The 72089-nt window shown below is 39.8% G+C and overlaps 1 protein-coding gene across 5 annotated transcripts; it reads left to right on the forward strand.

Annotated features, from left to right (window-relative positions):
• Positions 1 to 5508: 5508 nt before the first annotated feature.
• On the forward strand, positions 5509 to 44980 carry DISP1 (dispatched RND transporter family member 1). 5 transcript variants are annotated; one of them, XM_077175942.1, is made up of 9 exons: positions 5509 to 5849; positions 13094 to 13630; positions 23506 to 23586; positions 29244 to 29273; positions 32904 to 33027; positions 34005 to 34132; positions 34568 to 34665; positions 36756 to 36853; positions 41325 to 44980. In XM_077175942.1, exons 2-9 carry the CDS (start codon positions 13125 to 13127, stop codon positions 44967 to 44969), a joined length of 4710 nt encoding a protein of 1569 aa, XP_077032057.1. In that variant the 5' UTR covers positions 5509 to 5849; positions 13094 to 13124; the 3' UTR covers positions 44970 to 44980. The 5 variants fall into 5 exon arrangements, with proteins under 5 accessions (XP_077032057.1, XP_077032058.1, XP_077032060.1 ...); XM_077175943.1 differs by having other exon boundaries at positions 23521 to 23586; XM_077175945.1 differs by lacking the exon at positions 23506 to 23586 and having other exon boundaries at positions 5512 to 5849.
• The last annotated feature ends 27109 nt before the right edge of the window (positions 44981 to 72089 follow it).

Raw genomic sequence — 72089 nt, forward strand, 5'->3', positions numbered from 1 at the left:
TAAAGGAAATAGTTTAGAATCAGGCTCTGTTTTGTGGGGGTCCCAGTTGTCAGTTTCTCTGGGTCTGGATTGAAGGCACTTGAGACGGTAGTTCATATTCGGACTCAAGTGTTTATTATTTCTTATCAGTAAAACAGTCTCATTACTGTCAGTTCACCAGCTTTTCATTAGAAGGCACAAAATGGCCAACTATCTCTTTTTACAAGGTCTTTTAAGACTAAACTATCCAATTAAGAACTGACACCTAGATTATTTTCCCTTTTAACCCAATAACTGATCCCAAAGAGGCTGCAATGCAGACTTTTCTGCCCAATTAGAAAATGCCACCCAAAATCAGAAGAAGAAGGGAGAAGCATGAAGAAGAAACGCAGGACGACACCCTGTGCCCTCCATCTTGCTTCCATCCACAACATACTAAAAATCCCAAAACCTAAATTTCTCACCAAGTGATACACCTACACTACTCTCTATAATCTATTGCACACTTTTGTGGATTCTAGTTTGTCTTGAAGTCTAGGAAACTTTCTCCATGAATGAGGGTCGAAGTCAGTGCTCCCCAGGGGGTCAGAGCACCCCAGAGCAGATAGAGAAATATTCCTGGTGCCTTGAGTTTCCACAGTATTTGTTTGCAGATTCATACTGAACTAACTTTTTCATTACACTAGGGACTGAGAGGACATTGTTCTAGGCACTTTGTGAATAATGAAAGACCCTCTTTGCCCCAGAAATTTATTTCCGTGCTTTGACTTTCACTTTTATTTAAGCTGATGTGACCTTAAATGTCCAGTTTCCAGCATATTAAAAAGAATAAATTGGTATCTGGTTTATTGAATGTAGTGTGTGGAGTTTAAATTTCCCAAATCCAAGCAAGATGTCTTTTGCATATCTTAACCCCAAATAGCCAAAACAAACAAACAAACCAAAGCCCAAAAAACAACCAAGGAATAGAGCATGAACAGTGAGCATGTCTGAACTTTTCCCCTGTCACTAGTGCTGGAGAAAGACTGCTTTGCAAGGTTTAAAGATTTCTCAGCCTGTAAACTCACTTAATTCTCAGCCTTTCTCCAGGTTATCAGTTATGAAAGATTTCATTATAAAGTCTGGATGAATGGAAGCTGGAGAAGGACAATGTACTTCATGTCCTCTATTGATCAGACAATATTTCATCTTTGTGGAGGCAACAGTCTGTAAGTGCACTTAAGGCTTCTGCCATAAGTATATGATGATACTGAATCAGTTTTGCTTATAGTATGACCTGTAATTATAAGAAGGTCTGTCTTGTACACTTCAAGGGGAAGAAAAAACTGTATAGAAGAATACCTGTGCAAGAGGATGCAGATTTTAATACCTTGAATTTCAATCACTGCATTTTCTTCATCCTGTATCTCAAAAAAATAAATCTACAGATTAAAGTGACAGATTTTCATTGCTGGCTACTTTTGTTTTTATATTTTGCAATATTTTGTTTCTTCTTTGGATAGATAACAGAGGTTGCCAATTAACTCCAATGTTCAGAGGCTTCCAAATGCCAATTTTGAGAGTTTCTGACTTCATTTCCTTATGGACACAGGCATTCTCTTTTCAGGTTCAGTTTATGCTTAGGAGCAGACAGCTCGCATTGGCATGGCTGCAGTCTCAAGTCACTTTGTGTCTGTGCCTCATGTTTCTGGTCCCAAGAACACTTGGGAACACCGTGTAGGCTCTTGGATCTCTGCAGGTTGTCAGGTGTGAGGATCAGTGGCAGTCTAGACCTTGTAATCTCTGATGGATCAAGCTGACTCAGCCCAATTCTCAGTGCAGTGCTGGCATTTCCTAAGTGCTGCTAGAAGCTGGAAGTTCCTGGTCTGTGCCCTGTGTGCCCCTGAGTAAGGTTCTGCTACGTTCGTATTATCTCAAGTGTTGCACAAAAATATACTTCAGTATGAAAAGTAGTAAATGAATGGTTGGTTCCTACCGACCAATATTTTTCCTGCTATGTTGTTTATTTTAAAAGGCATTTGGTAAATTGCCTACTGTGAGTACTGTGCTATGGCATCTAAAAGGCAACAGAGACTTTTGCATCCAAGAAATAAAAAAACCCACCAGACAGGAAATTCTGGAGGTGGATAGGAATAGTAATAAAAATTCAATGTAGCTGCAATAAAATATGTGCAGAGTACATGTGCCACGTGCAGAACTCATTTTGTTATTTTAACCTCTAATTGGTTCTTTTATTCCGTATACCCTTATTCTCCCCAGTTCATTAGCAATTCATCAGAATTTCTACAGCACCTCTTGTGCCCTCTGTCTGGTTTTTAAAGGTTTTGGAAGCCTCTGTGCTTTTTTCCTGAGCACTTGCTGAGTCCTTCATCACCCATTTGTCCCCAGAACACCCAAGACTTCCGCTGGCTCTCTTATTAACGTGCAATGTTCAAAGTCTTTCAGCGTCTTCTGGATCTCTCTTTGGAAGAGTGACACTGTGACAAGAAGAACCTGTAATTAATGTCATATTAAGCTCAGAAAGGCAGGTGAGGGCATCCAGCCAGGAAAAGGTTCAAGGTGTAGCTGCACTTCCTGTGGTAGAAGGGTAGCAGCTTAGTCATGGCTCTTGATCATGGGCAGACAGAGGTCAGAGAAGTGGCTGGCACTCAGTGTCATTGCCTGATGTCTTCAGTCTAGGAGAGGCTATGGAAGGGTCATGACCAAGTACTGCAGCTCTTTGTATCTTGTTTGAAGAGAGAAAACTTCATGCATTACAACACTCTGTCCTGCTTTGTAAATACAAGCTTCAGTTTTTTAGGCTCATTTTCTTGCACAGACTACAGCTCCTTTGAGTCTCTACCATGGTTATCTTCATAATCTTTTTCTGAAGTATTGTATACATAAATCTGGGAACTGTATTAGTCTTTTTACTACTACTTGATTTTATTCATGAAGTATACTGTGAAAAATGTTATTTTAAAATCTCAATTAAAAAAACACGACTTACGATAGAAAAATAGTTATCATAGGAAATGCTTTCTCTAAGTTAAAGAGTTTTTCTTTGCCTGAACAATCAAAGTACTTGTAAAATGTATTGGCAGATCTGTATACCTATGGACAGAACTTCCTGATACATTGAGGATCATTTTGAATTAAACCAAGGCTGAATTAGTAGTGCAGATGTCCTCCAGATTCCCTGCATAGATGCATTTCCAGGCAGTGAATAGCACAGTTTATAGGATAAACTCATTTATCCTCTCGAGGCTTCCACAGATCAAATCTGACGCTCTGCCTTGAATCACTCTAAGTTCTTCTGGTTTTTTTCACAGGATCCTGCATTCGATATGCTGTAGGGCTTAGTTGTATTTTTTAATCACTTGCAAATAAAGAAGTCAGCATTTGTCTGCTATTGCTGGAGATGAATGGTGGGATAAGTAGCAACATTAGAAGTGGTGCAGAAGGGGATGTTAAAGGGTGGATGATGGAAATGTCCAAACCAGGAATATGTTGGGGGGACCCAGGGCAACCAAGGCTCTGCAGGGCCTAAGTGTAACATGGGGAAAAGGTTTTTCAGCACTTAGTGTTGAGTTTGGTTTTCAGGTACCGTAAGGGCAATAATCTACTACAAGGCTGTAATTCTAATATATGATACACTATTTAAATCCCATTTGGACAAATACTTTTATTAAGCATATCTCTGAACATACATTATACATTTGTTTTACAGTCACCCTTGGGAACAAAGTATCTGCATTAAATTTATGTGCTTAGAAACTAACACTATTTTCTGCAGTACATATAATCTTAAGAGTCTTAATAGACTGTAATCCTTTAGATTTATATGGTCCCTTTCCTCCTCAATATAAAAGCGGTGAGCAAATATTATGTGCCTTTTGTCATTTCTTTGAGATGATTAGCAAATACAAGGGACACAGTATCTGCAGTGAACTGATACACAATAATACTGACACATTTCAGAAATACTTTTATTAGTAGATATGTTTTTCAAAAATACATGGAGTGGTGTGACTTTGGAAAAGTAACTTTGAGATTATTCTTCTGGTGCTTCCAGGCTATATTATGTGTTTCAGATATTCAGAAAGTGAATACTGTATTGCCATCCTACTTTCATTTTGAATTATGGTTGAGTTACCTGCTTTGTAGTAGTGCTGTTTTGCTTAATAAATAGATTTGAGCAAAATACATTTCTGACATAAAATCTGTCCTCGGTCATTAACGCTGAATGGTTCTATCTTGGATAGAAAGCAAGTTTTCTGTTAGAGAATCCATTAATGTTAGAAAAATTATGTTCTAGATGGGATACTGATGATGTGGGGGAGGTGGAGATGGCAGCTGATGCTAGTGAAATTTCCCAGTTTAAGCTCAGTGAGAAAGTCAAGTAAGATAGGTTCAACAAAAAAAGTTTCCCCTTAGAAGTGGGGAAGCAGCATGGTTTTTCACCACCTGTTAAAGACCAGATCCAATTAGCAGGAAAAGCTACCTTGTATGATACAAGCTGACTTGTATCACAATTGGAATGCATAATTCTAAGGTCACACTAAGGGAAATTACGCTTCAGTGTTTCCTTTGGTTACATCTTTTGCTTTACAAAGAGTAAAGGTGTTTATAGATGAGCAATTAATTTTGCTCCAACTAGTTCAACTTGACCCTGAAATCAGAACTCCCATATTTCAATAGAGAGTAAGGAGAGCACTTCTGAAAGCCAGTCAGATGCCTGTGAATTGTGATCTACTTTGGATTTACAGAGACTGATTCACAAGATCTGCCCCAGGAAGATACCAGTTCTGAGTTTTGTAGCTGAGATACCCAGAGCTGAGGAAAAACCAGGAGTCAGCTCCCAAAACACAAGGCTTGTGAGCCTATGGGCTTTTGTAGTTAGTTTGAACGTAATATTCTAGTAAACCACAGACTGAGACCTGTTTGTAGCACTTCCTCTGGTAGGATTTAAGCTCCTCATAGAACACCTCTGCTAAGTGAGCGAGTACCATGTTCTCCACGTTAATACCTAGAGCTGAGTTAACTATCTCCAGACTTTGGTAATCTCTATTTTTTCATTTTGAGTTGTGAACCATGAAATTTTCAGTTTTTTGCAGTAATAGTCTGTAATAATTATTTTTGTATTTATAAAGTCTTATAAAGAATGGTGATCCGAGATATACGTGGAGATGAACTGCAATTACTCCTCTATGGGTGAAGCTTTTTTAGGTACAAATATCGTAAAATCTGGTGGGGTGAAGGCCCTTAAATCCCAGTAGGTATTCTGTTGCTGGAGACCTGTTGGAGATTTGTAGCCACACACCAATATTTGGCCTGACAACTAAAGGATGAAGTAAGAGCTTGGTGCTTGGGGGAAAAAAGCCCTTGCTAGGAGCTAATGAGGGCTGAAGTGAGTTTGAAAGGCACTCCAAATGAGCCCCGGAGCTCTTTTCAGTCTTCCGCCTTCCTCGGCTCTTTCCCTTTGCAGCAGCCGGTGCCAAGGCAGTGCCACTCGTGTTCTCCATGTGGAGAGGCTGGCGCGGAGCCCGCGGGGCGCGCAGTCCCCGTGGGCGCGGGCAGGTGTGGCGGCAGCGCTCGGCTCGGCCCCGCGTCCGAACCGGATCCGTGGGGGCCGGGAGCGAGGGCGAGGAGCGGCCCGGGGCTCCCGCGGCAGCAGCAGGAGCAGGGAGGAGCCGCCAGGCGCTGCCAGAACCCGGACCTGCCGCGGGGAGGGGCGGCCCCGGCTGCCGGCGCTCCCCGCTCGGGGCCAGTGTTGGGGTGAGCGGAGCAGCGGCTCCGGCTGCGGAGACAGCGGGCTCGGAGCCGGGGGATACCTGGATCGAGACCGGGCTGCCGCCTCCTTCCTGCCCATTTGCCCCGATTTGCGGCTGGTGAGTGGCCAGAGCTGCGTCCTGTTGGGTCGCTTTGGAACCTGGCCGTGCCTTCAGAAAGCGCGGGGATGGAGATTTAACTCTGCGTTATTTATACTGCAATGCTACTTTGTAATGTAAGTGGGCTCCTGGGATTGTGAGAGACTTTTCAGCTGGGTAGAAATGCCGGAGAGTTTAGCACCGGACTCTGCCTGCGCTGAAGAGCCTGGTGAGGAAGCAAACTTCCCCCCCGCCCCGACTCGAGATCCGGCTCTTGGGGTAGATACGCTGTGATAAAAGTGCTGTACGAGGTTTATCATTTGACCTTCAGAGCACGGCTCAGCGAATGGGAGAGTTTAAACCCACTCAAGCTTGGGAAATGAAGCGGGGAGGGGGGGGGGAACCAAACAACTCCCATGTTTACTTTTCGAAGAAAATTATTCTGGATTGATAGTGTAAAAGTGCTTTGCTGTGTTTTCTGTAGCCAAGTGCAAAAATGCTCTGTGTTTATCAAATAGGTGTGACTGCCAGTGTGTACCTGCCTGATGTGCCCTGACGGTCTCACTGATTCTTTGCCTTATTTAATGTACTGTAGAGGGAGATTATATTAGTGCTCCTATTAAAATTGGAAGAAAAATGCTAATATTAGTAACAATTCTTATTACTATGTTACTGTGTTCAAACACAGCTTTTAAATTTGGACAGAAAACAGTCTGATTCTAAGAAGATGGTGGAGTGGTTTGTTAAGCTCTTATGTAACATTTATATAGCCAGGGTGCTGGTAGGTATCGCTGGAGCTGTAGCTTAATGTGTTGCTTTTGTGTCCCTTTACAACTGTAATAATTTCAATGTTAGTCCCACAGCATAATGAAGTAAAAAACCTGTGGAACTGTCAATGCAAGTAACTCTTCTTACAGCCAGAAAGAGCCGTATTTTAATTTCTTCCTATCCTGTGTAAGCACATTAGAGCTATTTTGGATCAGAATATTTGCAATTACAAAAACTTTAAAGTCTTTCATATGGTAATGAAAGTCAGTAAGTTGTGTAAATAAGATTTAGTGCAATGACAGTGTGGCAGTTGTAAGCAATGTTTGGGGTTTTTTAACAGCTTTCTGGGCTCTTAAACTCTGCTGAGGTATACACCTACTTTCCAGAACTATGCACATTTTTTCTTGAAGTAGAATGGTTCCAATAATTTCTGATTCTAGCTGTATCTCATTCCAAAACTCAGAATATTTGAAGCTTTTTCAGACTTTAATACATTTTCTTCCATTTTCCCTACATAGATATGCTTTTTTTTTCTTTTTTTTTTTTTTTTTTTAAATTAAAACTTTAGAATCATACCAAACTTCTGGAAGAGAAGTCAGAGCTCCTTGTTGTTGCTTCTATCCATAGTCTGATTATATCTATTGTAAATTTTGACTTTGAAAAGACTTCGTAGTTAAAGCACTACCATTGATTTCTGTAGTCGAAGCCCTGCAAATGATTTCTGGAAATGGTCTGCTGTTGTTTGTTCTCTGTGCCAGAAGAAGTAACTTTAGCTTAAAAGCAAAGGAAAATCTGCTTCTGAGGGTCTGAAGAGGTTGGTTTTTCCCATCCTTTGCAGTCTTTCCCAGCTCTCTCACCCCACAGCTGTCTTTGGTGGGTTGGTTCTTGTCAGCTTGGCAACACTGGTTGCCAGTGCCCATCTGTACATGAGCCGTGGTGCTGGCATGGTGACATCTGGAAACTCCCTGTCACAGGAATTGCGGTTCCCGAGCCAGCCTGCGACACAGGAAATTAACTCATAGAGTCTCAGGTTCAGAACAGGACAGCTTCAACGCCTTGAAGGCTGTGGAGAGGGATGGCAGGGACAGCTGGCTCTCAGAACACTTGGAGGAGGGGAAATTTCCCCTCTACAAACCTCTTCTGCTTCATAATTGTCTGCTAATTACTACCTCATGGAACAAGGACTTAGATTGCTGAAAATCTGCTTGTTAATAGGGTGACATTAGTTGAGAATATGGGTATTTATAGACTGTGCAGAAAACACACTGACCATAATGGCATTTCTCAAAAATAGGAGCTGTGTTGTACCAATTCTCAAAGTGAAATGGCTGCATTAATAAATACACCAGGTAAACTTGCTCGTTGATGAAATAAAAATTTGAGACTTTCTGAAGCTGAAATGCTTATATTTAATGTACTTGAAATACCTGGGAAAAAAAAGGAGAACACAGGGATGGCTCATTCTGGGAAGCACCTGTATTTTGTACAGAGAAAGCTTTTCAGGGAAGAGGTAGGGGTTAACAGCTGAAATGGAAGAGCAAGAATTGAGGTATTGAGAGAAACCAAGCACCAAATATGATAGCATTGGAGTAAGAGCTGGAGAATTTGAAGAATTTCTAGCTGGGAGCCAAAATGGAGATCAACAACCGTGAAACATTAAAAAGCAGCTTGACTTGCTAAAGACCATTGCAGTGATAGATACGTAGACATCTCACATGAAACCCAGTATCAAACACCAGACACCACCTGTTACTTCTCTGGGCATGGAGAAAAAGCAAATATACAAAGAATTCTGGTAATGTGAAGGAGGAGCAAACCCTCCTTTAGAGTGGCTGTGCACTGGCTGGCAGAGCAGACGAAGGCTGGAGAGGATTTAACTGAGTTTACAGACAGTAAGACTGCTGGCTACATTGGAAAATTTCAGCATCTTGAAGGACTGCAAGGCCATTATCATATTTCATCTGGAAAGAGTCTCACCAGTTAGCACTGGGATTGTTAAATGTTGCTTATTTTAGAAATGCACTGCTTCTAGAATACAGCTGGTTTAGATGAATTTTTACATGAAAAGACATTTTTGTTACTTTGGACATTGTATTTATCTCATAACTATGATGCTTTGTAGCTGACAGGTCTGTGAAGTTCATAAAACCTGGGCTGGTTCAGCTGGCTGAGTGGTGCAATGCTGACTACAGCCGAAAAGTTTTAGGTAACTTTGAAATGAAATTTGAATTCTTTCCTACCTTACATGAAAAATCTAAAGTCTTACAACAGTTTAGTTTTCATTTTGTGCAAGATACAGATTTGGAATATTTTTTTTTTTCTTACATGGTTAAAAAAACCCTCAACACTTGGCTGTTCTCTCTGTTGTCTTCTAAAAATCTATAAATTATCTGTACTAATATATTAGGTTATACTAAATTTCCACTACGTCATTCCTTTTTGGATTTGCATTTCTATCATTCCCAATTGCAGACATTGAGTCCAGATGGGATTTGTTGAACCAATGTTTTTTTAAGTCTGGTTGGGTTTTTTTGTTTTTGTTTTTTTTTGTGGGGTTTTTTTGGGGTTTTTTTGTTTGTTTGTTTGGTTGGGTTTTTTTGGTTTTTTTTTTTCTTTTAAAGAAACTAAAATCAATGAAAAATTGTTTCAGTTGCAGCCAAAGGAGCAGGTGAACTTAATCCAAGTTTTAAAAGAACATGCTAGTTGGGGAACACCAAATCCCACATAGTTTGTGTTGTACAGGATTACTTTGTTTCCCGAAGCGCTTGCAATGCTTGTCTACTGGGTGAGCTGTTTTCCCTGTTAGCTCCACAAATAATAGATGGATTACTCCATAAAACTGTTAAGAATGAACATCGCCACTGCAGACCATGGTACATTCCAGATATTATGCTCTTCCAGGAGTTATTTTGAACTGCATGGCTCAAGTCCTTTCTGAGCAGTTACTGCTATCAAGAGTGCAGTAATTAAAGACAATTTTGGTTTTCTTCCTTTATCAGTCCAACTGGCATAATTTCTACAGAGATGATCACATTTAAAATACCTTGTGTCCAGCCAGAGACGTGGCATATATTAAATGTGTAGATTAACATTTTTTCTAATTGTATTTAATCTTCTATTAAGTAGAAGATTCTGCCTGCATTGGAACCTGTATTTTCTACCATCTCATTGTTCAGGCTACCTGTCCACTGCTTCAAAGCTTTCAGGTGTAAATTTTTATAAGTCTGAAACCCCCACTCTACTGGAGAATGCCAGGTCCTAGAGCAGTCTGACGAATGCAGCAAAAATGAACTTCAACATTGAAGGAATTCAGAATTTTCAAAGACTAAGTTTTCAAAGATTCCTATTTTTAGATTCTTTTTTTTCAAGGTCAGCATGTTCTTAGATTTCCCATCCCATGTCATCTTAAAAATCTTACTATGCTTTTATGTGTCACATCTTAGTTGGCTTATTTATTCATCCTCTAAAGGAAAGACTCTCAGTTAACTATTTCATTGGGCCAGTTTTACATCTCTCTAAGTTCCCAGTCACTGCAATTATGGCAGAGGAGACAAAATGCATTGGAGAGTTAAGAATATATTTTGGTGTGACAGCTGCAGGTAAAGTTTTGCTGTCAGTGGATTTACAGCCACTTCTGTAAAGAGGGACACAAATGAAGTACCACAGTACAGAATTTCTAATCCTCTCAAACATGAGTGAAACAAAACTCAGATGACATTAGCCTGGTCAAATTCAATGACTCAAAAGAGAAAAGTTACCAAACCAAATGAAAGCCCAGCTCACATTCTAGAGAATTGGTTTGAGTCCCAGTTCTTCATAGATGTGACTGAATAAAATATTTAATCCGATGGCTACCTTAGCATGCAAAGTACTCTTGCTTTAATGTGTCATTGAAAGAACTTCAAGGCAAACAGGTGCTTCCATTGCCTTTCTAAAAGAGTCCATAAAAATGAACGGAACTCAAGAGTTCCTCAAGGCTTAAGAAAAAAGAATGAATTAGCTCTATCTGTTAAAATTTTAATGTTTGAAACGGTTCATTAATTGTTTGTTCAACAGGAGAACAAACGCAGAATTATATGTTGTGGTACTGAGGATCTTTTCTTCTATTTAGTAGTTCTAAAACATTTCTGAACAAAAGGTACGCAGGTAGCTATTATATCTGTGGAAAATAAAGCATTTATCGTTGATTGTATTAAATGGAGGCTGCTGAGCTGTATGGACAAAAGTTACAATTGCCATGTCAGTGTTCTCAAGGGGCACAGATACACTGAAGGGCCAAGGCCATGTGTCTGTGGTGGGGTTGCCCAGCAGTTGCGGGCACGATGTTGGGCATCTGTGTTTGGCACAGAGATGTTTGGTTTCCTTCATGAAGTGGTTGAAAACAGCTACTGAAAATTAATGTTTTAAGTGTCCTGGATTTAAAGCAAAAGAATATGTGTCTCTCTTCCTGAAATATCAGATATTTGCAGTCTCTCTATCCCTTCTGTTCGATTATTAGAGTAGACAGTAATTTTGACCAGTGTACAGCAGTTTTCAAGTGATGATATGGATGAATCCAACTAACTTAGAAACAAATGAGCAGCATCACTGTGCAGCCTATCTTTATGTGAGTGAATGTAAAAATAAGCAGCCAGAAATTACAAAAATGCTGCCAGACACCTGGAGAGGAGCTTTCTCTGCCTCAGTGTCCAGCTCTCACAGTGTCCACTGAGGTTTGATGTTACCTGCAGTGTGAGAGAAAACCAGACTGCTGATACACAGTGGAATTTCACATAACTGATACATCTCTTCTGACCAAACTGAAGTTTAGCCAGCCCCTTGAATTTGCTCTCTCTGCTCAGCAGAAAGTCCTCCTTGGGCTTGACTTTCCTGGGCCAGAGGAGGGGGTACCTGTCAGGAATGTGTGGAATTGAAGGCTGGAAAAATCTGCTTGTCAAGCAGCATATTCTCCTCTTGTGAGTGGGTTTCTAAATGAAAGTGATTTCCCAGGGCATCTGGCTCTGCACATGATCTAGAACAAATAGCAGAGGATTAATTTTCGTTTCAGAAGTGGGGGATTTAGCTCTGTCTCAGGGAGATGCTACACGGGGGGCTGCCAGGAGGAGCATTCCAGTCTGCAAAGCACTTTGCTCAGAATTAGCATACAGGCAATTAAATAGCTCAGCTGGCTGGGCAGGCTTAGCTCTCTGAGCATTAAGCAAAGGTACCAGGGAAGAAAATGAGTTAGAAACTTCCTTGCTTATCTGCCTTAATCTATGTATGTTGTGTCTCCCTGCAAAGTTCAGTTGTCTATAATGCAAGCCTTGCAATTTGGACTTACAATGATGTTAATTAAATTCGGTATTAAAAAGTCAAAGCAGTTGTAATTAACTGATTCTGTTTTTTCAGGAAGTGTTCATTTATTCTTCTAAGTAGCACATAATTAGTGTTTTTCATGCTCCCTCCTCCCTCCTCCAGGTTCATGTAAATTGGGTTGCAAACTCTTATCTGAGTGTGGTGTTTGACCTTTCATGTTATTTATCAAAATAATGATCTCCAATTTACCTTTTTATCTTATTAAAACAAAGTTATAGTTAAGATGGGAAAAATTGGCTGCTGTAAGCACCTCACGCAAGTTTTGATCTTGAGCTGTGATCACTTCTACAATGTTAATAGTTCTCATTTATCTACACATTGCCTTTAAACCTTAGGAGAAAATCATATGCTTTATTCATATGCTTTATTTACGACACGTTACATTATGCACTGCCTTTAGAGTACATGTCGCCGAGAAGTGAAAGCTTCTCAATCAACTGTTATTCAATCCTGGGATTATTTTTTGTCAACCCGGTAAAAACATGTGATTGTATTCTATCTTTTTAGTATTCACAACCGTTCATTTTGAGCTTCTGCTAAAGATCTAATCTACTATTCATAAAATTTGATATGTCTCCTGAAATAGCTTGATTCATTCAAATAAGGCATATTAAAATTTCTTTATAAACATGAATATGCCTTGTTTTTAATAGAAATTGGAAAGGAGGTTACTGAAACCAGCACATTATTGGTTATTAAATAATCTCTATTGTGTGGGCTCATCTCCTGCAGTTTTTCAAAGCACACAGGTAAATTGCAGTGCAAGGTGTGGTGACAATGTTTATACCAAAATCTGTTTTTATAAATAGTGGCTATAGCTTAGTTTTTTGCACAATGATTTTGCTCTGTGCATGTCAGCCATTACTTGTTAGCTGTGACACAGACACTGACAAATCTCTATTAATTTGATTTATAACTTGGTGTAATCACTGAAAATTGACATAACTTCACTCTTAACATTTTGTTGAACAAATTTAAGTACTTTAAGACATTCCTGGCAGTGTGCATGGCTCCTTTCCCTGTTTCCCTGTGTTGCAAAAGGTGAAGCTCAGAGCAGAGCTTTACTCATGTTAATTTAAAGTTATTTCTGAGCATCTGAAAATACTGCAGCTCTCTAAACTATGCTTTATTTGTTTCCTCAGGAACATCACGTGTCCACTGAGAACTTGGAGCATGGCTATGAGCAACACCAGTGACTCTGTGGTCCTGAGCAATGGCAGCATCTTGTCAAATGCTGCTGGCCCAGGGGTTGTTGCAGCTAATGACAGAGACATCACGGTCCAACAACTCCCATCCAAGGAAACACCAAGATCAAAACCAAGTCCAAATGGCTGCCTGCAACTAAATGGTACAATCAGACCATCCTTTCTGCCTTTAGACAACCAAAGAACTCAGCAGATGTTGTCGCAATGCTGCCACCCTTGTCCATACCATCATTCTTTAAATAGCCATAATAGCAAGCAAGAATGTCATTCAGTGGTTGGCAGCTCAGCATCATCTCCTATGACCTCGTGCTGTATGCAGCCACACACTGAGTACTCAGCCTCTATTTGCCAAAAACACACCCCTGTCTATCACCCTGCCTGCTGTCTTCAGCCCTCCCCATCCTTCTGCCTTCACCATCAGTGGCCTGACCATTTCCAGCATCAGCCTGTGCAGCAACACCTAGCCAGGATAAGGTAAGCAGGTTGCATTATTTCTTAGTTCTCAGCATGGATAATCTTTCCCTGAACTATTTTGTTTTCTTACCGAAGTAGGAGATCTGAAAGGAAGATGAACCAAATTTCTTTCCCAGTGATTTTACAGATCAATTTTCAATGCATTACCAAGTCATTATTTCCAGGAGAAACCAAGTCAGGACATTTGTTTTGCTGGGTTCCATGAATATTCCTGAAGTGAAATAGTTCTTTCTTGGGAGAAAAAAAAACACTGGTGTTTTTTTTTTTCTTCTTGGGGATTGTTTGGAAGCTTATTAGCTCTTTCAGAAGATACAGGGTACACCTCTATTGTATAAAACAAACCAGTAGAGATAGCTAGGAATACACTGAAAGATCTGGTATGTCTGCACAGTCTAATCAAAATACATATTTCCTTAAAAAGATGCATTGAAAAATATTTTCAACAATCCTATTCTCAAATGTTCAGGGTGTTTTTTCTTTGTCAGGTCAGCTGGTTCCGTGGGTTGCCCTCATGTCTTTTCAGTGTAGGTTATCTGCTAAACTTCAAAATTGTGCTCAGATTGAGGAATTTGGGATTGCTCTAGGTTTTAGTCCTTTCTGTTCTCTATTTCATAAGAATCTGCCTCTTTGTATTTGTTAGCTTTGGAGTTCCAGAGCTTCAGGGAGCAACAAACACATGAACAATCTTCTACAGCCTCCTGGTCCTGGGCAAAATCAGCCAATCTAAGAAGCAATTTCTAAAAAGCAAATTCCCATTGAAGGAAGACACCTTGAAGCTTTTAAGCAATGTTATTATTTTTTCTGAGTTGCAGTTGGGCTAAAAGGGGTGGATTTTCATGGGAGCATTAAAAATACCCTTCTCCCTGTTATCCAACATCTACACCCATATACAAGAACTTGGAGCTGTAAGTGTTTCTCGGTCAGTTACAATGATTTTGTCATTGTATATGAGCTAATTTTAAACTCCTAAAAATATCAGACGGGGAAAAACATGTAACGTGGAAAAACTCAAAGTGAATAAAGCTTTTTTCCCCTAAGATAAAAGCAGATGAAAATAGGGATGATAACACAGAGCACAAATCAGCGTTCTCCTGCCAGTTATTCCACTTAGAAATGGAAAAAATCTTAGTTGTCAAAACTGCTTATAATCAGACATGTATTTTCCACCCCATTCGTCAAGCAAAGACATTGTATAATTTTGTATGCAAAGGTATGAGGGAAGTTGAACTATTGTAGGATCATCATACTTTTCAAACTGTTGGAATGGTTGCATTGATTTCACTGTTTTTCTCCCTGTGCATCAGGGTTGTTAAACTTCATCTGTATTCCATAGTCATGAGGAAGGGAACAAATGCCATCCATAGTCTGGGTTTCTGGCTTTAGTGTAGAAATAAAAACAGTGAAAATTTCTTCTGGATATGATAAAAAATTGTTTTCAGTCATGCTTCACAGATGCAAAAAATGTTTGAACTGCTCTGATTGGGCTCTTGAGCCAAGACACTGTTTTTTCATCTTCCTTGCCATACCATACACTTCTACAAAAATGTACAGAAATTATGAACAATGATTTATGATAAATGGTTTGTCTTACTGCTAGCAGTCGAAAGATGCAATCCAACCTTTAAAGCACCTATACTTATTTAAGCAGCTCTATCTGTTAGCATACCATGCATATCCCTATCAAATGATTACTGTACTGCTTCCATGCCTTTTCACTCTGTAAACTGCCCATGGCTGCAGTAATGGACAGTGTACACTGATCTGACTATCACTTAGCATGGAACCAAAGACTTATTTTCTCTCTTCATACTCAGCAAGGTGTGTCTAAATACAATAGTCTGTCATTGCATTGTGAAGTTATCACCCAGAAAGGCCACTGTCAATGTAGACATGTGGGAGATGGTAAAAACTGGGAGCAACTGGACGCAGTCTTGCAGGTGGAATGGATGTGCACTGAGGAGGAAGCAAACTGCCTCATTTGAAGCTCCTTAGCAGGGCTGAAAAGGAAGAGGGTGATAAATGTGTATTTATTTTTTACGTGTTCGGGTCACTTCCTGTAAACAGAAGAGTAAGACTTCTGTGATATTTCAATGTGATCATTGTTGCACACTCTTAATTTTATTGCAGTTTGAGCTTATAATCTGCACAGCAGCTTCTCCAGGTATTTTTATTACAAGGTTCATTGGAAATCATCCAGCTTTATGAAATGTGCGTGTTTCAACAGGGTTATTTAAAATGCAGGTTCTTATACTCTACATTAGTTAAATTCAGTATGTAGTCAAACAAGACTTAATTTAGCTTCTTTCTTTAAAAAAATGCATTCAAATATTGTTATAATTTTAAGAAGGGGGAAAAGTTGTGATTAGATACAGGAGGGTGAACACTCTGCAGACTGTATCACCGATGCTTACAGCTCTGGGTAGGTAACCAATTGTTTCAGCACAACAGGCTTTGTCAGGTTTTGAAGCCCAAGGCTTAACATTTGTCAGTGACCTAATATTAAAGGAATGTGGCTCTGGTATATCATTGCAGATTGGAGTGAGTAAAGACTAATTGAAATAATGCCACACTTGTCCTATCCTCTTAAAGCTGGCTGGATCTGGAATTTTGTAGAGGGTTCAGCTTTGAAGTTTAACTAAATTACATGGAAACATCATCTATCCACTGCATCTTGAGAGTCTGGACAACTGTTAATTTTTTTAGGTTGGTGAAAACATTCTGTAGCATAAAAGGAAATATTTTTAGTGGTTGGTGTTTTGCAGGATGATTGTGGTAAAAAATTCTATTGTAAAAATAGGTAAAAGAGGTCAACATTTGGTTGTAATGATTCTGATGTTTTTTAGATGTTTTTCTGAGGTTGGAAGATCTTGAGTAAAGTTTCTTGTGTTGTTTTGTGCACATATTTAAGAAGTAGCTTATATGAACAGGTTCATACTTCCTTTTTTCAGTGGCCATAATATCTTGACCACACAAACACTCCCTGGGAAATTCCAGCCATCTCTCCATATCACAATGCAGTTGTCTTGAGGTTTGATTTGCTCTAACCATTTCTAAATTTACCTGTGTACAAGCATGGCACATTTAATTCTCTTCAGTACTGCTGGATGGTTTTTTTGTTCCTCTATCCTGCCCCTTTGGAGAGCTCATGCTGAAGTATCCGTTTTTGTTGGAATGCACTTATGTATCTCAAGAAACCTGGGGGCTGGGACACCCTGGAAGATATGAGTTACTGCCCCTCCTTTGCTGCGGCTTCTGTAGTCATCAGCAGCCTTCATCAGGGTGGGTAGAAATAGGGGAAACCAAGCAAGTAAAGCTGTGAAAGAAACATGAAAATTGATCCCTAATGACTGGAAGCACTGAGTTGGGAGTCCCTAGGGAAAAGTAAAAATGTGCAGCCCAGTAGCATGCTTAGTGGGATGAAAGGAGGATGAAATAAATAGTGAACAGTTGCATAGTTCTCTAGAAGAACTAAATAGTAGCATTTTTAAAAAGCCAGAAAACTCTTACAATCTTTCCTGGTATTTTTCAAAACCGCTTCTTCATATAGGAATGTATACATATCAGTAGGAGTGGCAGAGGAAGGATGTGCAGAGATCATTTAGGAAGTTGTCTCAGGATTGAGGAAGGCACGTAATAACAATTGTGATATCTCTGGGGCCGAATTGGATTGCTTCCTTCAGACATGTATGGGAAGTTTTTGGTGGGAAAACACCAGTTAAAAGCTACCTGTGTGCCTCTTAATCTTGATGTCAACTCTGCTGGAATCTCTCTGATGATAAAATTTAGAAAGCTTAGGTCTGTGGACTCAGAAATAAAAGGTAGGGCAGAAGAGGTCAGGGAGCTGTGAAGGAACTGCTGGTGCCGCTGCTAAGGAAAATGCTCCAGACTGCCAGTTTATGCAGTGCTTGCACTTTCACAGTATCAATCCAATAAATTCAAACAAGCCCTCTTGGATCAGGGTCAACCTGCTTTGTGTCACCCACTGTTTACTTTTTTAGACTATACTGTTGATGCTTTTGACTACGGCAGACAAGTAAGGAAAACTGTTCTGAAAAGCATCTGAATTATCTGTGGTAAAAAAACAGGCTGAAAGGATATATGGAATGATCTCCCCATGATCATGCAATCATCTCAAGCTGGAACAGGAAAGTAAAATCTGTTTAAAGCCCCACAGAATCCTTACTTTAGATAAAATTTAAGAATTGCTCCTCATCCCCAACCAGCCTACTTTGGAGGTTTTAGCTCCTAAAGCTTAGTTTAAATTGCTGAATTCAAAGCTTTTGCTTGTTAGACCAATTTATATTCTGAAGAAGGCAAAAGACAGCATCAGGAAACTGGTAAAACATTCAGACTTTTTGTACATCTTGCTTTTAGTTTGATTTAAACCTTCTTTTGAAGTGTTTCGGCATTGCAGATTTATGTGATGGTTCTGGGACTCTGGGTTCTGCTCTGTCTCGGCGTTCTGTACCACACACCGTTCAAACAGTATTGCAGACACAAGTGAATACTTACACTTTATTTCATACTTTAAAACAAAGCTCTGTAGAAATGAAAAACCTGTGAAGGGAGGATAGAACACTACAGCTGCCTCTTACCCATTTTAGATTTTTCTTTCTAGTTATTTGGCATAAAGATTAGAACCAGAAAAAAAATAAAATCTCCTCTGATTTTTCAAAAAGCAAGGAAATGTTTGTCAAATACCAATCTTAATAACAAGACTTTGTTATGAAACAGTTCCCTGCTTGATTCCAGGAAAAGGATAATGGTTATCTAGTACATTCTGCATGGCTTGCAGAGCTGATTTTGCATATACACGTGTATAAAATATTTTCAAATAGCCTCAGTTCAGCAACATGAACCGTTCACAAAAATTTTTCCACTGAGCTTTTTTAACAACCTATCCTATTTTGAAAGTTGTTAGCGTCTGCTTTTTTTGATGCATTAAAAGATATTTTAGTTTTCACTTTTTATATGAACTGTATACTAATGTCTTTTGTACAAAATACATGTGCATATAATGATTAAAAAATTAATAAAGGAACCTTTCTGCCTTCCCCTAAAAAGATTAAAAACAGGAATCTTTAAGAAGAAACCTTCAGGTCAGATTTCTGGAAGTGGGATTTCAGAAATGTTTTATCAACCTTTAGCAACTAAAAAGCAAAAGCTGGGACCATCATTTCATTCATTGTTCAGAGTGTTGCAAATCTTTTGGTTCACGTTATAGATCAGGAGTTCCTGAAATAATATAAATTCTTTCTCTGTTCTCATTTAAGCCATTTTTTCTATGCCAGAGCAGGAGTTCTCCTTATTATGAAGCATTAACAACCCAATGGCATACTTGGGATTTTGATGTAGTTGAGAAAAAAGAAAAGGAATGTGAAGCCATCTCATGCATCCATCTGAGTCCATATGTGGGATTCTCTGTTGAGCCCGTGTGGAAAAGTAGGTTTTCCCTGTGACCAAATGAACTGGGTTTTTTTCTTTCTTTGAAATACTTTTTCATGTCAGTCTAATTTAAGCTGTGCTTCTTCATTTTCACACATTTTTATTTTTAGTCTTGCATGATCTCTGAGTGTGATACCTTAAGAGTTTTATTCTGGTTTTATTAATTCATTTACTCTTCCCATGATAAATACTGTGCATTGTTGGCTGTTGAAACAACTTGCTGCACTTTCTGGAACTGAAAGCAAAGAGCTGACACACAGAGAGTAGAATGCAAATAAAAATGCCATTTATAATTTGGTGGCTGATCAAATTAAAAATAGCATGGCTAAGAAAGTATTAAGTGCATTTAAAAAAAAACCTGTCATTTTGAGCTGTCCAGGGGATTTTTGCAGGCTTTGGAATTGTACTAATTAAACATTAGTGTTTGTCTAGACTTCAGGTTGTTTGGAATCAAGCAGTTTTGCCATGGGAAGGTGGTGCTTGGTGCTTTGGTGTAAGTGCAGCTGAGGACCAGCCTGGCTGTATATTGCTGTGTAGATTCTGCTCCTTAGGAAATTCAGGTCCTGTGTGTGCTTGAATTTCCTGTGCCCTGTATCCCTCACCTTTCCCTGAACAACAGAGGAGCTCACTCATAACTAGCAATCTGCTGGGCCTTTGAACTGCTGTCCTTAGAAGATGTAAAGCTGCGGGAAACTCAGCTTTATGGGAGGGGAACCATAAAAAAATGGCTCCTTTCTTTTGTACTAAATTGACTGGAAAACCACCATCAGCTGTGCTCGTTCTGGAAAAGGACTAATTGGCGTGGGGTTTGAGATGACTTTTAAAACTGAGCATTTATATGCACTTAGAAAAAACCCACAACATCCAAAATTATGTCAGTTTGTTGGAATATTTTGATGATGTATAGTTGTTTTCAAGTACTTTTAATTTAGTAGGACGTTGTAGTAAATGTCTTATTCAAATGTGAATAAGACAACACCAGTAAACAAAGAGCAACAGTCTAAACTATGCATGGCCAATGACCTGATTTACATCACTCTTTAAGAGATGGGTTTTGAAAGATTTGCATATTCCTACATAAAAGTTTTGAGTCTTCCTTCTGATGGGGGAAAGTGCATCCTTCTGATGGGGGAAAGTGCATCCTTCTGATGGGGGAAAGTGCAAATTATCAACATCACCTTTAGAAAGCTCTTTATGAGTTATCATCATTATTTCTGTCTCTAACTCCTTCTAAAATCACTTATTCTTCCTCTCTGATAATTTCAATGTTGTCTTCATCTCCTAGTGAATAATAATAGATGTCCACACTTTTAATTGGTCAGTGGTGCTTGAACAGCAAAACAAAACAAAACGCCTAAACACAGTGCAAGAGGGAAATACAGAGGGTACCTGAGCAATTTGGCATTGATTTTGCTACACAAAAATTACAACGAGATTCTACTGAATTCCAAAGAAATCTCTTAAAAACTGGACTATCAATGCAAAATAGAAATGAGGTGGTACCACTGACAGATCAATGGAGGTAAGGGAAGTTACAACTAGAAATCCTGCTGATATTTCAGAGAGCTTAGTCTCACTATTGGCAAATAAGGATTGGTTTGGTTCTTTTCTAGTAAAATCATAAATAGATTTATGTACTGGACTGGAAAAGCTGATTTGCATCACTTCTTCCACTTCTCCCATATTTTCTAGCATGTTAATAGGACCCCTTGCCTCAAAATTCTTATGTTACCTTTCCAGTTTGTAAGATGTTTAGTTTATTCTGTCAAATGGATGAACTTTTGCAAACATTTTACTGAACATGGATTATGTTAAATCTGTTTTATAGTCTGTTTAATCCTAGAGCGCTTTTTGGGGGTTTTAGCTACCATACTGGATGTATTTAGCTCTTAAAGGTTCAGTAAATATTTCCTTTTTTTTGCTTGCTTTTTACTGAGCATACAAAACAAATTTCATGTCAGGAGATCCAAAAGATAATGTTGCATTATATATGTACAAGTTTTCATTAGCACTAGCAAAAGCTAGAGAGCCTTCTTTGTGCAATTACATATTAAATCCTTTTAAATATATTAATTGTGTTGAATAGACATTTGTTTTATATCACTTAAAAGTGATATAAATTACTAAATTCACAGATATTGGAACAGGACTTCAACACTGAAGAGAAATATTTGACTAAATTTAGAACAAAGATCTGAAGTAACAGTATTTTCATTTGCTCCAAGAGATTAAATGATCAGAAAGGTAAAAACTATTGTTTGTCCCCATGGTTAGATGAATAATCTGGAGAAATTTTAAGTGCTTTTAGTCTATCTTTAGAAAAGTTCTCTGGACAAAGAAGGTTTTCTGAGAGCAAAACTGAACTCCCTGGTAGCTTATGATCACAAAGTTTTATATCTATACAGGAAGGAAGACTGAAGCATGTATCAGTGTGATTTATGACACTCCAAGTCTCCCCACTCCAGAGCCAAACTTCCATGTGCTTAATATCAGTCTTTAATACTTATAGGAACATGTACTTCAGCCTGCGTGGACAGATGCCATCATAAAAATAGGCACTCCTGGACATTTTCATTCTTGGTGGTATCATGAGATGGGGGTTTTCTTCTGTGTATGTTGTGATTCCTTGAGTCATGTTAATTTCCTGTTTGTCAGAGAAATCCAAGATGTGGCCATAACCTTGTGTTGCTCCATTCAACTGGGAAGTGTGATAAAAACAGCTTTGAAATAAGGAAGGGACTTTTTTGCCAGTAAAAATGTTGAAAACTACTCTAGTCATCATTTAAATCCCAAAACATATCTATTAATTTCACTGTAATTACCAAGAAAAGAGAAAAGACTAATGGTTTTAGACTTGTGAAAGATCTTGAAATAATATTAGTCTGCTCCAAATTAGTTGTTGGCTTGTTTTCAAATAATGATTCATGGTGGTATTTTACTAAGCTTTTTTTAAATTCTCTTTAATAGATCAGAACTTTTGTTTAATTTGCCAGGCAGTGCTCTACATAGTCCTGCATTCAGTGCTTCAAAAGTTTAAGGAATATGTATATAGCTTCAATTAAACCTTTTGAAGAAGTATATACTTTAAATTGTATTTTAAATTTATAAACTTTGTCATTTAAAGCAGGGAGAATCCACTTGAAGTATGCTTGATGGCAATCTTGTTGATAGTTTTGGAGCAGTGTTTAAAAGTGGCTACAGTCGTTGGAGAAAAGTTTAGGGAAAGAAGAATACAAGAAAAGTGTTTGGAGAGTCCATATTACTTGTCTCCTTCATATGCTCTCAGATTTTCCTACAGAGAAGATGATTTAATTCCTTTTCAAGATAGGTGAACCAAGTAGATGCTATAAAGGAAAAGAGCCAGCTTTCCTAGTGGTTGATAATACTTAGTCAGTTGTAAAGATAAAAGAGGAAAGACATTAGAAGTCAGTATTGCAAAAATGGGTTTCTGAGGAGCCTTTAACTGAAGATTTGTTCAGTAAATCCTGGGCTCATATGTGGATACCATCCCTATAGAGCAGTGAGAAAAAGGAGAGGGAGGAAAAACCCAACAATACCCCCAGCCTTGGAGTTGATTATAATAGGATCATTTCAGTTTCAAATGACCTGTTATAAATTTATAGAAGTTTTAATTTTAGCATATAATGAATTATACAGGGTTAGAATAAATTAGACTATTTCAGTTGGGAGGGACCTGCAAGGATCACCTGACCCATTCAGGGCTGACCCAGTTAAAGCATCTTGTTAAGGGCATTGTCCAAAAGCCTCTTGAACACTGACAGGACTGGGACATCAGCACCTTCCTAAGAAGGTCTGGTTAGGTGTTTGACCACCTTCTAGATAAAGAAGTGTCCAGTCTAAATATCCCCTGGCTCAGCTTTGAACCATTCCTGCATGTCCCAGCACTGGATTCCAGGGAGAAGAGATCACCTCTCCATTTCCCTGCCTCAGGAAGCTGTAGAGAGCAATAAGGTCACTGCTCAGCTTCCTTTTCTCCAAATTAGACAAGTCCAAAGTCCTCAACCCATCTTCTTAGGACATTCCTCACAGCACTGTTACTAAACTTGCAAATGAGAATACATTCAGCTTCTTAATAGGATTGCAGTGACCTTTTCCATCTCTGGTGCCATGATGGAAATATATTTCCCCGTTGTAATCTGGCATGAGCCAGAGTTTTGTCCATGAGAGGTGTCAAAACTCCCTGTTAGTTTTGCAGAGTAGGTTAATAAAGTTTAATATTGATTTTATAGCAGAAAGGGAGTGAGTGAAATGCTGGCTTAGTTAAGGATATAGGGTTTGCTTCACTCCATGGAGTTTTATCCAGTAGGCACACTGTAGGTCAGTAAAGCTTAAATTTCTACGCTGAATTTAAATCAGTAAGAGCAAGAATCGCTCAGACAATTATTTTATTGTTAACACCTTCCTTACAGTTGCTTTCTTCACAGAAAGGCAATCTTATTTGCTCCTATTTGCTGTGAAAGTAGAGCAGATGCTCACTTGGAACTGAAGAGGTAAGTAAGAACACAGCAAGAAAAGCAGATGGGAACTTTTATAAAACTTGATGTCTCAACTGTAAAAATGTGAATTGACATCTGTAATACAGTTGCCAAATAGCATATTGATTTTTGGTCTGCTAAGTTGCATTTTGCTTAATTTTAAGCAAAAGAACAGTCATGTGTACAACATTAAGAAAAGTTGCAACATTGACATTTTAATGGATGAAATAGCAGTTAGTTTCAGATAATTTCACCCTGATAATTTAGACATTAAAAAATATTAAATCCTTTTGGATTATTCCTTAATATTTTATATGGGGAAAACCCATGAATGTAAGTTGCAATCTTCTTTGTTTTAATAAAACCTTAAAAAAGCAACTTACCAAAAAATGGAATTCTCTCTCTCCTCTACAAGATCATTTTGCTGTGGGTTGTCCTGTTCCTTAGAGATCCAAACAAGTAAAACTAAGTGCAGACAATTACAATGAACACTGCATGTTTAAAAAAAATCTAGATAAAATTCATTATTAAAATAATGGAAAACTGCTCATCGTAGCAAAAAAATTAAATTGGGAGGCTTATAAAAACTTTTTTGGCAATCTAATCTGTTGGATTTGTTGTCTGAGTGATTGTTAAAATGATAAAGCACATAGGTGCTACATCTGATGTAACAGCAAAAGCTAACTTGATATTTAGGAGCAATTCAAATTGGGTCAATGACATTCTGAAAACACAAGGATTTTCTTCCCGTTCAGGGATTTAGTTTGTATTGTATGTTCTGATGGAGAATGTACAATATGATGCATATCTCATTCTGTCCTGCAGGGATTTAGCTTATCCAGGAGTATAATAATGACCAAAAGCTATGTTTTATCGCTTCTGGTAACCAGATCTACCAACAAAGGGAATAGTTTCCCTCTGGCAAAGTAAAGCATTGAGGTTAAACACCTCATAATCCTTGGACAGAAGAGTCTTTTTTTTTTCAGCTATTTATTGCAACGTACCATTTTTGCCTCCAGTGAATCTTTAAGTGAAAAGCAAGAGTGCAAAATGAATCTGTTGCCCTGTGTAGGGCCAGGAGTTGGACTTCAGTGATCTTAATGGGTTCCTTCCATCTCGGGATATTCTGTGATTCTATATTGAGTAAATCGTTTTATGATAAATATCAGTAAGCTGTGCATTTATTTTCAAAATTTTTTGCAGCTCAGCACCAAAATGACAGTGCTTGATATCATTGCTGGGGGAGCAGCCTCCACTTCCCTTAGCTCATGTCTCCCAGAATGAAACAGAGGAGAAGCACCCACACTGACACAGTCTCAGATTTATCCAATGCTGTTTGCTGTTTCCTTACACCTAAAAATAGGGCACAACAATCACAGACAGTGCCTTTGTGCTGCCCCATGTCAGGCTGGTAGGCATTAATTTCAGCTTAAAGTCTAACTGGCTTGTTGTTCCTCCATGGAAAAAAAAGAGGAAAAGCCTTTCTATATCCAAGTTCCAGTCTCTACATCTGCTCTTGGTGACATAGAAATTAATTGCAGCTAAGTGAAATGGCATAAGTCAGAAATCGAGTGTTTAGCCAGGGCAATATCCAGAATTGTAATAGGAATTTTAGGAAGGTAATGTTTGGATAAGTTAGTACAAAGTTATGATTTGGAATGTGTTGATGCTTTTTAACTGACTCAAAAAAAGACCCCAACCGACATTACTGTCAGTGTAAGCAGGAATGTTCCTATTTAAAATCATATTAATATCTCTTTCAACCTCTTAGGTTATTGATAGCTGCCTTTTTAACACTTCTTTGAAATGATGGGTGCTTCGCAACCGCTAGAAAACTCTTCAAAGTATGCTTCAAAACACAGCCTGTTTTCCTAATTTTCTATTTCATGGCTACCTTCTGCAGGGTTTCTTGCACCCACTAAGGAAGCAGCAAGCATTAATTCTTTGGGGTGTGAGGCCAAGGGGTTGCTTACATTGATACCTTTCTCACAACCGAGGTTTGTGAAGAAAGCCTGAAAAAGAATGCCTTGGAATATCTAGATACTTTTGTTGTCCTCTGATACATTCAGGTTTGTATTTCCCTTAAATGTATTAGATTTATGAAGCACGCTGCATATGAAGTAAATCAACCATAGTATTATTATTAAGTCCCATGCTGTGGAACATGTTTTGAAATATTGCCTTGTGCCATGCGATGTCCCGGTGACATGAAAGTTCTGAACTAGATTTAATAATACATAGGATTTCCAAAAGCTTGTTTTCCAGTGTGATACTTGAAATTAGGATCAAACTCCCCTCTCTGATGTACCCTATTAACTTCCATGAGAAAACTCATTCAGTGCTGTAATCAAAAGGAGGCTTTGGCTTCCCTGGGAACTCAAAGTCAGGATGCTGCCATGTGGCACAACATGTTCCCCTCCAGGAAGCTCAAGCATTGGTCATTATCTTTCTCAGATTGAAAAATATGTAAAGCAATCATATTTTTTACGCCTGTGAACTGCCCCTATTTGAGTAGGTTTGTTCACAAAGAAATAAATTATTTCTACTGCATCACTGTTCAAAATACCAGTAGAAACCCTGAGGTTAAGTGCTTATTTAGGCTGGAAAGGTGAATAATTGGAGCTGTAGTAGTCCACTCCAAAGCTGATTAATCCTCCTGATACTCAGTTATTTCCTAGAGTAAACTCACTGATATTACAGCAGCCTTTTTTAAAGACACCATTCCTCCTTTTCAGCATGTTACACAGTAGGATGCTGGGCATCCAAAATACATTTCATACTGAGAAACATTTGGGAGTTTTAACCAATCAATTTATCTTTTCTTTATGTATTTCTTAATTCTATGATGTTCAGACAAAACTTGCCACTAGGAAAGGACAGGATGAAGCAAAGCATGTGTTGAGCAGTGGCTGACACTTGCAGTAAATGGTGCTAGAACAGAGCCTGTCCTTTTCTTCCTCTTTCCCTTTTCCCCTCTTGTTGCAGAGTGTTTATTAGATTTTATCAGTGACTGCAGTTTGTGCAGTAACTTGGTTGTGCTGGTCTTGTCACCACCAACTGTGATTGTCACTTTCTGCTATCAGACTTGTGAGAACTAAGTACAAAGGTAATTTAATACACAGATCAACTTGGCTTTTGTCCCATCAAAAGAGTGGAATTCACAACTTCTTTCTCACGAAAACTGATGAGGACTCTCTTTGTCCACACTTTTTTTTGGAGGCCGATAGTGTTGTTTAAACTGGCTCAATGAAAATATAATACTTCAAAAATTAGATACAGCAACATTCATTAAGTGGGAAAGATCTGGTTTTGCCATGCATTTCTGTATTTTAGAGCATAATTAAAGAATTTTGGGTTGTAGTTTTCAGGGATAACTTCTCCTATTGACCAATATAATAAAGTCATCACAACAGCTGCAAGGGATTGGTTACACTGCTGGAATTTACCCGGGTGTACCCAGGTTTTTTCAATGTATGCTTTTCAAAACAAAACAGTTTGATAGCAGGTGTGACCTTTAACCCTCCCTAGCTTTGAAGAACTTAATCATCATCATTTGTTCAGCACTGAATATATTTTGCAGGTGGAGGAAACAGAGGGAAATGTAGTTTGGTTTTGATGGGTCCAGGGGAGGATGTGGAATAATTGTGTTGGTATTTTTACCCACTTTGTGTAAACCAAATTAGACAAATTTAATTTTAAAGTAGCCCCCATGCAGAAAAAAACAATTTAATCTGCTAATATAAACCGGAAGTCATAGAAGCCTTTATACAGGTCAGCATAAACACAAAGCCTGTACTAATCGTTGTTGGATGGCTCTGCTTGTGCCAAAGTGTTGCCTGATATTATTACTCATGGCAGAGCCTATTATGGCACAGACAAAAACAAATGGCTGAATATATATGGAAATTCAGATCTTTACAAGTGAAAGATAGAAATTAATGTTTGAAATACCTTACTAACAGTAAGTGTGTCTGCTTATATTTTTCTCTCATCAAACCCAGGAGATTATGCTGCAGTTTAAAAAATTGTTATTCCCAGCACTATGACTTTGCCCCCTTTTCCATACAGTCTTGAAGGGACATTCAGTGTGTACTCTGCCTTGGTGAAAGTTCATAAAAAGGACTGTCTGTGTAAACATTTCTCTTCATCCAGAGTCCTGTTACTGTTCACTTCAGATTCAAGTTGAGTGAGTTCTGACTTCAGTACCTGGTTTCTGATCCTCCAGTCTAGCCTGAGTTGGGAAAAGTTGATTTTGTGGATGAGGCTGTAGATCAGACAATGAGCAGTTCCCCAAGCCTGCCACAGCTTCTTTTCAGCCTTGGGTAATTTACTGTTCAAAGTAATTTCAGAACTCAGTTTAGCTGAGTTTCTCTACATTCTGGCTGCTGGTGAGTCTGTTGTAGTGGTACCAACAGCTTTTAGCATCAGTTGGAAAATTGGGTATGTTCTATACCTCTGGAAGTCAGATTTGTGCACCTAGTCTGAAGGTTGGTGACACTTCATAAATTTAATCTTTTGTGGCTGCATTCAACTGAGAATCTTTGTCTATACCTTTCATTAATCCTTGAGTTACTCTGCAACTAGAGAATGGTGAATCTGCTTTTCTCCAATTTTCTTGTGGCTGAAAAGAGCAAATCTTACTCTGGTGTAGTAGTAAACAACTCTTACTACTTTGAAGAACAGCAAATTTCATTTCTATTTAGTGGATTAAGTTTTTCTGAAAATCTCTGAGGAGTCTGACCTGTTTATCTGTGTGTGAAAGCATGCAAATCTATGCTTTTGGCAACTTCATTGTGATGTTACTAAGTGATCTATATTATGCAGGTACCTGCTTCTTAACTCAGTGCTTTCCATACGTTTTAAAAGAAGTAATATTAAATGTATCCTTGGTGGTAAAACAAATCCATAACTTAACTGAAGTCATTGTATGGTTACAGCTTTGGAGGGATTTTATGTCACGTTCTTGAAATGACTTGCAGATTGTTTATGAAGGTTTTTTTTTAAGTGAAATTTATGTGAATCTTACTGGTCCAGTAGCTAAGAAATTGAAGTGCACGCTGAACAGTGTTAGATAAGAATAATTCTCACTTGGGTTTGCTACCTCCTTCTCAAAATAATACACTTTATATTAGACATTTAAGAAGTAACAAAAACTTGGATAAAAATATTTTATAGAGGTATCCTATGTCATTCTACTTCCTGTATTATGGCAAGACAGAATTTATGGCCAAAATAATTTTTTGTAATGAAATTACAAAGGACAACTGTGAAGTTTTGTGAATTACACTCAGAACATGGTGTTGTTCATGGTTGTCTGTTTCCATCATATGCAAACTTTGTAATGATTTTCAATAGTATTGAATTTTTATCATATTAGTTTATTTGGTCTCTTGTTGAAAACTGGAAAAGCCTCAGGAATAGTAATCCCAAAAATCAGCTGCATAAAATTCCACTTTTGAAAACCCAGCTGCCTGTAGCTGTAATTGTTCTCTGAACTACTTGTTTGCAAAGACTCAATTGAATATGATTGTAGGCCTTTCAAAATAATTCATATCCTAAAATATCTGATTTTTATAATTTATTTTCTTACGTATGAGAATAATTAAACTAATTGGTGTGTGCATGCATATTTCATGCATTCTCAATTACTCTCTTTTTTTCTCTTCTTTCAGGCCAACCAGACCATTGAAGTTACCAAAAAGGTAAGGTTCAGTGCTGTCACAGCTGCAGTTTGTGGAATTATAAAGGTGGTAGATGAGGTGATGGCAAAACTGTTATTCCCCATACAAAACAAGAATAAGGAATATTCAAAGAAAAAACATAAGCATTCAAATTAAATCAGACTTTAAAAGTATTTCTTTAGGCAGTGGGTAGTAAACTTCTGCAACTGCCATGGGAAACCAGATACTATCAACAAGGTCAAACCACATTTAGAAGAATTGATCTGCAATGGGTCCCTAAATAAACTCTGAAACAAGGAGCCAGGGCCAAGTTCTTTTACATCCATAAAAACACATCTGTGAATCCTACAGTAGCAGGAAGGGGATAGAACATGCAGGATATCCAAATTTAGGCTCCATTTACAGACAGAAAAGCAGTCTCCTCATTAGTACTAGGCCAGAATTTTAAAATCTATGCAGATTTAAATGCTTCTTGTTTTCAACTATTTTAGGCTTTTTTATTACAATCTGTGCCTGGATACTCCATGCCTCAGTACTTTTTTGGTTAAGTTTTTTGGTTAAGGGTTGCTCTGAGAAGTGGCTTGGTTGTATCATCAATAGTGATAAACAAACCTGACAGACAAGTTCTGAAAATTTTGTCATAGTAGTTTTTAATTCTTCTAAACCCCCATGCAATCTAGAACACTGGGCTTGGATTCTATAGGCTCCGTAGAATGGCACGGTCAGAGAAAATAACAGACCATTGTATCTAAAACAGTGCATCAGAATGGCAACAAGAAACGATCTCAAGTGAAAAGACATTAAAAACACAATTGTTGGAGTTTATTTATTAAAAACACTATTGTCCACAAAGATGGACAATAGTCCGTCTTTAGGATTTGCTTTCAGTAAAGAGCAAGCCTGTTTGTTAAATGTCATATAATATGTAAGTATTTGAGTAGAATAAGTATTTCTGTAGAAATCTGTGTGTTGATATGATTTGCGTCACACAAATATCTATTGTTGATCGTGACCTTTTTACAATACAAAAACTATATATGGTACATTTCTGTCTCTGTACAAACCTGAGGAGTGGTTGAACCTGAGAACATATGTATATAGGAGCTGAATTGAAAAGTTTTTCACTAGCCACATAGTATGCTTAAAATGGGAAAAGAACCTAAACATTCTCTTTTTTACCTTCTCCTTTCAAAGAAAATATTTGAGGTCATGGATCACCTTTAGACAAATTGCTTTATAGCAGTGGTGCTTTTAGTAGTGCTAAATATAGACTGAATTACTGTATCTCCTAAACATTTTGAGTTACTTAGAACATGAATGAAAAAAAAAAAACTACTAAAAAGAAATCAAACCTTTTTTAGGTGTGTGAAACACATCAGGAAGAAATAAATTAGTGAATACTACATTTTAATGGTACATAGCTAGCTAAAATTAGTACCATTCTAACAGACTGAAAATAGAAAATAGTGAAAAATGGCATAAAAATGGTATTTCACTCAGTGTCAAACTTATATGAGTTCATCATTCAGTGCTGGAATATTTTGGATGAAACAAAACCAAGAAGTTGTAAGTGTGGCTGTATGTCTAGGTCATTGCACGAACAAAAAATAGTTTTAATTAGGCATCCAAAAGTGGGAGGTTATATACTGATTTAGAAAAGTACTAGAGAATGTTCTTAGCACTAAGGATATCCTTTCTCAATGTGATTCCTCCACTGAGGAATTGATTTAAGCATTTTCAGGCAAGTGGCCATTTATGCCAAATCTGTCAGGGTGGTGGCTTCCTCCTCACAGAGAAAAAAAAAGTAATTAAACTCATGTTATAGCTTTTTAATTAAATTATAGCTTTGAATAAAAAAATTCAAAACCCACCATTTCTTTAGCCATGTACAGTGGGTTGGGGTTGAGGCTGGTTTTAGGCAACTTGGTTGGTTGGAGCTGGAGCCCTCAGCAGCATAAATAATGCTCAGACAGGTAAAATTAAAAATAGAGTGGTCAGTCCTCTTGTCAGCCAAGGTCAGCTTTGCTTATCTTTATTTCAGTATGTGGTAAAAGAAACAAGAGAAATTTGCAGGTGTAAACAAGCTCTTCACTGTTTTCTGTATGTGGCTTATTATCACTTAGGACAGAGTTTATTTTATAGCTGAAAGAATTTACCCAATTTAAGAGTGCTCAGCTGAGAATGGAACTGTAGAGACAACATGTCAAAGTGGTAAATCTGGCACTAGTGATAAATAGGAAAATAAATCTTTTGGGTATAACTTTATGACTTCAGAGCAAATGTCTGTAATAACTAGTCAGTCTAGCTTGGAGTTTAGAAAAACATTTGGTCCTATAAATAGGAAAATTCTGTTAGGTCATTTACTTCACTTCTACTTTGTACAATTGCTCATTTGGCAAGCTGCCCCTTTGTGATTGACTTTAATGAAAATTTTGACTTCAGATTGCTTTTCAAGCTTTTGCTAATTAACTTCTTGTGTGAACATGTCAGAATTATTCCATGTTTACTTAATGGGAAATGGAGAAACACCCAGTGATTTGGATTTCTTTGCTCCTCAACGCTGTACTTAGACCCCTAGAGGTGCCTATTTCCACATGCTACGGAAAAACAGGAATAAGCTTGCATATGCCATTGATTTTGCAGTCAGAGCACTTGGAACCCACTGGGAATCTGGAGTGGGGAGATAGACAATCCCTCCCTTCTTAGCAGCAGGACAGAAAATTTCGGTCAAGATGATAATTGTATTGTGATTAATTAACAAGTTGCTCTTAAAACTGAAAAAGAGCCATAATCTTTCAAGACAGTAGAAATAAGTAAAGGAGCTCTCTGCAGTAAACTTTCATGTTATGCTGCTTGAAGTTGAGGAGGAAATAAGAGTGGAGATCTTGATCAATATTTAATGTTTACAGAGACCATTTGTATAGAAGGATTCATAGCCTGTAATTACTTTTCTAATGCCTTTATGGGACTTCATATACTCTCTTTGCTCCCAGTATTAAACAGTGTTGCTTTTGAAACATAAACTCTATGAATTCAATTCTTTATTGTAAGAAAATCATTTAGAAATTAAGATTTCTTGATTTCACTTAATTTTCTGAACATTTCTCTTGAATTAACAAAAATAAAAATATTTTACAAAAATAATGAAAATTAGGTTTGCATATAATAATTCTTCCACTCATAAAATTTAGAATGAACTAGGTGTTAAAATCCAAGGATGGATGTTATGCTGTAAGACTAGACAGTTAACGTTAGTTTATATATCATCTTGCCAACCCCTTGCATCTTTGAACTATAACAGATTTCATGGATCATGAGTATGTAGGCTTTGAATATTTTTTAATGACTATTTTAAAAATAGAGGAAGTGTTTTCTTTGGGTTCTACTTTAAAACAGATCTTTTTCTTTCTTGGATATTTTTCTCAAAATGCTTAATTTTTAAAAAGATCCCAAGTAGTCACGTTTTCTCTCACTAAATTTTTGACAAATCACCTTTTTCTAGTGGCTTGCAATCATGGATAAGCTTGCATTTTTTGTCCAAATCCTGGGGAAAAATAATAGTCTGATCTGAAAAGCTCTTGAGAGAAGTATAGATTAGTTCTGTGGGCAGCTTTTGTTGCTGTAGCACCTCTCCCTGCTCCTCTTCCATAGCTATGCTGCGCTCATCGCTGACTGGCCTGTGGTGGTCCTGGGCATGTGCACTGTGCTCATAGTGGTGTGTGCACTCGTGGGAATATTAGTTCCAGATCTTCCAGATTTCTCTGATCCACTGCTGGTAAGTCAATACCCATCAGTTGTCCTGTCAAATAAGTATTTTTCGTTTGCCATGTTTTCCATTGGAACCAGTAAACAGCAAATGCAAATACAGCAATTGATACAGTATTAAATCTTGACATTGGAGCAGCAAATGATAATAAAAAGCTGCAGTTGCCATCAAAGAATATTACCCGCTAGTTTCCATGCCCTCTGCATTTTGCTAAGATCATGTGTCCTTCAACAGAACTGCTTCAGATTGAATAATGTAAATTCATCCCAGTTTTAGATGTACAGCACAGACCATACGTTCTAAATCGGGTTTCAAAGAAGGCCAGGATCTGTTAAAGGAGAGGGTATTCTAAGTCCCTTCTGAGGATAAAGTGATAGCCATATTGTAAGGATAAAAGTTCTTTTTATCAGATTCTATTAAACATTGCACTAATTTTTTACTTTTATGAGTTGTCTTAAGCATGAGTAGCTTTCAGGATTTTTTTAATTGAAAATATGGCATTTAATCATTATCCTCAAATAAAAATAAACTGTTCCTGTAAGTCATTGGTATTTATAGTATAGAATGTGTACCTACAAATCCATATCTAATGAATATTTCTGGAGAAGAGCCAAGTTGTTAAAATTGTTTCAAAGTCACTTTTAAAATTATTTAAATATTTGCCTTATTCTTAATTAAGAGTGATTATTGAGATACAGAAGAGTACTTTGTAGAATGCCCTTCCTCTGAAAACCAAGTGTTGAACATTGGATGAACTAAATCATCTCTTCTCAGGGAGAGCAGTAGGACAGGCAAGAATTCTTAATCCCTCGTCACTCTCAACAATCAGTCATTTTGTCATGAAGCATTTTACTTCTAAAAGTAGATGCCTGGAGTAATTATGCTTCATAGTGAAAGCTATCCATCACTTTGATCGTGTTTCCACTCTCCTGTTTGAGCTGAAGAATGAAAAGCATTAGTGGAATTTTGTGCTTCTCTCCCCTTAGGGTTTTGAACCCAGAGGGACAGCCATAGGACAGAAACTGGTCACATGGAACAACATGGTGAAAAACACAGGGTACAAAGCAACACTTGCAAACTACCCTTTCAAATATGCAGATGAGCAAGCTAAAAGGTAAGACTTTATAATAAAAAAGTAAATTTTGTTTTATTGGTGGTTTTGTATGTACATCGTGCTTTCACCAGTACGCTCTGAAGTTAAAATATATACTGCCACTGATTTCAATAAATACAGAGTCTAATATTCTGCAGTATTTAAGGCCTTTCATACCAGGCTAGATATTTCCCACTGCAAGCTTTTTTAAAAAATGTATAATTGTACTTTTCTCTATGGATATTTTTGGTACTGGACTCAATGTCCTTTCATTTGAAGTCTCTTAATTTAAAGAAAAAATTAAATTATTGTTTCAGTTTTTGTATCCCAAAATCACATTGGTAAAAATATGTTTTCTCAGGTGTAAGAGCTGTTAAACTGTGTGACTTGTTTGGATGGTGCTTCTTTTAATGATTTCTTTGCTAAGGTAAAGTGAAACCCTTTGTTCTGGTTTAGTCATCAAGATGACAGATGGTCAGATGACCACTATGAAAGAGAGAAGAGGCAAGCAGACTGGAACTTCCACAAGGATACCTTTTTCTGTGATATTCCAAGTAAGTGGAGAAATTATACAAGGAAAGCTAAAAACTTCTGAGAGTTCAGAGTTTTCTGAACTCTTCTGTATATTGTATGCCATATTAGGAAGTTTTTTTTTAACTTAATATATAAACACAATAAATACCTTCTTTCACCGTGCAGAAATCTTGGTAAAATTGGATTGAAATGTTTCAAAGTCACTTTCAGAATTATTTAAAGATTTGCCTTATTGGTTCCATTCTACTGACTCTTTCTCAGAAAAAAACTGTATTTACTTGAAGTGCTTCCTTTAAATGTTTGCATTTCCTGCAAGGAATTTTATTAGTTCTTGATAGTACTGAACATTGTAAAATCAGTGTTTTGTGTGTGGCTAGAGATCTAGTTCTTAATTCACGTTTGGGAAGAAGTTATGTTTTGTCCATGCCATTAACTTAATTCTAAAAAATCTAAATCAAAAAATACTTTTCCTGTGTATGTCCTAAAGGCATCCACCAATTGTATTTTGTACAGAATGTAGGGGTTTATGTACGGAAAAAAAAAATAGACACAAAAAACCCAATGAAGAAAACATCCCCCTTAAAGAAACAGAAATAAAAATAAAATGTCCCCACCTTAAAGCACTGTAGGCTATGAAGCTGACTAAGTTAAACTAGAGGACAAAAAAGACAAAAGTCTTTTGACTTTTTACAAGGCACACTGCAGAACTTTGATAAGTCCTGTTCTGACAGAGAGATGTAGATCTTGCCTCTATTCATAGAAGGACCTGAGCTCTTTAGTGGCTACTTCCACATGTGAGGACTGATAACAGAGCACAAAAACACAATTGTGAAATTGTTTGTTTAGATTACTTGGTCTAAGAGAGCAATGACCAGGGAAAACCAGAGTGAAAACAGACTTTTATTCTTTTTTTTCAATTGTAGTATAGGCTTACATTTAAGTGAGAGGATGGGAGCAACGTCATCATTTCTGCTCCTGTGAACAGAACCACATTAACATATCATGAGTGAGGGACAGAAAATGTACTTGGTACTCTGCTGAGCATTCTTGAAGCAGAATTGACTCCTCTTATCCAGGCTGCTGTTCTACACAGTCTCACTCTCTTCCTTTCCTCTGCTGTTTCTGCATAGTCTCAGTTTGTGACAGTCATGAAGGAATTGCATTTCTCTGGGAAAATTTGCCAGTCCATTATGTAAAGAAAACAGTTGATTTCCTCTTGACACACTTTTGTTATTCCTGGTATCTTTCTTTGTCTGCTGCAGGACCTCTAGATTTCAGTTCCCTTGATCGTAAGCATCGTTGGAGATCATAAAGCACTGCCCCTGAGTCTTTTCATTGCAGCCTTGTGGAAGGCAAAAATTCTGCAGCTTCACAGCAGTGGGGGAAAATTCAGCCTTTTGGGTTTTTGGAATACTTTAATTAATGTGATCATGTTTCTTAACCCAGAGTACCATACTGTGTTAAACAGTTGTGTATATTTGTGTTTGTATATTTGTTTCCCTTGTGAGCTCTGCAGACAGATCTCATTGCCACTAAGTAATTATTTGCTTTCCTAAATCTGTCTTCTGATAAATATGATTTAATTTGTAATTTAAGCTCCATGTTTCTAAACTGTGGAATTCTTGAAAATGGCCTCAAGGATGTCACAACAATTTCCACTGCAGTCATTTGCTTCTAAAGCAAAAACATTCTTGTAGAAACAGCTTTATAATTATTATTTATATTCCCAAATGACATACTAAATCAGCCTTTGATTACTGTTATCAGTGTACTGCCATTATACTGTGCCAAGAATTTAATAGTTTGCTGATTAGATCTTCTGATTTTTGTTTGTCATATTTCAGAAGATAGTTTGCTTGAATGGAAGTCTGTAGAGCTTCTGAGTGGTGTGTAGTATTGAAGATGCCATATTTACTGTAAGCTCCTTAAGGAAATGGAAACTTTCACATGGAGTGAGTGTTACAGATAAACAGGTCATCTTGAAAAGGAGGTGAATTCCCATGGCTCGACAAAGATTTCCCATGTGCCATTTGAATGGTGGGATTTTGCCTCAGCCTTTGATACCAGGCCCACCCAAACAATCAGTAAAAACCCCTTTCTGTAATTCCAGGTGATCGCTATTCACGAGTGGTGTTTACATCAACAGAAGGAGAGAATTTATGGAATTTGAATGCAATTAAGTCAATGTGCAATGTAGACAACTTGAGGGTAAGTCAATTTGGCATTTGTTTCGCTTGCAAATACAGAGCATATATTTGAAACTTTGGTTTGCTGCCCACTGCCATCCAGTAGCATATGAGAGGACTTTATGTGGTTCAACTTCTGTCAAATGATCAGTCAGCATGTACATGCTGTCAAAAAACAACTTTCAATTTGTAGATCAGGTTATATATTGGGGAATTTCTTTGAGTTTTCTACTAATAGCATCCAGATTTGGGTAGAATAAGGTTGCTTCAGGAAAGAATGATCTTAAATTTTACTGTGTGTTTCCTTATAAAATATTATTCTATGGAGTTTTGTTCTTGGGTCCCAGCAAATAATTGATTTTTCTTGTGTTTTCACCTCCAGGTGAACTAACTATAGTCTCATAATATATGCATTTTTCTCTGACACCCAGTGGATCACTCAAATTAATTTCTTTTTGTTAGTTTAGAATAGGCTGTTAAATGGACAGCAAAGGAACTTAGGTAAAATAGCTAGAGATACTAATTTTCATTTAAACTTTACTTTATCTGTAAAATATAAGCTTGCCACTTGCTGGAGTAAACTCCTTTGAACTGAGTAACAATGAACTTTTGGTTCACATACTGATGACTTTGCATGGAAATGAAGCAATATGTTTTTCATCTGTTAATACTGAACAAATTATTTCCACTTTGCTCTTCTCCAAAACAAAAATAATCATAGACAACTTAATTCATATTTCTCATTTATTTAATAGGATATATTTTCATTATTGGATTGATCATTGCCTATTAGACAACTGTATTAATTTAGCAAATTCCCAAACTGTTTTCTTTACAACAGCCGTCATTTGCTGGCTTAAAATGTTGAACTGTAGTGGAGCGTTGTATAATGAATCTCCCTTGGCAGTCTGCTGACAGGCATTTTGTCCTGGTTGGCTCCCTTGTTGGAAGTGAGTTTTGTCCTCACATGCTTGTTAAATCTTCTGTATTTCCCCATCAGAGATGATTGCACTGACAGGATGGCTCATGTGGTTTTATCCCTTTTTTCTTGCAATCAGAACAAGGCAGGTGAGCAAGAGTACGGGATCTAAAGCAGCCCAGCTCAGTTTTGAATGAGCTGAGCTAGGGAGTCATCACATCACCAGTTCAATCAGGAGATCCAGGGGAGAATAACCTTTAACAAGGGTAAAAATTGAGGCTGAGTGAGGAAGGAGATGCTAATCTGTGCATTTACTGTAGAGAGGTTCAGTTGCACAGGCAGCTGATGCAGGTAAATCCCAGGTAGTGCAGATCGTTGTAAAGCAATGCAGTCTGAATTAAAAAACATCATTCTGTTTAACAGAGGATAGTTAATTACCTCTGAAGAGAATCTCTCCAATGATTACATTACTACTGAGAATTGTTTCTTTTGTTCCTCCTCATCTGCTCACCTTGATAAAAATGTATTATATCAAATATGGCTGTACCTTCTGAGGGAAGGATGAAACTACTTTACTACAACAAACAAGGCCTATAAAACCAACTCTTCCTTTGAAATAAGAACACTTCAGAAAATGAAATGTTTGATGCATCATCTACACCCACAACTGTGTAGATATTTATAAAAAATTTTGTTGTAAATAATGACCTTGCAGATCTTTCTTTGTAAATTACTTAGGAATAAAGTAATTTAAGGCCTCAGCTGAGCAGAACAACAGTGCATCATGGTAGCAGCATTGATTTTTAGCTAGTTAGTATGGAAAAACGAGTATGGTTAGGTTTTGGTATTTTTGCTGGTCTGTGCATATAAATTTATTTTAAAAATTAGATACTCAGGGCTCAGAAAGGGATGAAGTTTTTTTCATAGTTTCTTTTTAAATGCTTGTTACTTATAAATAACATTTTTAATTATTTGAACACTTTCTGGCAATTTTTAAGTACATCTGACACTTCTTAGAACTCACAAAGTGCTGTGATTATGTCCCACTTTTAAATGCTAAGTTCTGCTAGCAGCCAGTCCCTAGGGAGGCAGAGGATGCTGACTTGCACTGCAGTCATAACAAAAAAATCTATGACTTTGGTGACCTTCTGGTCTTACAGACTCTTTTCTGGCTGTAGTTATTTTTGGTTTTGAGCTCATGCTTGTTCAGGGCCACAGTTCTGTTGAATTAAGTGGAAAAGCTTTCTGTATTCAAAGACAGGAAAATCAGGTGCTCCTTGCTGGAAGTGCAAACCTTTGAATTTATGTATTTTTCTGATGATAAGCAGGATATCAGCACCAGCTAGTATTGGCTTTAGTATGGGACTAACAGCATATCCTCTATGTATTAATTGTATTCCTATCTGCTTGAAACTACTTTAACTATAGGTTTTACTGACATTTAGGGGCTCTACCCTGCAGCTGTTCAGCATATGCAAGTCGTATAATCATCATGGAAACTTTATATACAAAATAGTTATGGGAGGTGTTCCAATTTTTTTACTTCTTGGATAAGAGGAGCTTTTTTTTTCCACCTGTTAATTGCAGAATGTTTTCCATATAAACTGTAAACAGCTATTTTATAAACTTTAATGACTGTATATTAGGTCTTAAGACTGCTTCCCCACAGCAGTGGATTTGTGATTCTCTGTCACTGCAGAGAGCCATTTGGGCAGATCTGCCCACTGATGTGTGCAGGTTGCAGAGTTTCATTTCTTATTTGTTCCAAAGTAAATTGAAGTGGTGCCAGGGACAGAGCAGGTCTGGAAACACCAGAATGACCTTTCCAGTTCCTTTGGATCACCAACAAAGCCCAATGCTACAATCTATTAACATTTAACGTAGTATTTTAATGAACTATCAGGAGCTAAATTTTGTATTTTACTTTCTAATTTCCAGCTACCACCTCATGTTACTTTATCTTTGCCAGCAGTTACTTTGCCAGTGAATGTTTATGGCCTGCAGCAAGCATAGAACAATGTATAAATGTCATGGTCCCATCTTGAACCTGAATACATAGAGAAGACAAATCAATCCTTTCCTCCCAGTTTGCCTATTACATCCTCATAGGACTAACCTGGAGATGTGCCATGAAAAACACAGATATGCTATTCCAGTGCTTCCTTTTATTTAGTTGATTGTTCAGTTTTTCCCGAGTTTGCATGTGTGAGAGTTTTTATCTGGAAACAATCAAATTTGAATTATCCTGGTTTTTTGGAATGCCAATTTGTTATTGTTCAGAAACTGGTTGACAAAATTTGGTCCATATTAAAGCTTTTATAACTGCTGAGAGAATTCCCAAGTGTATTTTTTGGTCTGCATTATGAAGGATTGCTAATAATAAGCCTGAGCAATTTTGCTGAAGAAAAAAAAAAAGAAAAAAGAGGCTAAGTGGTTTCTTTCAGATCACTTAAATTTAAAGCATACATGGACAACTGTTTCAGGATGCACTCCTATAAAATCTGAAGAACATGGCTTTATCTATGTGACTGTATTAATATGTGTAATATTCAGTGTAACTTGATCAAAACATAACTTTGACATATATCTTAACTATTTGAAGGGCTAATTCTACTTTGTCACATATAACAGAAGTTCTGGTTTTGGAGACTTTTATTCCTCGTGCTCTCCAAAGATTGAGTTTTCTCATCTTGAGAGAATTTCCCTAATCTAACCTTGTTAGAGTTTCATTTCTGGTTTATAGTTACTTTCAGTTTGTTTAGAAGTGTCTTGAGGTCACTTAGCTAAGTCGTGCTCTTGCTGTCTTCAACTAAGTCTGGAGTATTCTGGAAGTGAAAGAAAAATATCCCCATAAGGGATTAAGACTCACTTGGTTGAGGAGTATCTTTAACCAGAACGTGCTGTGCACTGTGGGTGCAGTGTTCAGAGGCATGACCTGTTATTTTGGGGTGCTTCATGACAGTGGAATTACCTTGTGCTTTGGAAAACCTGCATGACTTAGGGACATGCAGTGCCTGGGTGGCAGGCAGAGCTGTTTGGGGACAGTGCCTGCCAGCTGTACAAGAGCTAAAAGAGATTAATAAAATCAGGGTTGTAGAAGAGAGATCAGGTGATGAAAGTTATGGTAAAGCTGTCACATCCTTCCTTTCAGGATGGTAAGTCCTTGCCTCTCCTAGGAACTTCAGGATATGATTACAAGCAGAATGAAACTTCACTGATGTATGGCTGATTGTTTATTCTCAGGAGTATAGCATGAGAAGAGAGTTAACAGATCTCAGACTGGAAAGAAATAAAACATTTCAGTGGATCTTCAAATAATACTCTTTAACACTTTTGCCAATTCTGTGCCACTGTGACAAGTCTGTATACTGGCTGGTTTAGTCTGCTGCATGTAAGAGGATACTGATCAAAAGCAGTGTATGTGGAAATAAGAATTTAATATGTTAACGGCAAATATTAACATAAACTGAAATTTCATAATTTAAAGAAATTTTTTGGGTTGGTTTTTTTTTTTGGTTACTGAATGTTTCAGACTGTTACTTTAAATTGGATTTGTCTCCCTGTCTTTATACAGATCAGATCCCATTCCCAGTTTGGTGATCTCTGCCAGAGAGCCACTGCTGCTTCATGCTGTCCCAGCTGGACACTGGGCAACTATATTGCTATTCTAAACAACAGGTCATCGTGTCAGAAAATTGTCGAACGGGATGTCTCTCACACCCTAAAGCTGCTTCGCACTTGTGCCAAATACTACTACAACGGAACCCTGGGGCCGGACTGCTGGGACATGAATGCCAAAAGGAAGGACCAACTCAAGTGTACAAACGTGCCTCGAAAATGTACCAAGTACAATGCTGTTTACCAGATCCTTCACTATCTAGTGGACAAGGATTTCTTAAGCCCAAAGACAGCTGACTATGTATTACCAGCTTTAAAATACAGCATGCTCTTCTCTCCCACTGAGAAAGGGGAAAGCATGATGAGTATTTACCTAGATAACTTTGAGAACTGGAATGCTTCTGATGGTGTAACAACCATCATGGGGATTGAGTTCGGAATAAAACATAGATTGTTTCAAGATTATCTGTTGATGGATACTGTGTATCCTGCCATAGCCATTGTAATTGTCCTGTTAGTTATGTGTGTGTACACCAAGTCCATGTTTATCACGTTAATGACTATGTTTGCAATAATTAGTTCCTTGATTATTTCTTATTTTCTCTATCGGGTAGTGTTTAATTTTGAGTTCTTCCCATTCATGAATCTCACGGCATTGATTATCCTTGTTGGGATTGGAGCAGATGATGCTTTTGTCTTATGTGATGTTTGGAACTACACAAAGTTTGATAAACCTCATGCTGGCACCTCTGAGACAGTGAGCATCACATTGCAACACGCTGCTCTTTCCATGTTTGTCACAAGTTTTACAACCGCTGCTGCCTTCTATGCTAATTACGTCAGCAATATCACAGCAATCAGGTGTTTCGGTGTTTATGCTGGCACTGCCATTCTGGTTAATTATGTTTTGATGGTTACATGGCTGCCTGCTGTAGTTGTATTACATGAACGATACCTTGTCAATATTTTCAGTTGCTTTAAGAAACCTCAGCAGAGGGTATGCAACAACAAAAACTGCTGGACAGTGTTGTGCCAAATGTTCCACAAGATTATTTTTGCAGTCTCAGAAGCATCCAGGATATTTTTTGAGAAAGTTTTGCCATGCATTGTTATCAAATTTCGGTATATTTGGCTTTTCTGGTTCCTTGCCTTAACAATTGGTGGAGCATATATCGTGTGTGTAAATCCAAAGATGAAATTGCCATCATTGGAGCTCTCAGAGTTTCAGGTGTTTAGGTCTTCTCACCCATTTGAACGATACGATGCAGAATACAAAAAACTTTTTATGTTTGAACGTGTCCACCACGGAGAAGAGCTCCACATGCCGATTACCGTAATCTGGGGTGTCACACCTGAGGATAATGGTGATCCTTTAAACCCTAAAAGCAAAGGAGAGCTGCAGCTAGATACCAGTTTTAATATTGCTAGCCCAGCTTCGCAGGTTTGGATTTTACGTTTCTGTCAAAAGTTAAGAAATCAAACCTTTTTTTATCAGACAGAAGAACAAGACTTCACGAGCTGCTTCATTGAAACATTTAAGCAATGGATGGAGAATCAAGACTGTGATGAGCCATCTCTTTACCCCTGCTGCAGCCACTGGACCTTTCCATACAAACAAGAAGTTTTTGAATTATGTATTAAGAGAGCTATAATGGAGCTAGAAAGAAGCACAGGGTACCATTTAGATAGCAAAACCCCAGGACCTCGCTTTGACCTTAATGATACCATCAGGGCAGTGGTGTTAGAATTCCAAAGCACCTACCTCTTCACACTGGCTTATGAGAAAATGCATCAGTTCTACAAAGAGGTGGACTCATGGATTTCAAGTGAGCTTAGTTCTGCTCCTGAAGGTCTTAGCAATGGTTGGTTTGTGAGTAACCTTGAATTTTATGATCTTCAGGACAGTCTTTCTGATGGTACTCTGATTGCCATGGGCCTTTCAGTTGCCGTTGCATTTAGCGTAATGCTTCTTACAACTTGGAACATAATCATAAGCCTTTATGCAATCATTTCAATAGCTGGAACTATTTTTGTCACAGTGGGTTCTCTGGTTCTTCTTGGGTGGGAGCTGAATGTGTTGGAATCTGTCACAATCTCAGTGGCTGTTGGCTTGTCAGTGGACTTTGCTGTTCATTATGGAGTGGCTTATCGCTTGGCCCCTGACCCTGACCGAGAGGGGAAGGTCATTTTTTCTTTAAGCCGTATGGGTTCTGCTATTGCAATGGCTGCCTTGACTACATTTGTAGCTGGGGCAATGATGATGCCCTCGACAGTGTTGGCATACACTCAGCTTGGCACTTTCATGATGCTTATAATGTGCATTAGTTGGGCTTTCGCAACATTCTTTTTCCAGTGCATGTGCCGATGCCTTGGGCCCCAGGGCACTTGTGGCCAGATCCCACTACCAAAAAGACTGCGGTGTAATGCCTTCTCTCAGGCCTTTTCAGGAGCCCAAGGGGGCAGAAGTCAAAACAAATCCCACCCTGTTAGCAAGTACCAGATGGACTCCAGAAGCCAAAAACCAGAAATGGAGCATGAGCACTATGAGCTTGAGCCTCTGGCATCACAAACTGGAATCTGTAACCCTGCAGAGAAAGTGACATATGGGGAAACTCATATCTGCTCAGAGCTTTTCAGCAGCAGGCCCCAAAACTCATCTGTGCCTGTGCATCCAGCCTATAATAGTGAAGTGAGTAAAGGCATCAAAAACGTTGCTAATTCATCTGTGCTCCAGACCTCTGTTGACCAACACACCATATGCCCAATTTTCTCTCAGAACAGGCAGTGTAGCTGTCCTGATACGTATAAACAGGTGACAGTGAAGTGGAGTCCGCACTCCTGTCAGCAGTTAAGTGACACCTTCTGTTACCAGTGTTCTCCCTCCCCAGGGACCGTACAGATCCAAAGCTCTGTAGTTCCTATAAATGCTTTACAGCAAGCTGCCGAGGGTTACGTGCATCCAGTCCAGCATATCCTCCACTGCGACTGCCTTCAGGGAAGGCTCAAAAGAACAATGACACAAAACTCTCTGCCTAAAAATTTTTTCCTCCGGTCTGTGCAACAGTTCCAGGCACATCAGAGAATAAACAGGACAGATACACATGCTCATCAAAACCCAGAGGAAAACGTAAGAACTGTTCCAAAGGTGATGAGCTCCTCACAGTTCCTCTACCGAAATGCAGCACCTCTAATAGTGCGTTGCTCGGAATGTGAGAACAGTGTCCAAAGTAATCAAAAGGGATTCTGTCAGCAGACAGGTAAGTGTGATGAAAAGGGTGGTACAGAAGCAAACGAGGTGGAAAGCAAGAAAGCCTCTCTGTCAAAGCAGAAAAAGAAAGCTGACAGCAAGACAGATCAGTGTTCTTTGCAGAATGACCAAGTTTTGAAAGCAGACCAAAATGATAAAAATCACCTGCTGACCAGGTCAGGGAGAGAGGCTCGCTCCGAGGGTTGCTGTGAAAGTTCACACTGTTGTGGCAAGGCAATTGCTGTAAAGTGCAATTCTGTTGACTGTCAAATGCCAAACATCGAAGCCAATGTGCCTCCTATGTTAATGCGCCCAGAACTTTCCAATGAAAGTTTGTTAATAAAAACACTATAATAAACCTTTAATTTGGCAATCCCGCGTCTTTCTTTTAAAAGTAAGTTTAAAGCACTAGAAAGGAAAGTCCTGAATAAATATGAAATATAATTTGCCTTTTGGAATGAAAAATGTATTTTATAGAACAATAACATTTATACATTTCATAAAGCCATTACATGTAGTAAAACCTGATGTTGTCCAGAATGTTTTTTTGCTATAACTCATAAGGTGGATTATGCTTCATTTAGATTTTGTTCCAGGGCTTTAGTGTTTGATTTCTCCTTATAAACCATCTCAAGAAATAAAGCATTACAAAGAAACTCTTCACTGTTCTGAAGCCAGGGCTTGTGAGATCAGTATGTGCAATCTCAGTTTGGGGCAGACTGAGATTGCACATTTCCTGAGTACATAATTTACCTTTATTCTTCTGCTGCCTTGGCAGGCTTCTGCACACTTTGAAACAGCAGCAGAACTGTATCTGTGTTCTTTCAGAATTGTTTGACAGACCAGCTCTGCAGGGTAGCCTGTTTGGGGAATATTTTTAACTATTCATCCTAACAGAATTTAAAGAAAAGCTCCTGGAGGTCTGCATAATTTTCACTGCCTGTATTGCATTTCTGTATATATAGTGCAGTAAAACATTTTAAACTGCCTTTCTGGCAGTTTCTGTATAGACTTTACCATTACATACCAGAGAATACAGGTGGAAGCAGTAGTTAGTGAACATTATTGACTTTTCAGTGATCACAACAAAAATACAGTTTATGTAGCTGACAGATGTATGTAAAATCATGACTTGTAAAATTGGACATGAAGTGCCTTGCAATACTGAACTTTTTCCCACAGAGTTAATCTACTGTGGAGAAAGGCGTAGTTAATGCACAGGCTCTAGACTTACTGCCAACAGTAAGTATCAGATTAAGTCAACTCAAAAGGCTCAGAAACATAAATTAAAATACTGTGTTCTGAGTGTTCTATCTGGAGAAGTTCCCAGATGAATATTTTATAAATACTGAGCTAAACCATGTAACCAAGATGTTGGATTTCAGATGTTGTATCTGTGTAAGACTAAGCAGGGTTTAGTAACGTGATAGCTGTGGGTAATCATGGGAATACTTGCTGGTCTTATCACTCCAGGAGGGTGGATTTGAGAGCTGGAATGGTGTAGCATGTCATAATTTCTGAGTATCTTAATGACAAATCTCTCTTCATTTCATTGCTTGGTTATGCTGATGATGTTGATTTATGAGACACAGAAGATAGATTTCATGGGCTGGTGGTGATATCAGGTATTTGGTGTGTAATGAAATCACTGGAGGAAAAGCCTGGATAATCCTGTCCTAGTATACATGTTGGAGGCATGCAGAAGGTTCATATCATGCAACAAACCACTTTGGTTTGGCTGGGAGTAGTGATGTTAGTGCTCATATGTCCCAGTGACTGGAAGAGGTTGAAATCTGCAGAAAAACCTAAATTAGTTTTACATAGTTTAAGAGTATTATTCTTTCTTAGTTATAAAATAAAACTCCGTTTTAGTTACCTTGGAACTTGTCACTCAGTTTAGAGCCTGATTCTTTAGCCTGTAACGAGAGTTTTCTGTGCACTACAGACACCATTAATTAAAAGCTAACACTTGCAGTGCTAGCAATCTAAAGAAATTTAAGGGAATAAGAAATAAACTGAACTGTTGCTGTTGTCCAGCTTTTTTTCTGCCCACCACACCTGCTTGAGTGTAGTTTGTCAGACCTTGTCAAAGCAGCATGTAATGCTTACTACAGTGCCTGTCACATGAGCTGTCATTCACAGCTTTGAGACATGGGCCTTCGGGGAGGTCCCCAGCCAATGTGTCTACAGAACAGAGAACTTTGTCAGCTGATGAGCTCAAAATGAGATTTTTCCCTAAGCCAGTTTTTCATCCTGCATTCTGGGTAAGGAAACCATCTTTGATTGCTTGTATTAATAACTGGTTTTGAAACGGTGATGTAAGTGATGGAGATTAGTGTTACGTTTCCATAATGATTTATATGTTCTGAAAGGCTGATACAGTGAGAAAAATGGGGCAGATAAGGAGTTCTGGTGTAATGCACTCTTAGGAAAGATTAAAATGAACGAGTGTGCTTGGCTAGTGGGCAGGATCACTGCTGTATCTGCCTTTTGTTGTGGCAGTTGTATTAATCAAGTTATAATAAGCAGATAAGCTCAGCTCTATGAGCAGCCTCTGGCCTGACTGACAGAAGCTCACAGCCAATGGAAGCTTTCCTAGGATGCAGGCATCTTACTGGTTCAAAGTCTGGACCAATGACCTGTCCCAACCCAGGAGTTTGGAAGGGGATAAAAGAGTGCAAGACACAATAAATGGTACTGTTGTCTGATGACCAAAAGGGAGTTTATCTTGTGTTACATCTCAGACATACGGACATCATGGATGCTTCTTAATATTTTGTGACTTTGCCATTTCCTCCCTGCAAACTGCTTTATCTTTTCCAAATCAGTTAGCTGGACAAGGAGCAATCACTGGCTTAGATAAGTTTGATAGTTATGGATGTAGCACTGTGTGTGTGCGTGTGCTGCATCTGTGTCAATTCAGGTGTAGACTCTAAAACCCAAGCCAGCGCAACTCCTGAAGAATGGAAGAGAATAGGAATTGGTTCCAGTGACAGATGAAGGTAGATGAGGGTATGCATTACTCCATCCCTAGAAAATCCAGGAGAGAAATGAATAAATGGTAATAATTAAGTTTTTACAGGCTACTAGGAGCAACCAAGGGTAGGTTCTGTTCCACTCCAGGAAATTTTAACAAGAACCATTACATCCTGCTGAGACATCTCTCAAAGACTTGCCAGTGATGGCCAAGTCCCAAGGGAAGCTGATTACATTAAAATACTGGAATTTCCATTGACTAATTTCCTGTTACTGAGGTCCTGCCTTGCTTTGGGGTTGCATGGGGATGTGGATGTCTGTGCACCACGCAGATTGTCTCAGTGAGGTGCTTCTCCTGTAAGCTGCCCAGGTGGGCTGAGGGCCCTGACACTGTAATGAGAGGCCCAGAACTGGATGAAGCATTTGGGGATTCACTCCTCCCATCCAGATCACTGATAAAGTGATTACTAACATTAAACAGGGTTGGCCTCCAACACAGAGCCCTGAGGAACACCCCCAGAGACTGGCCACCAGCTGGGTGTGACTCCAGTCACCACCACTCTGGCCCTGGCCACCCAGCCAGGTTTTACTCAGTGAACAGTGCACCCATCCAAGCCATGAGCAGCTGGTTTCTCCAGGAAAATGCTGTGGGAAATGATACCAAAGGCTTTACTAAAGTCCTGGTGCATACATCTACTGGCTTGCTCTTCCTCTGGGAAGTAACATGGTCCTGGATTTGGAAGATGCAGATATTTCCATGGATAATCCGTGCTGGGATGTTTGGGAATTGTTCTGCCAGTGATGACACATGTTGCTTGAGACATGACACATGAGCTTTCTGCCTTTTCAAAGTCTTGAAAAAACTTGACAGTAACTTGTACACTTTACAAGAGAGTCTTTAAAGTGACATCTCTTTGATTATTCAAGGAAGGAAAGAAACTTTATGTGAGAAGACAGTGGTCTCTTTGTGGGTCTTAAGTTGCTGGTATGCTTTCTTCAGGAATAAAGACTACAAGCTAGAATCTTCCCAAGAGTGGGGCTTGTATCTGAGACCAACTCACTCAAATTTGCAGGGGGGAAAAAATTATATTTAACATAATATAATATATAACTTAGTTATCTGTATTGTCCTTGGGATCTGTGTTTTTCAGGTCATAATCACATTTATTTTATAGTGTGGGTAATACACTGATCAGTTTAACAAAAAAGATTAAAAAATTACAGTAAGTTCTTTAAAATATTAAACCTGGCTCAATATACAATCACTAGAAATGCAGCTACCTCATACAAAGGACCAGGGGCTGCGTAGGTAGCTGATAGAGTAACATAAAAGAGTTTTAAATTACTGTTTCATTGTTTGTGTTTTTAAAGAAAATTAAAATCCATCTTTTTACAATCACCCATAATCACTTTAATTTGTGATGTGGGAGAATTGTTTTGAAGTGCTTTGAATTAAGAATACCCCTCATATTGCCAGATGGAGTCCTGGCAGTTAGTCTAAGAGAGCTCTAAAAATACAGGTTGACAAATGACAAAAATTTTAGCACGGTAAGAAATGTCAAATTTGATAAAATTTGAATATATTTTATTTATACAAAAAATGTTATACTACTTAATACAGGCAGTAGATGGGTGATGCAGGCCAGAATCACACTGACTTCATTGAATTGGACCTTAAACTTTTTCCACATGCTGGCAAGGTGTATTAAATTTCACTTCTGCAAATAACACCTGAAATGCCTCTACATGCAGCATTTGATTTATGATGGTGAGCTGGGACACCATCCTACTAAGTGTTGCATATTCCCACAGTGCAAAACAAGGCTTGCCTTTGCAATAAAAAGCTAATAATGGAGAAGTTACAGTCTGGAAGAAAGGTGAGAGCTTATCCGATTTCATAACAGATATCTGCAGACTCATGAATTTGGACTTGGTGACACCATTGCAGAGTTACTCTCACTTTAACTGTGTTATCCTTTGACTATTTATTCACTCACTTTATCAGAAAAAATCTCAGAGGTCTGCAGAGCCTGTGACATAGATCACGCACAGCTTAGAGAGGCCACAGCTTTTAGGTAGTACTGTCTGAATACTAAGTAGTCTGAAACCAAGGACTTTGCTGTTTCCCTTTATTTGGTGGCCTGTATTCCAAGAGTTTTTCCTAAGATACCCACCTCAGAAAGTTGCATGGAGTCACGTGTTTCCTGGAGACACATAATTTGGGGTATTTTGGTGCACCTAAAATGTATTAAAGGTAGTATATCCAGCTGGGTTTTGGATTCCATTATTTTAAGTTTTGGTCAATGTCACTTTACCTGCAAATGGATAGACATATTCCAGAGGAGCGGCTGCTTGTTGCTTTTATTTAAATTCTGTTAGTTAGAAATGTATATTGAGTCTAGTTCTCAAGCTGTTAATTTAAAACTAATGCCCATCTGTCTTAAAAGCAGCAAGGTAGCACTTGCTCTCTTGCTGAGAGCTGCCCACAACTGGTGGCAGTGTTCAAAGTTGAACCCTTCCAGCAGCGAGTCTTTAGAGCATGATGGAAGGCTTTGCTTTGAGGCCTAAACAAACTTTCTTAAGCCCTTAAGCCTTAACCAAAATTGTCTGTAGATTAATCTTAATGGCAATTCTAGAAATGTTTCTCTGTGGCTTAGGAAAGGAGCAGATCATTCATGGCTGACTAGTTAGTTAGTCTGGCTTTCTTACAGTGCCCTGAATCCTTGGAAAACAGTGATTATTTTAATCACTCAGTAATGGCAGGCCCTTAAAAATTTGACCTGAGCCATGTCTTTTGCATACAATAATATTTTTACAATATTATTCAGTAATTGGAAATGTTTAAATGGTAGGATTGATGATGTACTGAAGTTTACTGAGTTTATGTGTATTTGAAGTCATTTTCAGGACAAGAGAAGGACAGGTGAGGACAGCTTGTCTGACGAGGTGGCACTTCTGGTTGTCTGCTCTCACTCAATCCTCAGAGCAGGTCACTGGCATCACCTGGCTGTGGTGGCAGCATTCAGGAGCTGACAGAGGAGCAGACAGGTATCTGCAGCGTGGTAGGGAGCAGAGGGGCAGCAACTGCAGCGGCCTCCTCTTCTTCCCCTCCCTCACTGGTAAAGTTCTCCACTTGGTAATAAAATCCCCTTCAGTGTGTTGTGTGTTGGAGCAATAATTCACCTCTTGTTTTAGTGGTATAAATCAGAGGTAAGTTAATTGGAGTTATTTGAGCTGTGTTAGCATAAGAAAGAGAGGTATCACAACTGCTGAATTATTGGCTATCGTAAAAAGTCCAAAGTGTTTGGCCCAAAATCCACTTTTGAGGAGATATGTTTATGTGCAAATGCAAAACCCATCGAAGTTCTTACAGTCCAGGTAACGAACAGAAATTGGCAACTGAAGGCATGTGAATCTCTGAAAAGATTTGACAGCACAGAAAAGCAGGTTTAGCACTGCTTTGAGTGGAGAGATCTGTTGGAGTCATCCTGCAATACAAAATTAGATACTTTCCTTCACTTTTTCTTACAAAAATAGTCTGTTTCTATATATATATTTAAATCTGTATTTTTAAAACCTATGTTTTAAATATCTCTTCTATAATATATGATGGTATTGTCCCCAAATTTTCCAAGTGGCTTGATATGCCATGGCTGAACACCAAGCCTTTTCTCTAAAAAATGTTATTTTCAATCTGATGGAACTTGAACTCATGACAGTCACATCAGCAAGGTTGTCCAAGTCTGTTATTCACCTTTTTCTCTATTCTGTGTTCTTAGTTAGGGTTCTGTCTCAACTGACCCTGAAATCTTGAGCCTTTCTTAGGTGCCCTGAGAGCTTGCTTTGTTTCCTGACATAGTACTGAATCTGTTAAGAGCCAAATGTAGCTTGTTCTGTCATTAGTGTACATTAAAGGTAACTAATTTCCCTGTACCCCATGGGTTCATAAAACGGCTTGTAGCAGGCATTCTCTCCTTTTGTTGTTGTCTTTTGTCTCGAGCTCCTGAAGTACAGCTTGTGTAGTGGTGTAGGATAATCTCTTTGAGCCTTTCTTATTAGAGAAGCTTTATTTACATTTGGGGAGTATAATGGGTCAGCTTTTTAAGACTTCACAGCAGTATTGCACTACAAAATAGGGCAGAAATAGAGGGCTGTGTTGCACTGAAACTGGCTTGAATACATGGAGCAGTAGGTAGTTCCATTACATGGAGGTGTTTTATTTTGCATAGCACTAAAAGAGTATAGTCCTCACAAAGACAGGCATTGTAATATAAATGACAGATAATAACTTACTCTCACCTTTTGTGTAGCATAACCTTCACACAAAGAAACTTAAAAGAAGTAATTCAGGAAGTATTAAGCAAAACAACATAAAATTGAAAAGTGCTTAGATTACAGTGGCGTGCCAGGAGGTAAACTCTGCTGCTTTTTCAGTTCTGTAAGGACTTTTTAAACCACCTTGCTTAATATGTCCCAGGTGAACATCATGCTGTTTTTGAATGAGAATTCAAGAAACTTTCCTCTGATAACTCTAGACAGTATCACTTTCCAGAGAAGTTTGAGTATGCGAAATAAAAGGACTGGGGAAAGATTCCTTAACAAAATAAGGTGCTGTAATGAAACTATCATTCAAGAGTTAATCTGCCTTTTTCATTATTTGCAGTTGAGAAGTATTATGGAACTTGAACTAATGCATTTTGACTGCAAGGTACTCAACGCTGTACACAAGAATTTGAGAGAGCTCAGTAGGTGGACTGGATAACTTAGATATAAAACCTTCAATTATTGTAGAGCAGGGGAGAGAGAATCCCAAATTCTTATTTGTATTTAAATACTCTTGTACACTACACAGAGGGATGAAATGTACTGAAAATATGTTTAAACTACAATATTTGAGATGATAGCAACTTTTATGATCTCAGAGTTATAAGCATGAAACAGAGTTACAAATAATAGCATGTATAATGTGATTGATTAGGGAATGGAAACTTCTGTGCATTTGAAAACACCAGTATTTGAAAAGGGAGCATTCAAAGAACCTGCAGTAAATCAAAGAATCACTTAGGTTGAAAAGACCTTTATGATTATTGAGTCCAAGTGTTAACCCAGCAGTGCCAAGCGAACACTAAACCATGTCCTCAAGTGCCACATCTACATGTCTTTCAGATACCTCCAGGGATGATGGCTCAACCACTTCCCCAGGCAGCCTGTTCCAGTGCTTTACAACCCCTTCTGTGAAAAAAAATTTTCTAATATCCAGTCTAAACCTTCTGTGGTGCAACTTGAGGCCATTTCCTCCTGTCCTATTACTTGTTACCTGGGAGAAGAGAACAACTCCCACCTGGCTGCAAGCTCCTTTCAGGTAGTTGTAGAGAGTGAAGAGGTCTCCCTGAACCTCCTTTTCTTCAGGCTAAACACCCCCAGCTCCCTCAGCTGCTCCTCACAGAATTTGTGCTCCAGACCCTTCACCAGCCCCATAGCCCTTCTCTGGATACACTCCAGCCCCTCAATGTCCTCCGTGTAATGAGAGGCCCAGAACTGGATGAAGCATTTGGGGATTCACTCCTCCCATCCAGATCACTGATAAAGTGATCACTAACATTAAACAGGGTTGGCCTCCAACACAGAGCCCTGAGGAACACCCCCAGAGACTGGCCACCAGCTGGGTGTGACTCCAGTCACCACCACTCTGGCCCTGGCCACCCAGCCAGGTTTTACTCAGTGAACAGTGCACCCATCCAAGCCATGAGCAGCTGGTTTCTCCAGGAAAATGCTGTGGGAAATGATACCAAAGGCTTTACTAAAGTCCTGGTGCATACATCTACTGCCTTCCCCTCATCCATTAAGTGGATCACTCCTCAAAGAAGGAGATCAGGTTGGCCAAGCAGGACCTGCCTTTCATCAGCCCATGCTGGCTGGGCCTCATCCCCTGGCTGTCCTACTGATGTAATGGGAACCCAGCTGATCTACTTCATGGTTTCCCCGGCACTGAAGTCAGACTGACAGGCCTGTAGTTCCCTGGAGACTCCTTCAGCCCTTCTTGGCAATGGACTTAGTCATATTTGCCAACTTCCAGAGAACGGGGACCTCCTCTTTTAGCTAGGATTGCTAGTAAATGATAAAAATGGCTTGGAGAGCACATCCACCAGCTCCTTTGGTACCCTTGGAGGGGTCTCATCCAACCTCACAAACTTGTGTGTCTGAGTGGTGCCGCCAATCTTGTTGGCGCTTGTTCAAGTACATCCAAACAGTTTTCAGTGCTATAACTTCTATATACTCCACTTGGTATCTGTTACACAGGTTCACAGGTACATCAGTGCAGTGAATTCAGCTGTCACCAGTCTGGACTTTGGATGGGGACTGAAGTGCCTCCTGAATGAGCAGCTCAAAACTGAGAACACCTCTGAAAGCAAAATGTGAGTGTGCCTGTTCAGCTTATGCCAGATACTGGTTTGTTGTGGGCAATGGACAAGGGAGATTGAAATCTCTACTTGTGTAGTAACATTCCTGGCTTAAACTCCTATTATTATAACTGATGTTTAATGTTATTATTACCTCCGTATTTTTATAAATGGGCAAGACCAGTAGAGACATATAAGCTCTGATTAATTTACCAGTTTTAGTACTTTGTGATTGTATTTCACGAGGCCTTTAAAATAATGAATTTGAAAGGCTAGGCCTGGATGCATAGATGATTTAAAGCACCTGAACTTGCATCCTAAAAGACAAGAGCTGGTTATGATAGAGCAAGGGGCGAACTAGTTCTGAGGGGCTGCACCTATGCCAGTGTATGCCTGCTTTTTCAGTGGGTTTCCAGACACAGAACTTGAAAAAGACCCACTGTTATATCTCTCCTAGTGCTTTGAGCAGAGGGAGGGGTTGATCTCAAGCAGCAGAGTACGTGGTGTGGCCTGTGCAGCAGGAGGTCACTGAGCCATGCAGTCCCTGAGGATTAGAGCTCTCAGCAATTTATCTGTCCGATACTAGGTCTAAATTTGCCTTTTGTCCCTTGCCATTGTGTTACCCTGCAAGTTATTCCCCTTCCTTTGGGCAGCTGAGAGCGACTCCCTCCTGGTGCTTGTGTTCCTCAAATCCCTGCAGTTGCTGCTGCCTGCAAGGAGGCCCCACTGAGGAAGAATCCCTGCTGCTCCCAACATTATGTGCAGCCTTGTTGGAGCCCCTTGTTAAGGGGAAGAAGTGCTGGTGGCATTCATTTATTTCAGTGGCCTTGCCCCAAAGGTAGCAGTTAATTGTACAGTGACCTCCTCGGCCTCCTGGGGTCTGGGAAAAAAGCAGGGGTGCTGTGAGCTGCTGAGGTGGACTGTAAATGTAAGGGCTTTGAATTTAAACCTCTTGTGTCTTCTGATCTCAGAAATCGTCCTGACATCTCACATCTGCTGTCTCACTTCTGGGTTTTGATACACTAAAATAGTGTATCCTGAAAAGCCTGATTGATGTGACACCTTGCTGGAGTTTTCAGTTTCTGCAGTTGCTCTGGTTTCACATTGCATTTTAAGACCAGAAGAGCAAGATTCATGTCAGATGTTGCTGCTGGTGTCTTCCCGCTTCCCTCCACCCAAGCTGATGCTATCTGGAAATGGGTCCGCCCTTCCTTAGGAAACCCAGACAGTGAGGAAGCCACAGCCTCTTCATGTTTTTACATTTAGGTGTTCCTGGCTGAATATAGATTTCCTTAAAGCCATCACAGCTCTCAGACTGGTTTGTTTTTGCTTCAAAGGGTCTGAAGTCATATTTCAGTGTATTGAACTAGATGCAATTCTTGTAACCTCTCCTACAGTGGGAGAGGGGAGAGACATACAGAATCTGTGTCAAAAGACTTAGTCCTTCCATCCCTTCTCTGCAGAAGAGTGGCTGATTTCTAGCTGATGATCTGAACTGGGAATTTGACTCATAGCTACTAAATTTTGCCGTACAGTGAATTAGTAAAGGAGATCTTGGAGCTCCAGCCTGCCAGGGTACATATGCAGCACCTGGAGCTGATTGCTGACATAAGGAAAAGGATGTGCATCCTGGGCTGTGCTGTGCTGCCTGAAATCCCTCTGTTCTCACTGCAAAATACTCCAAATTAAATGTGGGACAGGAAGCTACTAACTATGGAATAGTAACATGAGACATACTCCCCTCGTCTTCTTCAGACAACCAGTTCAGGTACAACCTTCTGGAAGCACGTGTGTCTTTCCCCAGTGACTGTCCGGAGAGCCCAAGGTCCTAATTCAGTAGCAGCGAATCATACCTAACTTGGAACATCACCCTCTGAAGGTTTTCAGAGGTTGCAATGTCTTTTTTTTTTTTTTTTTGCTAACATTGCAGCATAGGCTCTTTCCTGTTAATTCACAGACAGCAGATTTGACACCTGAAACTGGAATAACATGGGAAATTTGGAAAAGCACAAGAACAGGTGACATACTTCTATCTTCTTTAAGGCTGCAATATGTCAAAGGGGCTTCCATAAATCTTTCTGTTTGACCAGACAAAGGAAAAGGAGGACAGCCTTACCTGAGATATGTGCTCTGCTCCCCTTAGCTACCAAAGGAATCCAGCTGGGACAACACAAACTCTGGCCTGGTTTATTTATCCTGCCTTCCCACTCAGCTCCCACAGGTATCTCTGTGCTGTGGAAATTAAATCATAAGCCAGTGGTGGCTCTGTGGGAAATCATCCTATGCAATGGTCTTTAGGAGTTGCCTTTTGGGGACAGTGCATCTCCTTTTCAGGGTAACTGCTTACCTGTGTCATGATAGGGTTGAATCAGTAGTTGTGGTAGTCCCTGGCTCTGAGCCCAGCTCTTGTCTCTTGTTTTTCCTGTGTTGATGCTTCAAATCCAGTCCATCTTCGTCCCAACACTCAGCCCTCAATCATGTGCTGGCTTGGGAAAGCTTGATTCAGTTGACCAATCTATTGTTCCCATTTGTTTGCGTATGTAGTTTTTACAGGAGAAGGTGTGGGGTTTATGCATGGCATCATGCATGGCACTCACCCAGCACAGCTGGTACTACTGCTGTTCTGCATGCAATGTGCATCTTAGCAAATCTTTTGTGCTCTTTGTAAAATAAAACTCTGGATTTCCAGTTCAGAATGTTCCGGTGTGTAAATACAGATGTTAGGAAATACAGGTGTTCTACTCTTGTTCTTGGGAATGAGCAGTTTTCTTGCACACCTCTGTACTTTTATGTCAGTGCCATCCATTTGATTTAGATTTTGAACAAAACCTTTCTGACTCTGGAATTTACAGTCATCCTTTCTGTGATGAGAATTTAAATGAGAAATAGTTTTTCTGGTAAAGTTCTATCATTATATACATATATGTAAGTGTATGTATGAAAAGAAAAGCTAAATAAGCTGGCACACCTCTGAATTTCTTTAAATGTTACATCTGGTCATAAAAGTTGTGACTGTTAAAAAAAAAAATAAATCTTGTCCTTACAGTATTTACTCACAGTCTTTAAGCCAGCTGAAGCTTTGAGACACACCAGCATACTTTACTTGAGAAAGGTCAGGTTTATGTTAGTTTCTAAAATTCTAGTCTTTCACTCCCAGCTTTCCAAGAAAGAAGGCACTACAAAGTATCTGCTTCATTTCTGCAATATCAAAGATAGGGCAGATGTGAAAAGAATGCCAAAATAAGATAGATTTGGTTTGGTTGTCCAGAATTTTTAGTTCTGTATTTCTTCTGCATCCTTTTGTGGATGTTCCAGGATTCATAGGTCAGCTCTGGAAGGAAAGGTTATTAAGAGATGGATAGACGAAAGAATTAGGGAGAGCTAGGTGACTAATATTCATATTAACTACTCCTGATTCAGAACTTGCAGAGCTCCAGGTGAAGGCAGCATCCCATAAATTATATCTCCACTATGATTGTATGATTGTAGTTATTAAAAACCATGTATAAAATAAAAAGGCAAGCCTAATTCTCAGGTACTGGGTTAAAGCTATAGCACTGGCAGACAGATAAATCCTTCTTCTGCCTGGTAAATAAAACAGAGACAGAAGTGGCTGTTTAGAGGTGTATTTAATATTGACTGCAAGAATAAAAGGGGGAGAGAGAGATTAGGAGAGGCTGAGTTGCAGATTTGCCTCTGAGAGAGTGTATTGGTTCCCCAGGTGGTTAGGGGTCTTTAATGTGTTGAGTTAGGAAGAACTGCCCTGGAACACGTGGAGTTAAGCAGTGTGTGCAGAAGTGTGACATGGGGCCCTGGTGGATGTGCAGACAATAGGCTGCACAGTAACTGGAGAAATGCCTTCACACACACCTGTTACTGTGTTGGCATGGATTGCAGCATGCAGCCATCTGGGGCTCATCTGCCAGCATTTCAAGTGGAAAGGCAAAATTCCTTCATTATCTTGGTCTGGATTGCTGCTCTGCCTGGATTTTGCACTGCTATACAGAAGGGGTGAGTGAGTTGTCTGGTCAAGATTTTTCCTGACACTGCTCCCAGGTGTGGCTGTTTCAAGAAAGGTTTAAGTGCTGATTGTGTCCCCATTGTAATCACACTGAAGTGTTGTATGGGTGAGGGTGGGGAAGCTATCTTTTCATGTCTGGTGATCAGTTTGTCCCCTTGAAGCATGACAGTCAATACCTTTGGCCATTTTTCATTAGCCAGAGTAATATTAGATACTATTCTTATTCCTCCTAGTGTCTAATCCAGCTTTTGCTCCCTGCCAGAGGATATCCAGGCAGAAGGGAGAAGAACTAGGAAGACACTGTACTGATGTGGTGTGATTGATGTTATCAGGAATCCACAACAGTAATTGCAGGGTTTTTCTGATCTAGTTTCTTTTTCCTGTTGGTACTGAAGCTAAAGAGGACTTGAAATAATTCTTCAATCTTGTGCTTGCATAATAATTATTGATATTCTGAACAATGAAGGCAACAGAATGATGTGCCATCAGGAAATGCTAAGGGTTGTTGCTGGGGGTCTCACAAAATACAGTACAAGCAATATTTCTTCAAGTAAAGCAGGAAGTCAAAACCTTCCCCAAGCTTTTATAGTTCAAGAATTCATTCTAAATTTTGCCAAGAGAGCAACTTGTCTAAAAAGTCGGTTTCTGGAATAAACCAAAGTCCTTTTTGCCCTTAGGGCCTCACTGAGATGTTCTTCTCAGATATCAGCTGTGTGAGAGATGAAAATAAGTGTGTCTTCCTGACTGGCTGCTGTTGTACCTTGTCTCTCCAGCAGCCTGGAGAGAATTTACAGAGTGACAGGCCTGGAGTGAGTGGGGTTGTCAGAAACTGCAATATTTGGCAGTCTTGATCTTTCAGGGAAAACCTCAGAACATGGCTGAACTGGAAAACTCTAAAGAGAAACACAAATACAAGAATTTTAGCCATTTAATGAAACAAACTCTGCTTATCAGTTCTGGGAATTACTGTCTATATCTGCATCTGTCCATGGATTGGCAGTAGCAAATGTTTTCTTCTGCTTGCCATTCAGTGTGCGGCACTAGGCAGGAATAAGAAAGAATGAGCCCTGTACCCCACCAAATGCCATTTTTAGAAAGAGACGCTGGAAAGAAAATAAGAAATAAACAGTCAATCATGTTATGGTCTTTATTTTCAAAATGATGCTGAGTGATACCTAAATCCAAGGGCTCGAACCTCCAAGATTATTGTTTGTTTCAAATATTATTGCTATGATTTTATTCAAGTGCAGTTTGGACAATTTTGAAATGTCAGAAATGCTTTGTATGACTCAGAGTGTTATTACAGGGCTTGTAAAGTGCTGTGGATAGAAAAATTATCTTTAAAAATGTTTCCGTTTTGAAGGCCTTTATATACAGCATAAACACCTTATTAATTCAAAATATGTCACCAGCATTTATAAAGAAAAAGTCCACATTTCTTTGTGCCTGCTTGACATTTTCTCTTTTTCTCTCTGAGTCTTTCCATTTTGCCACTGAAAAAGTGTAAATGGAGGGAAAGAGATAAAGGAAATCAATCAAACAAACAAAAGAGACAAGAAAACTGAAGCTGCTTTAGTCGAGGGTTCTTTTTTTTTTTTCAGAAGGTGATTTTGAATATATGATTTTTGCTGGAAACAAGTATTTTAAATGTTTTCTGAAATGAAAAAAGAACCTCAATCTGATAAGAAAAGCTTGTTTTGTTTAAGACTTTGATATTTTTCCTGCCCATGGCCTTTGTCTCCTCATTTCACAATCACAGACTGAGTCTTTTCACTCCAATTTGGGAAGAATGTCAAGTATGCCTATGTCAAATTGTCCACATAACCTTCTCTGCCTTAAGGCACACACTGACATTAATCTGTCTCTGTGTAACAGCGTCCACCCTATCTGGTTTATCTCTGACACCTCAAGGTGAAGTCTCCTTCCACACTTTTCCAAGTAACAATTAAAACCAGTAACTGCCCAGACATATCAGCTCTGCCATGTGTGCTTGAGGTTTAGCAATGTAAATCCCTGTGAGCAGAAACTGAAGAGGAAATGCGGCTCTAGTGAAGTCTGGATTCCTGGTATTTTTAGCACCAGAGGATATGGAAAAAAAAAAAGCATTTATTTCTCCTATATTGTCAATCTTTCTATGTGGAGATGCCTGGATCTCCCAAATCCTTCAATTTTTTTCCTTCTTTTCTCTTAGGAAAAGTTGCTACTTTGTCCAGATGCTGGCATGCACACAGTTTATCAGTACTAAAAACTATCTGCAATCACTCTGGTTTCAGTGAATTTATTGGGGGCAATTTTGATTCCCATCAAGATGTCTGTACAGCATTGTGCCAGGTTCCTTTGCTGTATTCCCTAATTTCTGCTTGCAGCTTCCCTCCCATCTCAAATTAGCCTATACCAGTAATATTTGGTTCTGCTTCTTTGCTTATTTCCATGTGTTATAAATGATCAATTGAAAGCCAAATTATCAAGAATGCGAAAGATTTATTTATCTTTTTGCATGACCAAAATATGGTCCTCAAAACCACCACAGCCTAAGAGACAGCGTCGAGCCTGGGATCAGTGCTGGGTGAACCTGAATCCAACCTCTATGGCATCGAATCCCCCCGTTCACGAGAATCGCTTCTAGTGATGAGGTTTTATACAGTTTATTGTGCCCGAGGTGAAGGAGTCCCAATTTCTTTTGTAACTCTTCACTTTCATAGCTGTTTCTTTCACTGTGCAGAGCTGGACAAAGGCCATCTCCTGGTTGATAGCCAGCGTTGATCGAATCTGGGGAAGTCATGTATTCACGTGTATCTTCCTGGTGACTTTGGCTATCTTGATTGATGTTATCCGCAGGACGATGATCGCTCTTAGGCGATTTCCGGTTTCCGAAGACTGAGATACCAGTGATCATTGTGCTGGAAGCATCCATTCTTACGCTAAAGTGTTGATCTTCATCTAGCCCTCTTTGGGAATCTTAGAGTTTGACTAGACATCCGTCCCTCAGGCCATGTGTGGTCAGAGACTCGTTTTGATTTCACCATCTTTATAAAATACATTCTTTGATAGCATGAATTATTTCTAACATATATTACAATCCCTCCCCTTTACTTTCAACACATTAATTCATGCTCCCTCTATATCCCAAAAATCACTAATATCTATTTATTCTCTACTTCTACCCTCCACCTTTAAGAGTCTCCTACAAAGAGAAAAACTTTATTAGATCCTTATTCCATGTTCTCCTTGTGGGATTCCCTGATAACCAGTATTATTGTCCATATTCGTTTTGACCCATTTTTCAAACTTTGCCAAGACTTCGGCAGCATTGCTTGCATACTTTCTCTCTCCCAAGGTCATGTGTTGTTTCCGGAAGCCAACTCCAGGTCTACGGGTACTATAGCTATCTGCATACCCTGTACCACAGAATGAATCAGCCTAATAAAACAAGGAATTAGACACAGGAGAAATAGGATTCCTGCTACTGAACACAGCACAAAGAATATTATTTTGTTCTACCAGGCCCCATCAAATAATCTGTCCCACCAGGATGATTGCAAAATCGAATTACATTTTTGGCCTGGGACATGGGCCACCTTCTTAAATTTGGCTGCCAATTATCTTATGGTTTCCCCATAATCATCAATTTCGATACAATATTCCGATTTATTGAATTTTCCACACACTCCCCCTTCTTCAGCCAGCAAATAGTCTAAAGCTATTCAATTCTGGTACACAAATGCCCATACCTGGGTGTGCTGCCAACTTAGTAAATCCAGAGCCTCTGAAGTGTGATTTGACAGAATTTCTACCACTGCCTGCAACCTGATCAGCCGGTTCAGTAGATAAATTGGAGTCTTATATCCATAGCTTCCATCTTGAGCCCATGTGGCTGGCCCATAATAATCAATTATTCTTGCTGCTGGCCACTTTTCCTCCCCCCAAGTTTGCCTACCACTTATGACAGGTGTCATTTTCTTTAGGCTTCTTTGCTCCCTCCTCAGGGTCTCATACAAAGGAGCCCCTAGTAAGTTACTTTTTGTATGGGGGAGAGTGAAGAAGACTGGCCGGATCATGCCTAAAGTGCATGATCCATTCCATCTTGGAGGCAACTCACTGTATGCTTTCTTTCCACAGATCAAATAAATTCCATCTGGGGCTTTCCATCTAATGTTCGTTTTCCCTGGGTCTCCCCAATATTCTCTCAGACCCTCCAAGGATTGGTAAGGATTGGCTCCAGGACTTCTGACCCAGCAAAGTCCTATTTGTCTGTTCCATTCAAAATTTGTTTCCTTTTTCTGGCTCCAGTACCCCGTAGGAGGTTCCGGCTGCCAGACTTTGCCCTTAGTGTTTGAATTTACCATCAGGGTAGTTATACATGGAGTGTATCCCACCATTTCAGTATATTCTTTCCCCTCTCGACTGATGCAGATCGTTCCAATCACCCTTTGATCCAACACCCATCCCTCAGGTCTCTGTGCCAATTTTGAGACCCTTGGGTTGTCCCATTTCAAAAGCTGTCCCGGAGCCAAACTCTCACCCTTCCAAGGCCATTTTTCTGCCGATTTCAGCCCCCCACAAATCCAGCAATTTGACAATCCCAATTCCGTGGCAATTTCCTGCATTAAATCAATGAATATGTTCCAGTCTGGGGAAGGTAGTTCCCCATCAGCGTATTGTTTCTCAAGCAGCTCATACTGCTCTCCCAGAGTTTTCAATCTTTCTTGCTCCACTCTTCCTCAGTTCTGACTCCCTCCTGTTCAATTCCTGAGTAATTTCCCTCATCTTTCTCTCAGGATCCATTCTGTCTTTGTTTCTCACAAAACAGACAACCCTATCATATTGCAGGCAGACTCTGTCATCGTTTGCCTGTACTAAATCCAATATGATCGGTTCCCTGCTTAGGGTGAATTTGTTGTTGAATTTCATATTTATTCCTACCAAGTACATCTTTCCGTTCATCACACGCATCCCCAGTTTCGAATTATCATAACACAATGGATTCACCTGGTGACATGCCACAAAAATTGACTCTGTCTTTCCCCCAACCCACATTGTTTGATTACATCGATTGCAAACAGGGATTGACATTATATCCACATTCCTTTTCCGTATCTGATGTCGGTGCTTGCCTGACTGTCCACTCCGTGTCCCTGCCTTCGAATCTATACATAAGATCTCTTTGCCTGATTTATATAATCTGACCCTAGTGCCGTTCGTCAAACAGTACCTACCAGCTCCCTGATGCACTCCTCCGGGGCTTGGTATGCTGAGGTTCCTTCGTCCCTTCATTCGATTGGGACTATCTGAGTGCACTTATTGCACTCGTCCATGGAGCTCTCATTTCCATCACTGATCAGGACCTCAATGTGCAGACTCTGTCCCACACATGGCTAGGCTCAGGCCAACCACGATTCCCACCAGGTGTACTCCTCTGCCTTTGCCTCTGCCCCCTGGGGTGCCACCAGCGGCGAGGAAGACCATCTTCGTGGCAGCAGTAGTATTCTTCAGGGAATACATTCTCAAACCTTGCCGCATACCAGGTCTTAAAGGTGCCCCACCGTGAGACCTTGATGGCATCTGAGTTGCACGGTACTTTGATTGACTTCCGACACTCCACATCCAGAATCTCTGCTTTAGATCTCAGTTTTCCACGCACCCCATTCTGAAAAATGTGAAATCACTCCTGCGAGTCTAATTCAATGATTCCTAAATTTTGGCTAGGGTTAGAATACTGTCAGTCAGTTCAAGCTCCTCTTCCAGACACTGGGTGCACAATCCCTTTGGCCTCTGCCCCTTATGCAATGTATAACAAAAGTTCCCTGACAATATTCAAAGTGTACAAATGGATAGCATACACAATCAGACAGTATACAACCTATCGGTTCACCATCAGTCATTTATGAGGATGTTGGAGTTTGACTTTCAGGTCGCCTGAGGAAGAAGTGACCCTCCAAGCGGGTGCTTCTTCCTGGTGTTTGACGTTCTTCACTCTGGACGCGTGTGTCCAACCTTTCTCCGCAGTCCGAATGGCCGTGTCTGTTGTCAGAAGGACAAGAAAGGGGCCTTCCCAGTGAGGGGAGGTACATCCTTGCACACTTTCACAAGCACTCTGTCACCCGGTTGGATTTTGTGGGTAGCAAATCCCAGAGGGGTGCTCTGAGATACTATCCCTTGTTTTCTCAGTTCCTGCAAAATTCTGTTTATCGCTACCAAATATGGTTGAATCTGGCTGTCTTCCAATCTGGGGTGTCCCACCAGCGTCCCATGCTTATATGGCATCCCATATAGCATCTCGAAGGGTGAGAGCCCCATCTCTGAATGAGGCATCGTCCTGATATTAAGCAAAGCCAGAGGTAGGCATTTCAGCCAGGACATCCGAGTTTCTAAAATTAATTTAGACAACTGTGCTTTCAAGGTCTGATTCGTGCTTTCAACCTGTCCTGAGCTCTGGGGATGACACGGAGTATGGTATTCCCAACGAATGCCTATCACCTCCGCCATCTGCTTAATGATTTTTGAAATAAAATGAGTCCCTGGATCTGAGTCAATATAATTCACCACCCCATATTGGGACACAATTTCTTCCAGAAATTTCCTGGACACTGTCTGAACCTTGCCCTTGGACTGGGGAAAGCTTCCACCCAGTGGGTCAATTTGTCTATGATTACAAGCACAAATTTGAACTGTCCCACCTTGGGCAATTCAGTGAAATTGACTTGAATTCTTTCAAATGGTCGGTACATGATGGGGTGACTCCCCAGGATTGCCTGTCTTGCCTTAGTTTTGTTAACTTTCTGGCAGATCAGGCATCCTTGTACCTCTTGTTTGGCCAATTCGTAAATTCCTCTGTACCCGAAAAATTTCAAAACTTGTTCAGCTAGGGCCTGGGCCCCCCAGTGCGTTCGCTGGTGCAGCTTTCTCAAAATCCTCCTGGTAAAACCTTTAGAGACTAGTTCTCTCCCATCGGGTAGTTTCCACTTACCTTCCTCCAGTTTTCCCCCAATCTTCTCATAACTTTCAATCTCCTTTGAGGAGGGTTGAGGAGGGTCACCTGAGACCTCGATCACTTTGATCTCCAGGGTACTTACCATCATCAGTGCTGCGGTCTTGGCCTCCTGGTCTGCCAAGTTGTTTCCCCGGGTTCGAAACTGCATCCCTGCCTGGTGTCCCTTCACATGGACAACTTACTGCTTCCAAAATTTACCGGATCAATTCCCTGTGCATCAGTCCCCATCCCCATACGTTGATCAACCCCCTTTCTTCCCAGATTTTCCCAAAGGTGTGAATCACCCCAAAGGCACACCTAGAGTCTGTAAAAATTGTTCCCTTCTTTCCCTTCAATCTTTTCAAGGCTCTCAGGACTGCATACAGTTCACAAGCCTGTGCTGACCAACCTGTGTTCAGGGGGCCTGCTTCTATCACTTTTCCTGTTTGCCCGTCCACAACTTCATATCGTGACATTCTTTTTCCATCAGTCACCCTGCTTGAACCATCTACAAACAATTTTTCCCGCTCATCTAATTCCTCTTCTTCCAAATTCTCCCTAATCTTTGTCTGCAATTCAAACACTTCCACACAATCGTGAATGAGTTTCTCCGAAGCTTCCCCAAACAAGAACTGCGCCGGGTATTGCGCAGTTGTCCGCAATTCCAAATCCTGTGAATGAATCAAAAAGCTTCATACTTCAGCAATCTAGCATCTGTGAGCTACTTATCTGCTTTCTGTTGTAGTATGCCCTGCACATTGTATAGTGCAAATACTACCAAAGGTGCTCCAAAGGTTACTTTCTTAGCTTCCTCCACCAACAATGCTACAGCGACAATCGCTTGCAAGCATGTGGGCCAGCCCCTGCTGCCCGGGTCCAAAAGCCTAGACAAGTAACCCACTGGTTTCCTGACCCCTGCCCAGTCCTGTGTCAGCACACCATGTGCTGTGTGATTGCTCACATCCATGAACAACTGGAATGGCTCTCTCACATCAAGGAGGCTCAGCACTGGTGCCGCCGTGAGTGCTTCGTTGACTCTACTGAATTCATCCTCGTCTTTTTCTGTCCATTTGATCCTGTCCATGGTGAGTTTCTCATACAAAAATTTCACCTTCTCACTGTATCCTTCAATCCACTGCCGGCAATATCCCAACAGCCCCAAAAGTTGCCTAACTTCTCTTTTTGTCCATGGGGGTGGTAAGGCAATAATCCCTGCCACCCTTCCCAGATCCAACTTTTTCCCTCTGGTTAACCAATGTCCCAAGTACCTGACCTTGGGCTCTGTGAATTACAACTTCGACTTTGACACCTTCAATCCCTTTTTCCCTAAAAAGTTCAAAAGTTCAATTGTACTTGTCCTCACCACCTCCTCCCATGGACCTGTAACAAACAAATCATCTATATATTGTAGCAATTTTGTTCCCTCAGTTGGTACAGAGTGACTCAGCACCTGTTGGAGTGCTTGCCTGAAAAGTTTTGGGGAATCAATGAAGCCCTGAGGCAATGATGTCCATCTGAGCTGCTGCTTTCTCTTCCTCTCTGGGTCTTCCCACTGAAACGCAAAGTAATCTCTGCTGTCCTCCGCTAAAGGACACGTCCAGAAAGCATCCTTCAAATCAATCACGCTGTACCACGTGTCCTCGGGAGAGATGGTATTCAGCAGGGTGAAAGGATTCGAGACCGCAGGGAACAGTGTCTTAGTTCTTTGATTCACAGCCCTTAAATCTTGCACTAGCCTGTAGCTACCATCCGTCTTTTTCACTGCCAAAATTGGGGCGTTGTGCCGGGACATGCACGGTTCCAACGTTCCTTTCTTTATTAATTCATCAATCACTGGTTTCAGTCCCTTCCTCCCTTCCATGGGGATGGGGTACTGTTTGACCCAAATGGGGTCCCCTGGCCTTTCAATTTCAACGTGGATTGCCTCTATGTCCAGCCTCCTTGCCTCCCTTTGGACATACCAAACCTTTGGATCAATTTTCTTCTCATCCTGGGTGGTGAGTTTATACAACCTCACCTTGAGCTGGGAATTCTCCACTGCTAAACCGATTACCAAAGCCACCATCACGTTAAAATCTGAATCTTTTATTAATAACATATTTCCTATACACTTTTTATTTTCTATCTCTATTTTGACATCCTTTATGATCGGAACCTTGAAAGGTTCCCTCTTTGCCCCAATTACCATCATTGTGTCATCGCTCAGAGAGCAACCTCGTGGTAAATGCTGCACTATGGTCCGTTCTGCCCCAGAATCTACTAAAACCTAAATTTCCTGCCTGTGGAGTCCTACTCTCAATTTTATCAAAGTTTCCCTCAGTGTTCCAGACCCTAAACTGAAAAGCCCCTGATACCCCTAATCTTCCTGAAACATTGCTTGATTCTTGACCTTGTTGGGACAATTCTTTTGAATGTTTCCATTCGCTTGCAGTAGTAGCACTCGATGTCCTTTTTCTGGTTGTTCGAACCTTTTCCTTGGGAAGGATTTTGCTTCTTTGCCGGCGCTGTTTTCGCCAAGTCTCTGACCTGTTCCTGTTTCTGTGCTTCCCTCACTGCAGCCACCAGTACCTTTGCTTGAATCTTCTGCTTTTCTTCATCTCTCCTCATGTAGACTTTCTGGGCTTCCCAGAGCAAATCCTGCAGTTCCCTGTCTTGCCATCCATCTATCTTTTCTAATTTTTCCTTATGTCTTCCCATGATTTTGCCACAAACTGAGTTTTCAGCAAAACCGCCCCAATTGGAGAATCGGGGTCTGTCCCGGAATACATCCTCAGGCTCTTTCGGAGGAGCCTTTCCAGCCATTCTGTGGCGGTTTTGTCCTTTCTCTGATATTCCCTGAGTACTTTACTCATTTTTTGCCCCTTAAGCACCACCTCCCTGATACCTTGGATTATCACGTTTCTCAAATTTATCATTTTCTGCCTCCTTTCCTCTGTCTGGGTGCTCCAAGACGGCTTTTGGTTCAGCCACCTCTGGTGTCCCCTCTCCCCCTGGGGATTCCTGTTCTCCCAGTCCCTGATCACAGCTTGTCTGATCATTTCTCTCTCCTCATTGTTGAACAGCGACCTCAGGATTGCATTGAGACCCTTGTAAGTGTAGGTGCTGGTTCCTAGAAATTCATCTAGTCTTTCTGCCACCCCCAAAGGATTGTCCATCAATTTCCCCATTTCCTTCTTGAAAGCCCTCACATTCACGGTGTCAATCGGCGTATGTACGAAGCCATTAATTCCCGGAGCCGTCGGCACTTCCTGTAAAGGAAAGATACCGGGCTTTTCCTCCTCATCATCACTGTCTCCAGTGGACACCCTCCTCGTTCGCCACGTCGTTTGATGGGCCAGGGGAGAGCTAACTTTCTTGGGGAAAATTACCTGTTTTTCTTCAGTCTTGGGGAGGGTTGGTGGCTGGGACTGCTCGCATGGGAGTGAAGGCACCATTGCCTGCCCACATGGGAGAGAAGGCGCCGCAGCCAGCTCCAGTGGGAGCAGCGGCGCTGAAACCTGTTCCTGTGGGATCGATGCCTCGGGAGGCAACGTGGGCACCAGAAGTACCTGGGCTGGCACAGGCTGGGGTGGAGGGACAAGGTAGGGAGGTGGAAGGTTGTCCAGTGGTTCCCACTCCTTGCCCCGGTTTGCCGCGTGTCTAAGAGCTCGGATCGGGTATAAACCCATACAAGTGTATCTCCACATCTCGGCATATTCAATTTCCTCAAAATCCTGTGGGTGGCGATCGACTACGTGGTGATACAGGGGCTCGCACATCCATGTTTTGAAGGTGCCGAACACTGGCCAAACCACATATTTTGTGATCTCCTTCCCTCCCCACTTTTCCATGCAAAACTGTATCATCTTTTCCTTGGATTTTCCCATTCTCCTGGGGCTGTCATCCCAATGTTCTAACATCCATCCCAATGGGCTCTCCCTCGGGATTTTGGGCAGAACCTTCTCAGGACCTTGGGGAGATTTCTCTTGGGGCTTATTCTGGAACCTACTTTTTCCCAACCCCATTTTTCCAAAAAACCCTCTTGTGAATTTTCTCACCTTGTCTCCTTTGGTTGGGACGCTTGATACAAGTCCCGAGTCTCTGTCCGATGTCAGTTTCCTGAGTTTGTGAAACGTCACCAGTCAATTCAGCCACACGGAGAACCGTTCCGCGGGTCTTTTGACTGGTTTCGAGTTTTCTTACCTGTTTCTCCAGATCAGAAGGCAGACTGGCTCCCGAAATATTTTGGGAACATCTTTTCCCCTTCCTGACCCAACCTTGATTGATTCCTTGAAGTACCTACGAGTCCCAGGTCCCACATATGTTTAAGAAAAAGCACTCACTTTCCCCTTGACCGGCCACATCCCTCACGGGAAAGTGGAAATGCAATTGTGGGGTCCACACTTGCTTCGTGATAGAACCACGTCTCACACACATGCTCCATCACACCCCACCCAACCACATGATACTTACCGTTCCTTTCGCGTGTGGATTCTTCATGCACGTCAATTTCCGAGTGGAAAAGAAAAAGCACCATGGTCTCAGAGATCCTTCTTCAGATTATTCTGAGTTTCTGAGAGCTGGGCCTGTTTTTAGCCCTCTTTGGCTCTGGTTCTGGTTTAGGTTTGGTGTTTTAATTGCTTTCGCGAACTCCCAATCCCGTCAGATTGCTGAAATCCGCAGGGTGCTTCCTGACTAGAAAGGGGTCCCCGAACCCCAAATTCAAATCACGTTGAGATATCACCAGAATTGTTATAAATGATCAGTCAAAAGCCAAATTATCAAAAATGCGAAAGATTTATTTATCTTTTTGCACGACCAAAATACGGTCCTCAAAACCACCACAGCCAAAGAGACAGTGTCGAGCCCGGGATCGGCGCTGGGTGAACCTGGATCCGACCTCTATTGCATCGAATCCCCCCTCGTTCACGAGAGTCGCTTCTAGTGATTAGGTTTTATACAGTTTATTGTGCCCGAGGCGAAAGAGTCCCAATTTCTTTTGTAACTCTTCACATTCATAGCTGTTTCTTTCACTGTGCAGAGCTGCACAAAGGCCGTCTCCTGGTTGATAGCCAGTGTTGATCGAGTTCTTCAGGGAAGTCATGTATTCACGTGTATCTTCCTGGCATCCCTGGCTATCTTGATTGATGTTATCCACAGGACGATAATCGCTCTTAGACGGTTTCTGATGACTCAAGATACTGGTGATCATTGTGCTGGGAGCGTCCATTCTTACACTAAAGTGTTGATCTTTATCTAGCCGTCTCCAGGAATCTTAGAGTTTGACATCGGTCCCTCAGGCCATGTGTGGTCAGAGACTCGTTTTGATTTCACCATCTTTATAAAATACATTCTTTGATAGCATGTATTATTTCTACTATATATCACACATGTTTCACACAAAACCTATTTATGATATTTTCCTTGGCAAAGGCACTTTGAAATCAGGGGTGTTATAAGAATAGCTCTGCAATGCGATGACTTTTTTTAATTTTGACCAAATCTTCCTCCGCATGAAGCAAAAGCTTTTACAAGTTGAAACAGGACTGGTCATCACGACTGTATAGTGAAATTGCAGTCACAGAAAGTTACTTATATTTCCTTCTGAGGTGTTCAGTGTGTCCAACCAGTTCTTGGGCAAAAACTGAGTTTGATGACTCCGCTGAGCAAAAATGGAATTATTTGATTTTTCTTCTGTTATAAATGAATTAGCCAATTTGATTAATAAGGAGAATTTCTTCCATAATAAAATACAATTGTAAAAAGGCGCCACAAGCAAGAATCAGATTGGCGCCGAACCAGGCTAACAGTGTTGGGTGAGACAGGGAGGGCATTCTGGCTCTTCTCCTCCGTACATCACAAAGAGACAGCTCTCATAAAGTCTTTTTTTATACATTTCTAAGCTCCAAGGGTTGCTGGGAAGGGTTTCTTGCTTTTTTATTGTTGATTTTATCCTTTTAGCATATTCATGTAGTTTTTCCTTTCTTGCTGTCACTCTTGCTGAGAGTTTCCTGTAACTTAGAGGAAAATCTCCTGCAATATACATTCTAGGAGACACAAATTTATCTTATCGATGATGCATATCAAATGCATACTGCTGGAGTTTGGTCAGACAAATAATCCTCTGGAATCAACATTTCTGGAGATGAATATTCAGGCTAGGATTTTGGTGCTATTCGCTGTAATCTCATCAGAGGGAATTTCCTGGAACTCTTCTTTGGTATGCTAGGATTTTCATCTAGTGAGATTACTGTAGCCTCAGCACGAATTTATACATATCATCTATTACACTTCCAAAATATTTTGGATGGTCCACGTGGTGGTTAAAGCAAGAAACATAGGGATTGTGATGATCGCCCAGATTCTGACTTTTCCAACAACTTGTACTATTTGATTTCTCTGTGCTCTCAGGTATGAGCAGTGGGGGGAGGATAATGCTCATTATTCAGGAAGTTTACAAAGTACTCAATAACTGCAGGCTACTGTTACATGCCATGAATTGTGAACAGTTCACCCAGACATTCCTAATCTGTGCTGGGAAGGGACTACCTGTTTACTAAAGCCCTCTTCCCTAGAATCCCAAAGGAAAAATATCAGTGGGATGATATGGCCATGAAAAAACAGAGAGAAAATGTGCAGGCACATAAGCAGAATTCCATGTTGTTTTTCATCTTGGAAGTCAAGAATTTCATGTTGGCTTCCAGAGCCAGCAGGACTGAGATTGGGTCTTGTCTGTATCTTGGACTTGTCTTTTTTAAAGCACAGATTGAAAAAACAGCCTGAATTTTTGATGGTTTGCTGTTGTTGTTCCCCCACCCCCCATATGAATTCTTTAATTATTCCCCAAAGTTTTGTAGCCAATTCCATTTCCCACCTCACACTTTGCAGCTCTTCAAGAGCTCTGTACAGTTTTGACATGCTTGGAGATACTTCACCTTAGATACATCCCATATGTCAGATATTGCCTGGAAATGAGACAGAAAACACTGGGTTGGAGTGTGATGACTTCCACATGATATAGAAATCTTATATGTAATATGTAATGCAAAGTAATTCATGCTTAGGTGGAAAATGTATAAAATAAAAATTGTAATATAAATTAAACATGTAACGAAAATCCAACGAGC

This window comes from Agelaius phoeniceus, chromosome 3, assembly GCF_051311805.1.
Source record: "Agelaius phoeniceus isolate bAgePho1 chromosome 3, bAgePho1.hap1, whole genome shotgun sequence".
In the NCBI taxonomy this organism is placed as follows: Eukaryota; Metazoa; Chordata; class Aves; order Passeriformes; family Icteridae; genus Agelaius; species Agelaius phoeniceus.

Coding starts and splice junctions, on each gene's coding strand:
- DISP1 (XM_077175942.1), top strand. CDS start 13,125: ATGGCTATGAGCAACACCAGTGACTCTGTGGTCCTGAGCAATGGCAGC. Junction 23,587..29,243: donor GCTCACTTGGAACTGAAGAG/GTAAGTAAGAAC, acceptor CTCTTCTTTCAG/GCCAACCAGACCATTGAAGT. Junction 36,854..41,324: donor GCAATGTAGACAACTTGAGG/GTAAGTCAATTT, acceptor GTCTTTATACAG/ATCAGATCCCATTCCCAGTT.